The sequence below is a fragment of the Thamnophis sirtalis genome, unplaced genomic scaffold (genome assembly GCF_051295495.1).
Source record: "Thamnophis sirtalis isolate CommonGarterSnake01/CBP01778 unplaced genomic scaffold, rThaSir2_p1.2 scaffold_9, whole genome shotgun sequence".
Classification (NCBI taxonomy): domain Eukaryota; kingdom Metazoa; phylum Chordata; class Lepidosauria; order Squamata; family Natricidae; genus Thamnophis; species Thamnophis sirtalis.
The window spans coordinates 23,439,779-23,500,260 of NW_028261389.1; the positions used below are offsets into that span (position 1 = coordinate 23,439,779).

Below are 60,482 nucleotides of genomic sequence, written 5' to 3' on the forward strand. Positions count from 1 at the left end.
ATAGAGAAAAAGAAAGAAAAAGAAAACTATAATCCCATATTTTTTTAATTTGTTGGTAAGGGTCACAGTGATCTTTAAATGTTATTTCCAGATGATGATCAGCTGGGCAGTGATTGAAATACACTGCCCAGCTGATGATTGTTGATTGGGCAAGGCAAAAAAGGATGTGGTTCTGTGATTGTCCTGTTGTCTTTCTTTGTTCATGAATGACACACAACATCTACTATCCTGCCTTCTTCATGTTCCTTAGTTTGGTTTTAATTGTATACTCCAATGAAAATCTGTGAGATGTTTTTGAAAAAAAATCTTTCAACTTTATATTGTAACCAGTGTATGCCGAAAGAGGGGGGAAGACTGAGTCAACCTTGAGCCTGGTGAGATTTCAACTGCTAAATTGCAGTCAGCCGGCAGTCAGCAGAAGTAGCCTGCAGTGCTGCACTCTAACCACTGAGCCATCAAGACTCTTTTGATTCTCTTTGCCTTTCCAGGGGTGACCCTTTCCCAAGGGTTGAGTACACGGCTCAGTGGTTAGAGTGCAGCACTGCAGGCTACCTCTGCTGACTGCCGGCTGACTGCAATTTAGCAGTTCAAATCCCACCAGGCTCAAGGTTGATTCAGTCTTCCATCCTTCTGAGATGGGTAAAATGAGGAGCCAGATAGTTGGGGGCAATATGCTGACTCTGTAAACTGCTTAGTGAGGGCTGTAAAGCACTGTAAATCAGTAGATAAGTCTAAGTGCTAAGTGCTATTGCTAATGAGTTCTGGCAGTCTCTTTTGTCATGACTTGAATACTGACAAGCAATAGCAATAGCACTTACTTATATATTGCTTCACAGTGATTTACAGCCCTCTCTAAGCAGTTTAAAGAGTCAGCATATTGCCCCCAACTATCTGGGTCCTCATTTTACTGACCTCAGAAGGATGGAAGGTTGAGTCAATCTTGAGCCAGTCAGGATTGAACTGCTAACAGCCCGCAGTCGGCAGAAGTAGTCTGTTGTACTGTGCCATGACTACCTAAAACGATATGTCTAGTTTTCATATACTGGCCTCCTTCTTAGTAGGAAGTCTCCAACCCTCACCACATGACTCTTTCTCCAAGAGTCATCCAAGACCATGGGATGGTCTCATCTGCAGATGTCCCCAAATCACTCTCAAAAATAATAGCCTAGCCTCCATAGGAGTGTACACTGTGTAATTCTACAGTCACAGAATGATTTCTTGATGTTCCTAGTCCAGTGGAGAAGGTTCTACTTGCCTGCCTTTTGTCTATCAACATTAAGACAAATCCCAGGCAAGCTGTAACCTTAGGCATCCCAGGCGTAGGTACAGGCACAGCAGCCTTCTTGGTGTCTCTGTTTTCTGTAAGATACATTTACCTAAGCAAAACTTGTTGCGGCTCTTTCAACTTCTGCCACTGGGATGGATCACTACAAAAACTGGCTTCAATTTTAAGTGTAACAGAAACCCAGGAACTCTTCTGTATGTGCTGGCCACTGTTTCTGCTTTTCCCGCCAGGACATTTATGCTTTGGCATTTGCATAGACATCACAGCTGTCCAGCTGATACTGACGCACTCTGGGTGGCCCATTTGCCTCCTGAGATTTCACAACTGCTGCTGTTGCTGCTGGGAAGTGAACCTGAAGATTTCCAAACCCTCCTACAAGTAGATGAACTCGCACGCAAATCAAGTGTCGGTTTTTCAGCATTTCCACAGACTCTTTTCCCCCCTTCAACTATTGTTCCATTGGCTGCTTAATTAGACAATTGATAACAATCTGATGTGACCCAAGGCCTCCTTGCATGAATGTATGTCTGTAGAGATAATCTTCTCATAAAAATATAACTGTTTGCCAAGATCTTCAGTGTGTGTTCTAAGCCACATTCTCATATTCATCTTTATTGTGTGGGATTTACATTAGGGTAACTATTTTTTTCTGAAGGCTTGAAAGACCTAATAAGAAAATTCACAACTGGAAGCGAAAGGCTTCACTGAAACTCTGGAGAAGTTTCCAGCTGGTATGACTATTTCTCAAATTGAAAGCTTGCTTTCCCCTAGGATGCAGAAATAACTTCCATGGTTGATTATAACCAAAATCTGGAATACCCCCAAGTAGCAAAAACTAGGGTTGGGTCTCTCCCTTCCCATTTTCTCAAGAAGAGTTAAACATCCAGATAACTGGATAAGACTGCACCCTAATAATCTCCAAAGGACCAGCCAAGCTGGAATCACACTTCAAATGGATCCAAGTCACTTTGTCCACCAGATTCCTAGTATAGCACAGGGGTGTCAAACTCAAGGCCCAAGGACCAGATGCGGGGTGCTTAGATCTGGCCCATGGGGCTGTCCTGAAAACAGCAAAGGACTGGCCCACGGTGCCTCTGTCAGCAAAAATGGAGCTCGGGAGGGCCGTAAACTCCGTTTTTGCTGGCAGAGGGTTACAGGAGGCCATTGGGAGCCCGTTTTCTCTGTCAGAGTGCTCGGGCCACCACAGGTGCCCCAACATGAGTGACGTTGACCTGGCCATGCCCACTCCATCCCCCCCCGCAAGTCAAACACAACCTTGATGCAACTCTCAATGAAATTGAGTTTGACACACCTAGTATAGCACAATCCTCACAATGACCCTGCATGGGATCTCCCAATTCCTTCAATGCAGCCTTAATTTTTTAAAAAATGCCCAGAAATTTGGTCTTTTCTGTACATTTCTCTATTTGGAATTTAACCATTAAAAAATATTTGATTTTAACTTCTGGTTTTCATGATCCATTCTGGATATCCAAGTCTCTGTGTATACAGAAAAGGAGAATAGAATGTCCTAATCAAGCAAGCAGGCAAACAACACAGAAGATTTCACTGAAATTAGTTTAAATTATAAGAAGGCTTAGGGTATAAATTTAGTTCACTGATTCATTTTTGTTTGTCAAGTTCTTTTTTAAGTACATGCTTTCTTCTAAAGTCAAGGTCTCTGACAACAGATGTGCACATATATGTAGATTTGCTCAATTATTCAACTGATTAATTAATTGAGTAATGCAATCAATTGGCAAAAAAAAGGATGATTAATTTTCAATTGCAGTAATAATGTTTTGGTCCCTTTTTATTTTCTTACAGCTGAGAGTGGAAACTCTTAAGGAAAGGACTAATTGATGGTAATATTAAAGAGCAGGGCATGACTTCAGAGAGTATAGGACCAAGACTTAATTGAGTTCCTACTTAAAAATACACGACCTTTCCATGAGACTTTTATTTTCAGGAATTGCAGAGGACTGGGTGATGATTTCATTGAGCCTCTTACATTACTGGAAGTGATGACAACAGCTTACTAAAGAAATGAACGGCATTTTAATTTTAATTTCCCATAATGCTTGTTAGTTACGTTATTTACTCTTGAATGTCACCTTGGCACTCAGGGGGGGAAACATGATCTACCTCCTGAGTTCCAAGAGGAAATCAGGACATTATCTTTCTGTTTGGTAACAATACTTGGCTTGAGGTTAACTTTTTGGCTAATAAGCAAGGCCAAAATCTGAAATATAAACAAATTGGTTTGCTTAGAAAGTGCTTTTTGTTTATTCACAACTCATTGCCAGAGTGTTCCTTATAAAGTAAAGGGTATTTCCACGAAAAGGACCTCTGTTGTAGAGGTGACATTGCCCAGAGTCACTCTTTCAGGGTGATTTCTAAATTTAAAATATCTATCGATCTATCTCTTTCTATCTATCTATCTATCTATCTATCTATCTATCTATCTATCTATCTATCTATCTATCTATCTATCTATCTTTCTTTCTATCTATCTATCTATCTATCTATCTATCTATCTATCTATCTATCTATCTATCATCTATCTATCTATCTACCTACCTACCTACCTACCTACCTACCTACCTACCTACCTACCTACCTACCGGGGGTGGGTTTCAACCGGTTCGCGGCAGTCCCTGCGAACCGGTTGGTCGCCGAACCTGGAAGTAAGTAACTTCCGGGAACGGTGAAGGGCGCGCCTGCCCACCTGCAGTCCTTACCCGGTTTTGACGAGTTCTGCGCTTCCACGCATGCGCAGGACGCATACAGCGCCTGCACGATCGTCCAGGAGCAGCTGGAGCGTCACGCAGACGCTAGTACGCATGCATGCACCGCGCATGTGCACGAGGACGCCGCCGGTCCCGTTCCAACCGAACCGGTTGGAACGGGGTGAGAAACCCACCCCTGCTACCTACCTACCTACCTACCTACCTCTGTCTATCTTATCTATCATCCATCCATCTATATCTATATATCTATCATCTATCTATCTATCTATCTATCTATCTATCTATCTATCTATCTATCTATCTATCTATCTATCTATCTAGCTATTCTTATCTATCTATCTGTCTATTCTTAGCTATCTATCTATTCTTAGCTATCTATCTATCTACTATCATCTATCTATCTATCTATCTATCTATCTATCTATCTATCTATCTATCTATCATCTATCTATCTATTCTTATCTATCTACTATCATCTGTCTGTCTGTCTGTCTGTCTGTCTGTCTGTCTATCTATCTATCTATCTATCTATCTATCTATCTATCTATCATCTAGCTACTTACCTACCTGTGTATCCATCTATACATAGACACACGCACAAACAAACAAGCACATGCTCATAAGCATACATACAAACACACACACACACACACCACAGAGATCCCATTTTAATGCTTGCTGATTTAATGGTAGGCCTTATTCCAGGCCTATATGCATTAATTGCTGAAGCTGTCTGCTTCTAAGAAATCAAGATGTGGAGGCTCATTACCACAATCCCTCCTGTTTTCCTCTTCACAGTACACTGAAAGGTTAAATATCACCAAATGAATCAAATTGTCATATATGAAGCTAGGGGGTGTTATTCTTTTTCCAACCGATGAAAAAGGAGTAATGGGAGGGAGAAGTGGTCCTAGAATTAATTTATTTTAGCTAAAAAAGTACTGAAATCTTTTCTATGTAATACTGATTTTATATACAACCGAGTGGGTTAGAGTACTGTGTGAATGCAACCAATTGTGATTCAGTCAACAAACCACGATTTAAAATGATGGCCAAACAGAATGCCAGTCTTCATTTTCATTAAACTCGCTCTCAGGTTTGTGTATTTTACATTTCACCTCCAACCTGATTTCCTACAGATGTGAGGCTTTATGACTTCCATCATCTTACATAGCTCTCACAGAGATGGATCTTATTAAGAAAGACTGCCCTAAACAACTTCTCATGGCTGTTTCCACCCACAAGGCAGTTCTTTGTCCTAGCTTAGTTCTTTTGCTTCTTTCTCTACCACCAGAGAACAGAGGAGAGAAAGATCCATGTCTTTGACTTTTTCAAATGTTTCAACTGGAATTACAGCAGATCTTCAAAAGCACTAATGGTTCATTTTCCTTTGTTCCCATTGAAGACGAAAATCCCCTGCCAAAGTAACAAGGATTCCCATTTAATTCTGAGAGTTGGACCTGAGTTAGTAAAAAAAAAAAACACCCACCCAAAGGTAAATGGAATAAAGGCAGCAGAGGGTGGTTTGTGGGTTGTTGAGGGTTTTTCTCTTTCATTTTGCTCTGTGGGTCAGTGACTCCTAAATCTTTCTTTGGCAACCAAATCAAAAACCTCTTTCCAAAGTCAATCTGTGTTGAGGATGATTATGAACTAAAATTTGGACAGCAAAATTAAGCATTGCTGATGGTGTGTTCAGGGGAGGATTTTGGAAACTTGGTCAAATATACATCCCAATAATGCCTCTACATTGCCCTAAATCAGTGTTTCTTCTTAAGAGCTGTAGAGTTGCCCAGGCAGCATGCTGGCTAGGAAATTCTGGGAATTAAAGTCTGCTCATAAAGTTGCCAAAGTTGGGGAGGGGGAAAGATAAAAGTTACCCTTGTCCAGCTGTGCCTGATTTTAGGAGATGGTACTCATCTCCATTTCCTAGCAGAGAGACCTAGTGTTGTCTGAAGATGGTTCCGTGGTCATGTTGAAAAATACTGCCTTAAATGCAGGATCAAACTGGACAAGACAGCTAAGGAGGATAACCTGGATTGGCCTGGATGGTTTTTCACATATTGTGGTTAGAAGAGTTTTGGGGCAAACAATTTGTGCAATACTTTCATCTGTTTCATTTTGTCAGTGTATTTCTTGGTCTGTTCTTTCCCAGTGTTGTAAACCTTATGAAGATCCAGGGGTGGGATTCAGATGGTTTGGACAAACCGGTAGCTCTGACGATCAGCTGAGAGTGAACCGGTTCACTCCGATGATCAGGTGGACCCACCCCTGTGTTATACTGACCTATATTTCCCTTTTTCTGAAACCCAGCTGATAGGCAGACAAAGCGGATTGCCACACCTCAGTTGCTTTACTCCAGTAGAAGGTAAGTCTTTGAGCTGTTTTGAAACCCACTGTGCATGCGCGGAGCGAAGTGCGCACTCAGTGAACTGGTTGTTACACCGGTTAAATCCCACCACTGTGCAGATCTACCATATAGAGTATGAGATTGCTATACAGAATCACACTGTTTTAACTTAACCCTATCACTTAGGGATCTCCACCAATGTGATGAAGGTGAGTGCTTGGAATCTATGCTTTTTCAAACCTTTGCCCTCCTTTTGAGATTTTTGCTTTTATAAAACAAGAGGAATTGCTGTGATTATTGTTTAATGTTGTGTGGCCCCGGCTATGCACAGTATATATGTGACTGTATGAAAATGAAAAATGGAAAATAAAAACATTTAACTTTATAAAACAAAATGCAAAAATCAGCCAATATCAAGTTTGTGAAATTTTCCCAGTCACTAAGGACTAATTTTAGGGCGAAAAAATCTTCTGTCCATTTATGTTGCAAGTAGTTGCATTCAAAAAATAGTTCTTTTACAGTGCAAATTACTCACAGGTGTAAAAAGATACCCATATAGCTTTGTATTTGTAGTTCATTCTACAACACTGTCCACATCTACTCAGAACTACCTATAATTATATTTAATGGAACTCATTGTTTACAGCCATCTGTTCCAGGCCTGTGCCTCGAGCAACATCCAATTGTCTGAGAATTCAAAAGTTATACTCCAACATATCAGGAAGGTATAAAGTTGGCAAGAAAGCCATATTCAGTTTGTGTGCTTTAAAAAATATGCTCTTTTTTGCTGTTTGGTTATTCAAAGAGCATTAAGATAATTAAAATATTATAGAAATGCCTATGCTGAAAATATGGGTGATATGTTGATTTATAAGACTTTCAAGCACATTTACCAAAAGAGTGCCAGATGTTGGGGTTACAACTGTTTCAACTGTGTCACCAGAACGTATTGTTAGCAGGGTAAACCATCCATTTTATGTTGCTTTTAAACTGTATTCAGTTGCATGAATTCCTTTCCCTCTCATTTGCTTCTTTTCTTTCTTATCAAACAAACAAACAAACAAATGTGGCTCAGTGGCTAAGAAGCTGAGCTTGTCGATCAGAAAGGTCAGCAGTTCAGCGGTTCAGATCCCTAGCACCACATAACGGAGTGAGCTCCCGTTACTTGTCCCAACTTCTGCCAACCTACCAGTTTGAAAGCACAGAAAAAATGCAAGTAGAAAAATAGGGACCACCTTTGGTGGGAAAGTAACAGTGTTCTGTGTGCCTTCAGCATTTAGTCATGACCATGGAGACGTCTTCGGCTTTGAAACAGAGATGAGCACCTCCCCCTAGAGTCGGGAACGACTAGCACATATGTGCGATGGCAACCTTTATCTTTATTTTAAATAAATAAATCAATGCCCCGAATATATCCATTTCCTTTTTTGGTGATATGAATGTGTATCTGCTGTGGAACCGACAAAACACGAAGTAATATATTTAACATGTTTTGACATTTACCCTGTTGTTAACGTTGTCATTTTAATTTATTTTATTAGTATTGAAATCTCCCATATGAGGAGGTTCCACAACATTAATTGTTGAACCAATAACATCGAGTTGATTTTTGGTGTTTTGGAGTCAATGTCGGTTCCTGGCAAGGAGCAATAGCAATAGCAATAGCAGTTAGACTTATATACCGCTTCATAGGGCTTTCAGCCCTCTCTAAGCGGTTTACAGAGTCAGCATATTGCCCCCAACAACAATCCAGGTCCTCATTTTACCCACCTCGGAAGGATGGAAGGCTGAGTCAACCCTGAGCCGGTGAGATTTGAACAGCCGAACTGCAGAACTGCAGTCAGCTGAAGTAGCCTGCAGTGCTGCATTTAACCACTGCGCTACCTCGGCTCTTTCCTGGACTAGTCCCTGAAGTTTTCTTGCCAAGATTTTTTGGGAAGTGGTTTGTCATTACCTGCTTCTTGGGCCTCAGATGGATTGACCAGCCCAAGGTCACCCAGCTGGCTTTGGGCCTAAGCAGGACTAGAATTTATGGTCTCCCAGCTTCTAGTCCCGTGATGGCGAACCTATGGCACGCAAGCTGTCAGCTTGAGCACACATGTGCGTGCGGGCCAGCTGATTTTCAGCCTTCCAGAGAGCCGAGGGAGGCCGTTTTTGCCCTCCCCAGGGGAGGGCAAGTTTAGGGAACAAACTTCCAGTAGGCCCGTTGGGTTTGGCTTTCCTAGAGCTTGGGGAGGGCAAAAGCAGCCTTCCCCAACCCCCTGGAGGAAATGCCAAGTTCAGCTTGGAGGCCAGTAGTGTGGCATGTGTGGGAGGGCATGGGGGGGGGGTTGTGCATGCATGCAGATGTGCACCCGTCCTCACATTTTTGGCACCCAAGAACAAAAAGGTTAGCCATCACTGTTCTAATCTGATAATTTAACTTTTACAGTAGGTCAAATGGGCACAGGTTGAATAATTCCATTTATTTTCACTTCCTCTGCTAAGCACATTGGTCTACAAGCATACTCCACAGTTGAATATTGGGCTGCAATAACCAGCAATTTATTACCTGCTTTTTCAATAAATAAAAAAATCAGAAAGCAAAGATCTGTGTTAGGGTGATACTATTGAACTTGACTGAAAGATAAGCAAGAACTGGTCAAGTTTGCACATGATACTATGCAGACTAGTCAAAAAGGTGATATTATTCAGGGTAGTAAAACCATACCAAATATGGAGTGTCTGTTAAGTATCACTCCAATAGTAAATTCAGTTTAACTAATGTGCATTAAGGCAAAAACTCTTAATACACATTGAGTTCCCGGAAACTAACAAATAAAAAAAATATCCTTGGGGATATAATGAATCAGACAATAAATATGTCAGTTCAGTGCATAGCTACTGTAAAAAAAAAAAGGCAAATTCTATGCTGTAAATCTTTAGGAAAAGAGCTGGGGAAAAATGCATTTGTTTATACAATCTCAGGATCTCAGATATTGCATACAATTCTGCTTTAAAGGTTTAGAATAGAGCTGAAAAAGCTGCTGAATGGAGCCACCAAATTAATCAAGGAGCTCAAACATCTTCCTGTGGTGAGAATCACATATCTTACGATTGTTGAAGTTTCAAATGTAAGTCAAATATGAGAATGAAGTTCTACAGGCTACACTCCTCCATCTCATCAATCAATCGTTCGTAAATGAAACAAAATTAATTTATTTTGGCTTCGTACTACAGTAGACTATAAGCTCTTTTTCAATATGCAAGGAATACGAAAACTAAAGAAACCAAGGTCATAATGGGACTGACCTCGCTGTCATTAAAGTGGCTTTTTGACTGTTTTCTTTCTTTGTATAGTTTCCTATAGAAGTTACAAAAGTTTTATAGTTTTTTTTTATTGGGAATTAACACTAAAGAAAAGAATGCTAAGGTGAAATGGAGGTGGTGGAAAATATTGATGTAATGCTGTCATCTAGTGGACAAAAATAATTATTATTGCAATGCTAAAATATTATACAGTTGCAACTTGCCTTTGCAGATGTGGACACCACTATAGTTGCCATTCAGGATATTGTGATCAGAGTACTTGTGGTATCACAACACATTACGGTGTGGTTTCTACTCATACAATACACTTGTAACTCACATTATATACTTGTAGTAAAGCATGCTTCACAAACACACTGGCTGACTTCACGCATCTTAAGCCAAAATACTGTATAGTCTTGTTAAGTTTACAACTTTGAAAATAGTGCCAATTCAGCCTTTCGGTTTGGTTTGGGTTTCAATCCATATATTCAGATTCACAAAGTCTTCTATGCACACTACAATTTCTGAACTTTGACATCATTATTCTACCAAATGTTCTTCTTTTTAAAAAAATCATGAGCAGGAAAAAATGTGCTTAACAATTATATATTTGATTCAGTTAATAAATGTTTTTCATTTTACTTACAATATAAACTTTAAAGTTGATTTTAAAAATCCTTTTATTAGATGTGCCCTGATGAGAATATGGAATAGATATAAACCCAGGTGGTGCCCGAAACCACTTCTGTGGATCTCAGCATAACAAACATTTCTTAGAAGAGAAGCAGGAGGCAAACAGCAGGAATTATTGGAAATTCCTCAAGTGGAATATAATATTAAATCAAGAGATTTAAGAGCATGTAGATTTAAGAATACAGTTGTCAATGGTCTTCCTATTAACGAAATGAGTTAAAATAGATTTTAAAAACCCTTATGGAACAAAATAAGACATAGTTTGAAGTACAATATGCACCTATAAAGAACATCGCTAAACTTTTTAAATTTTGGCTGATATTTTAAACAGAGGAAGATCAGCTTAAAGAATATATGATAAAATGGGCCAAGAATTTTAGTTGTAATATACAGATTTGATTTGATTTGATTTGATTTGATTTGTCTTGTATGCCGCCCACTCCCGAAGGACTCCGGGCGGTCACAATAGACAAGGGAAAGGGGGAAAACTAGACAAAGACAACACTTTAAAAACAAAACCACAACATTCACAATTTCCGTGGGGCTGGATATTTCACAGGCCCCTCGGCCAGCTGGAGCAGCCAGGACTTGGTGGCTTTGCGGAAGGCCGGGAGACCGGAAGGGTAGTAAGGGTCCGGATCTCGACAGGGAGATCATTCCAGAGGGCTGGAGCTGCAACAGAGAAGGCTCTCCCCGGGTCACCAGCCGACATTGGCTGGCAGATGGAATCTGGAGGAGACCTAACCTGTGAGATCTAATCGATCTGAGGGAGGTAATCGGCAGGAGGCGGTCTCTCAGGTACCCAGGTCCGATGCCATGTAGGGCTTTTATAGGTAGCGACCAGCACCTTGAAGTGGATTCGGAGACTAATGGGTAGCCAGTGCAGCTCGCGGAGGATAGGTGTGACGTGGGTGTACCTGGGTGCACCCACAATCACTCGCGTGGCTGCGTTCTGGACTAACTGGATCAGTGGGGAAACATGCAGTTAAAAGGGTTGAAATTTACATTATGTTGTGATCATAAAAATAATACAACTTAAACTTAATAATAATACAGTTCTGGGTGATATATTTATTTATTGTCAGATGTTTACTTACAATACAAAATAAATAACCATGTTACCAGACGAACTGGCGAGACTGATGTAGAGATCGACTGACCAGACAACTAATCTCAACAAAAGAATGGATAACTAGGTAGATGCAATGAATTTGGTTTGCAGCTAGAAATGTTAAAGTCTGAAAAAGAAAAGAAGACACTATTCCAGAAAAGAGAAAAAATAATCAGAACTACTTTAACTATCCACTATTGAATTAATGGAGTATAATAACTGAGCCAAGTACAGATCAATCAGATAAATTCATGAAGGACAGATTTGCCAACCACTATTTAGTCATGAACTGTCAATTTCAGAAAGACTTTTTCGTGGTGGCATCAAACTATGGGACACCTTCTTTATGTCCGTTGCATGCAGAACTCTTCTCCACTCCCATCGAGAATGTGGGAGTTTGTGCAAATTTTAATAAACATGATTATTTAAACTTTTCATGCTTTCCCATTTTACTGTGGCATCTTCTTTCTTGTGTGTGTGTGTGTGTGTGTGTGTGTGTATGTAATATATATATAAATAAATGAATGTGTGACAAACACTGTGGAGATAAGACACCCCACTTACCACACTTTGGGGGTAAGACACCCCTAACATCTCTTGGTGTGTGTGTGTGTGTGTGTGTGTGTGTGTGTGTGTGTGTGTGTGTATTCTAGCATAACTCTGGAACACCTTGAACAATTTCAACCAAACTTAGTACACACATGACTTACTCTGTGGAGACAAATATTTTGGGGGTAAGACAACCCTAACACCCCTCGGGGTGTGTTTTCTGTTAAGATACAGTCTGTTGTGCCTTTAAATGGCTTCTACTGTACCTCCGTAAATAGCTTCTACTGTACTGCGCAGTGGAGTTGCCATGGTAATGGCTTCACAGTACTCCACAAGGGGGCTCCCTTTGGTAAGGGAGAAAATGCTACATTAGAAATTGCAGCGACGTTCATGGAAGGAGGGTTGAGATAAATAAATACCCAGACAGTGCCAGGTTATCAGCTAGTTGATGATGATATTAATAATAACACTGATTTTAAAAAAAACAAGATATAAAGCCTAAGAACATATCTTCTTCTCAACCACAATTCATGAAGAACATTGACTTGTGGACATTGCACAGACGTTTAACAATCAGTGATTGAAGGCCTTTGAACTAGTCAGGTAGATCAAAAAATCAAGACAATAAAGAAAAACAAATGATTTGTTTACAAGAAGTAAATGTGTTTTCCAAGAAAATGTAATGCAAGAATGGTACTTGTTTTCAACAAAGAAAGCAAGAATGCAAACAAATTGACACTGAACATTTCTCCCACCCACCCAAATGTCTGATTTGCAACTCCCAAGTCTTCTTATTCTTCTTATTTGGCAAAACCTTTAATTGACTATCTACATTTAAATGGACTAATTGGCTACTCATTTTTTCTCCAGTGTTGCAGACAACTTACTTAAATAAGGAAAGATCCTCACTGTTCTAATGATTGTCTTCTGTCTACTATAAATTAGGACTATTACTTTACAAAAAGCTTTTCCAAAACATGGCAGAGAGTTGTCAGTTCCTCTTTCAAGTGAGTGGCAATTTCCAATACTTTCTGTGGTGAATCAAGAATTTCCATGCTGCAGGTAATGGGATTGTAGTGAAGAGGGAAAGTCTTCTTGATCGTAAGAGCATATTTCCTATTGAGCAAGGAACAAAGGATGTATATCTGGTCTGCATGACAACATAATGTACCATTGCCTCTAACACTAAAGCAATATTGGCTTTAACAATTACCATGAATCTACTCCTTGTGAGTTTGGTTTCTTTGAAAATGGGTGTGCTATCCAAAATATGAATGGAACCTCATATTTCTTCCTCTACTTTTAATCCACGTACAGATATACCATAAGGGTTTTTAATAACAATCTTCAAATATATTTTTTTTTAAATGGGAATGCCCTAGTATAAACTTTATTCCCTGGGACCCCCTGGGAAAATAAAATAGATGAATAGCTGCACCCCAGTATGTCTAATTGCCCAGAAAAGCGACATATAAACATAGATAGCACATAATTTTCTAAGCAAGCAAGTGGCTAGAACAATTGTCACAAGTGTTTTGTCCACCATAGGAATCCTTCTCTCAATGGGTCTCCCCAGCAAATAATTTATAATTGCACCCTTAGTATGTTTACACACTCTAAAAGTACTAATGCCAACTGCCTATAAAGACCAAGAATCCCTGCTAATGCTAATGAAAGAAGTTCTAAACCAATCATAACTCAGTATTAGCTTCACAAGAACTCTATAGAACACATTTGAACATCTAGAGATTGCAGGTTTTGCACTCCTGATATAAATCCAGATCAACCTAATCTGGTGATATAAACCTACCATCTTTATACTTACTGTAGTTGAGACTTTGCATCTTCAAAACAGTCTGCTACAAAGTAAATGGGCTGGAAAGTCTGGTCATGATAAGGTTGGACCACCATCACATCTGGATCAAAGGGTTTATATTCTGGCTTTTCTGATAAAGCATGCTTTCAGTGAAGAACAACAGAAGAATTGATTTTAGATTGAAGTCAACTCAGTTGACTACACAATAGATAATTGGAAGTACCCAAGGAGCTGAAATGAATGGATGGATAGGATGGTAGAGCGAAATTTCCATTAAATTCCTGGAGCTTCAAGAAAAGATCTTTTAAATTTTGCTTTCCCACATCATCGAAACAGTTTTCTGTGCAAACCAACATTTAATTCAGTTTTTTCAGCGTTCAGACTTTATTTGATTTGCACTGTTCTGATTTTTGTACATTTTAAAGACAGGTGAGATGGAATAAGGTTAAGCAAAACTTGTTTCTCATCAAAACTGCAAGGTGTTCGCTTTTAATTTTAAACTCTACATGGAACTATTTAAACTGTGAAATCCTATTACATTTGTGTTTGTTTCTTTGTGGTTTTTTTGTCCATTCTGGTCAGTTTTGACTCCTGGTGACTGCCTGGACAAATCCCTGCAGTTTTCTTGGCAATTTTTCATTGGTTTGCTATTGCTGCTTTCCAAGAACTGGCGAGAGTGTTTAGCCCAAGGTCACCCAGCTGCCTTCATGCTTAAAGAGAAACTAGAACTCACAGTCTCTGGGATTCTAGCTGATGCTTTAACAACTACACCAGACTGCCTCTGTTACACTAACCATCATGATAAAGAACCAAACAATACATATTCCCAACCAGCTATTCAACTCATCAACTCATAAAACAAATGCATTTTTAAATCTTGCATGCAGAAATGATGTGGCTGCTTTAATTAATACTAGAGAGGTGCTGGGCTCATGTCCAGGTATTTTCAAAGGACATGTTTCCAGTGAAGTATATTGGCAGACTATTTTGTACCTGGAGCACTGTTGTTACTGTATTATTTTTTAATAATAACTTTATGAAAGTTTATAAGTACAAAGATAAAAGACTAATACAAAGAACAAAATACAAAAAGCAAAGTAAAGAAAAAGAAAAGTGCAAAGAGATTTTAAAAAGGAAAAAAACCAAGAAAAATTGCTAAAAGATGACTTCCCTTCTCTCCAGTCATCTATCTGTGTGTTAAAACATAACACCTTCTCTAATATTTTTTTAAAACTCTTCCCCCCATATCTCATCCCAAAATCAAACTGTTAAAATTCATCATTTGATACTAATCAACAAAAATGTAGTAAAAGCTATTAGAATTAGTAAAACACACAAACACATTAACTTTAATCAAGTAAATCCACTATATAATCTGATCACTTTAAGAAATAAAACAAAATAAGTCTCTCCCCACTTATAAACAGATATTTAAATTTTCATTGTTCAGTTTTAGTAAAAAGAAAGAAAGAAAGAAAGAAAGAAAGAAAGAAAGAAAGAAAGAAAGAAAACCCATTTATAGCTATCAGAAACTGGCATATAGTATTTGGTATTCTGTTTAGGGATTATAAAGTATACTTATTTACAATCAATATAAAAATAAAAAAATGATTTCTAAGCCTATCAAATAACATCCCACAGATTGGTTTCTTATAATTTCTTCTTTGTCCCCTTTCAGGAATAGTTTCAGTAGATCCCTTTTATAAAACCAAAATAAAAAAAGCTTTCCAAATAATTGTTCTTAGTTATTATTTGTAATTGTTCTTACTTATTAAGATATCAACTGGTTTTATTTGTAAATCCATTTTGTCATCTTTCTCCATGTCATATTCTGACATTCTTAAATCTTTTTTCCGACCCACAGGGTCTCTTTTCCAATGTCACTTTTGTAATCTTGCATTTAAAAAAAAAAAAGTCCAAATCCACATTCAATCATTCTTGTTCTCTGTGTTATCCAATAAAATATGTGGTTCTTCTATATCCTCTGTTATAGCACCAAATAATCCTACCTAATATCTGAGTACAGTGTTCCCTAACAGCCTTAATTTCTTCTATAGTCAAATAATATTGCTCCATTGGATCGTTTCCCCTTTTAATTTTACTTAATTCTTTCAAATGCCCTCTAGTCAATCTTTAAAATCCCCTCTTATCATCTGTTTATTTTCCAGTCAGAAAACCTTTCTTACAGGGAGTATTTCTTACAGTTAATTTCAAAGTCTTCATATTTTTTTAATAAAATGTTTAACATACCAAAGAAAAAAGTTTCCATTACATCTCATTAACTTTTCAACATTTTCATTCTAGTCTCTGTCTCTCCCCCCTCTCTTCCTTCCTCCCTCCCTCCCTCCCTCTCTCTCTGTTTTCCAAAAAGGAAAGTCTTTCTTTTTAATTCTTAAACTTACATGGAACTTCTTTCACCCAGAGTAGAAGGAGATTCTCCTAGTGTAATAAAACATATTAGTTGGAAGGTTCTTAACTTCTAGTAAATTAATAATGAGCAACTTCCTAGATTAGTTAAGAAAGAAAGTGGACGAACCCAATGCCTCCTGTATTATTATTGTTCTCTTCTTTCCTAGTATCTATCTCTTCCCACTTATGACTATAACCATGTTGCGTGTATCTTTCCATTTATATTGTTTTATTTGTTTACTAGTACGATTTGATAGCTTATTAGTAACCTTGACTATCACTTATTGTTGTACCTTTTTATTCTTGATGAATGTATTTTATTCTCCTTATCCACACTGAGAGCATATGCACCAAAGACAAACTCCTTGTATGTCCAATCACACTTGGCCAATAAAGAATTCTATTCCATTCTATTCTATCTATAAAGATGCTTAGCCATGGCTTAGGCAAGATGTTTTTCTCCCTGGCTCCCAGAACTATGAAATCTCTTGGAGATGGCTATTTTATTATCTCTTCATTGGGAAATTCTGTGTGGCGTGAATGTGTGGGTGGTCATCGTTCTCTCTTTGACCTAGAGAGGAATTCTAAGAAGCTGATCAATTCCCCAGTTCCTCTATTCAACACTGTTATTAACTCCATAAACGTGGAGCTGTCTTCAGTCTGCCATTACAACTATGGTAGTCCTTACCACTGTATTTCTTAATTGCCAAAAAGCATGGTGGGGGGGAGAGCCTTCAAAGCAGCTTTACCCAGCCTTGGCACTCTCCAGATATCTGGGTTTTCAGTTCCTAGGATCCCTAGGCATAATAACTATTGCTGAGATTTGATTTTGGCAGCTGACATCCATGAATCTGGATGGTGTCCGGGCTATGAAAAGCTGTTTTCACAGAGATACATCTTTGCCTCATATTATGACTCTTATTGAAAGTGTCAGGAAAAGGAAGGGAGGGAGGGAGGGAGGGAGGGAAGGAAGGAAGGAAGGAAGGAAGGAAGGAAGGAAGGAAGGAAGGAAGGAAGGAAAAGGATATCTTTCCAGAAATGGTGATGGCATTTTAATATGATTCAATAAAGCCCAAATTCAACTTATGTTGTGTCAAAGATGTTGGTTCCTAATTTGACCCCTGCTTTTTTCCATGCTCAAAAGTTATGCAGAATTAGATCTAGCTGTAGCTGGATGAATATCGCTAAGGAATTCCAAAGGGGTAAATTAAACTGGGAAGTTTTTAAAAAATCCCTAATGAAGGCAATGGGAGGCAGCTACCAAGGCTTCTCACCTTTGGTTGGGAATCATGAGGAGTTAAACTAGCTCAAGGGCATCTTTATCTTTTGAAACTTATAATACCTCCCAAAGTCAGAATAGGGAATTTAGGAGAAAAAGCAGCCTTAATTCTCTTCCAAACGTTGAATTTTAGCTGGACTTAAGCTCAATTATTTAATTTGCAATTGCATGATGTTGAGTCAGTTCTCCATGTGAATATTCCTTAAATTTAAACCAGATGCATTTGTAATAATATACAGATACTGTATATAATGCTACAGGCTTATGAATACAGGCTGAAAAGTTTTTATAATCTCAGACCCAGCTTTTCTCTCTGAATCTTTCATTCTTGCAATGGGAAGATATGCTTAAAAAGTGCTTGATGACCCCACATAACCTTTCACAAGGAAGGGAGGTTTGTTTTTCAGCAAATGAAGCATGCAGAGGGAAAACGCCTGCCAGCTGTGAACTATGGGCCATTACATTTTACTGTACATGGGATCAACTCCAGCCTGGGTGTTAACATCAAATTCATGGTATATAATGCAGAACAGCTGAACATACAGTAAAAATATAGTGCAAAACTGAGTGTGTTCTTGGTCAGTTTTCTAAAGTTCAAGAGACACCGCATCCACCGTGATGGTTTCAGATAGAGTAGATTTAAATGTCACCTCCCATTCGAAGGACAAAACCGAGTTTTTAGGCCAAACGGTACTTGAAAATGAACTCTGAAATTGGCCTTCTTTTAAAAATCCTGGCCAGCCGTTGCTTTATAAACAGATAGTATATTTAACAGCAATGTTACAACTGGAATCATTTTGGATAACTTCAGCTAGGGCAGCCAAGTGAAATCTTCCACCCAAAGTGGTGCCTTAAAGATACGCCAGACAACATCTTCCGTAATTCTCAGCCAGCATAGTTAGAGGGTGGATGCTGGCATATCATCCAGCAGTGGCCAGCAATACATGCATTACAGGTACTTAAAATACATTAAAAAATACTTTGAATTTAAAACAGGTCCATCAAAAACAATAGGATTTAAAAATAGGCATGACTTACTGTAAATTTCATCTATTCAATTGAATTGCTATAAATTTTACTAATTTTGGGAAAATTTAACATCAGTAGGCCTGTATTAGTGGCGGGTTCTGGGCGGCACGCCCCTCTACGGACATATTGGTGGCAGCTGGAAGCAATGGCCGTTGTACCAAAATGGTGTTTCAGTGGGCGCACCTGCCCGCCCTCATTCCTTACCTGTATTTAAGCCAACCGGACCATTTGCGCCCACACGCGCAGCTTACAGCATCTCCACAACCTCCACAGCTGGAGTGTTGCAGGATGGTGGCGTGCGCATGCGTGCGCAGCGCATGTGCCCAAGGTGGATGGCCAGCTCCGTCGCAGCGTGCCAGTTGCGATGGGATCTGGAACCCACCTCTGGCCTGTATGCTAAGTCACCAAATAACAGTTACAAATAAATAAGTAAAGAAGATTTACAAAACCGTTTTGTAAATCAAAACTCACTTAATTTGAGAGCATCCTGGGGTGGGACAGAGGGATATAAAAAAAATCAAGATGACTATTGAGGTCCCATTCCTTTCTCCAGGTGTTGCACATTTTTATGCTATACTACACTGAAACAATGACCAATCTGGGTTTTCATTACAGTTGGTTGATGAGAAGTATCTTGTTCATTATTAAGAGCCTGTGAAGAGTTTTATTTCATTTTAAAATAAATCTATAAACATTTGTCTCTGAGTTATCTTCCAGGGTTCCCTGCTGGTAATGCCCATCTGTTGCTAAATATTGCAGACTATTGAGCTGTTGATGTTTTTAGGGAAGACATATATCAGACAAAAATATTTTTAAAAACTTACCATCAGTTCTCCATAGGATGAGAGGAGGCCTGCTCCATAGGCTTTGATAGATTCATTTTGTTTGCAGAGGCCAAACTCAACTGTAAACCAATAGAACTAGGAAGAAGAGAAGGAAAGAAACATATTATGAGAACTCATCTGGAGTTTTTTTTTAAAAAAAAAACCTTCCCAGTTCTTGATCAAGAATTTATGATTACTCATCCTTGGGTTAATGGAGTTGTTTGGTCATCCCCCTTGATACTTCTTTATTGGGATGAGAGAGTGTAGTATTGGCAACATTTCAATTTTCTCACTGTATCTCTGCTTGATACCATATTTGATTCATTGTGGGAAAACAATAACAGCACAATAGCCACTAGCTGAATTGGGGCCACCATTCAGTTCTGTAGAATTCTTCTTCTGTAAAGAAGAAGGGGAAATACAACTATGTCCCAATGGGAATTGCACCTATCTAACCACTTTTTCCAACTTTGCACCTTCCAGGTGTATTAGAAAACACTTCCTATTTCGATGGGCAATATCCTAAAGGATAGAAGGTTGGAAAAAGCCACGCTATTGGTGCTTGTATCCTGGATAAGTGGATTTGGGAAAGGGATCTCTCTCTCTCTCTCTCTCTCTCTCTCTCTCTCTCTCTCTCTCTCTCTCTCTCTCTCTCTCTCTCTCTCTCTCTCCCTCCCTCCCTCCCTCCCTCCCTCCCTCCCTCCGTCCCTCTCTCTCCTTGTATGCAGCACAATGTGATTTTCTTGCAGAAAATAATCATTATGCCCTGGGTATTGGGAAAGCATAGAATATTTATATGATATGTGTTATTGTATACATGTGGCTCTTTGGCATTATATTTCTGCCATGAAAATTTGTGTAGGAGGCCAGGCTGAGCCTAAGAGAAGGGCCAAATGCATTATAAGTCACGTGTCCCTGCGCGTCCGCAAGAGATCCTGCCCACTTTCCAACCCACCTTTTTTAAATCTCCTGCTCATTTCCCTTGAACATTAGTTGGCCAGATTCATGTACAGAGTTTAAGCTTGCAATAATTCATTTGAACTGCCTGAATCTCCTGATTTACCAGGTGCTTGACAATGTGATTTCTACTCACTGTTGATAATTTTTCAATATCCTCATCAGATGCTCCAAGAGAAGCCAGCCCAATATCCTAAATCAAGCATATTGATTTTTATTAAAATTACAAGCCATTTTTTCCATTCCATTCCATAAAAGCCTTTCAGAAAAGAAATTGCAGAATTATATTATTTTTCAGTAGTATCTTCAGCATGTCACAACTTCTGGTTCTCCAGAACCATTCAGAACCTGCTGAATACCACCTATGATGTATTGGCATATGCTTATGTACGTATATGCATTTATTTATTTAAATGTTTATGTCACCTCCCCTGCAAAGTGAGTCTGCTTGGCTGACAAATAATAAAACAAATAAAAAATAATTGAAATATTAAATCATGAAGTATTCATGTTATTTAATATTTCATGATTCAATTATTTTCATTGTACAAAAATTAACACATTACATTAATAAACATTATTTAATTATTAAATTAGTATTAATGAAATAAATTAAAGAATTAATTAAATAAATTAAACCACACATATGTAATGATTAATGATTAAAATTAATTATTAATTTAATTGTAGCAATAATTATTAGTATTATAATTAAAATATTAAAACATTGCTTTATCAATCTGTGTCCCTACTCCTCCCCTTTAGGATGTAGCTAGCAGCACAACAACACACTAGTCAAGGAGAAAGAATTAAGCAATGTGCTGTAAAAAGACCATCTGCCTTTAACTTAATAAGGGGAAATAAATTAGGAATATATCAGACTATGGAGACCATTGTCATGTAAACTAACCCCAAGTAAATGGTCAGTTTGTCTCCATTTAACCTAGCATACTTTTTCTGACAGTGGTCACTGAAGTAAGTGCAGGAAGCCAAAAGATCTCTCACAATCTTGTCCTTCAACAACAGATCAGAGATACTCTATAGTCCCCTAAAACATTGAGGTCTAATAGCAATTGCTGGAGACATTCTCCATGAATTTGCTGACGGGAATACAGAGTCTTTTTCCAGGAATATTTACACTCTAAGCAAGATTGTCATCTTTAGGATAAACATCTGTATGGTTTGTTCTGCTTGCAACTTCCCTTAGGTCAATTTATTATTTCATGATTGTTAATAATGCAATATAGAGCCAGGAGTATTTCATCTCTGGATTCTTGTTTAGCCAAGAAAAAGAGTGTATGGAAGTGGAGCATATACTTTCTAATATGAGATAATCCACCCCATATGATTTGAACATCTGGCAAGGTTAGTGCAGAGCTGTAAATCAGATTGTTTATCCTAAAGCAATTTAACCCAGCATTGCTCAGCCCATCCCAGGCAACAGCTGCTGGCTGAAAAAGACAATGGCTTGTGCAACATTTGAAAGGAGGTATAGCAGGAAACAGTTCGTCATTATCAGTTGCTGCTGCTACTGTTATTCTCCAGAAAGAGATGGAACAATCAGCTGGTCCAAACTGCAATGCCACAGGCAGCGCGGGCATATTCCAATATTCTCATGTAATTGCACAGTTCTGCAAGCTGCACTGTTACAAGTGAGTTTCTAGGTATGATTCAAATGCTGGTTTTCATCTATAAAGTCCATCATGGCATGGAATCAGGTTATTTGAGAGATTACCTCTATCCCATGTTCATCCATTAATATCAAGCAGAGTTGGTACACTTTGGATCCTTCAAATAAGCTATGTCAACTATCAAGATCTAGGAAGTGGCCTTCTCTGCCATGACACCTGTCCACGTTCTCCTCAAAATTTTCAAAAATCCAATGTCCCAGAAGTGCTTTTCCATAGCCACATTTTTTGAAGACCACTAGAATATCATTACGGTGGAATGTCTACAGTGGAATGACTTGTCAGTCATCCAGATCATGGTTGCCTCAAAAGTGCTTTTCAAGAAGCAACTGGACTCTCCTGTTTTTCTTTGAAGACATTTTGCATATTTTTAATTTTCTAGATCATCCTACTTTAAAATCTTGATTATATTTTGCTTTTATGCTTTATAAATTCCTCTAGAAATATATTTTAAAAATAAGTACAAATGTACAATCAGTCTAAGCTTTTGTTTACACTTAAGAACTACACTGGCCCCTTCTGGTTTCATGAGGAATGTTCAGAATCCACATAGCTGGCTAGCTAAATTTACCTTCTCTGTTAAATTTCCAAGCATTCCTCCAATTCCTGCTGTGATTTGCAAAACTTTGCCTTAAGAATTAATTCTGTTTTGAATAGGTAGCAGTAGACAGAAATTTTGGTTGTCTCCTATCTAGCCTAAATTGCCAAATACGGAGTCAGATAGGGCACTATCTAATACTAGGTCAAGCTTCCTTGTCTAACTCAATATTAACAATACTCTCTGGCAGACTTGAACAAAAAAAAGATTTTTGCAGCTGTTAATAAGAATTCCAAAGGAGGAAATAATTTTTGTAGAAAATGTAAATAGAGTGCTAGATCCAAGCTTAGACAAATCATCCCAAAGGGAAAAAAGGAAGGCAGCTTCCAAGAAAAGAAAGACAGCTTCCAAATATAGGTAGGTAGGTAGGTAGGTAGGTAGGTAGGTAGGTAGGTAGGTAGGTAGATAGATAGATAGATAGATAGATAGATAGATAGATAGATAGATAGATAGATAGATAGATAGATAGATAGATGATAGGTAGGTAGGTAGGTAGGTAGGTAGGTAGGTAGGTAGGTAGATAGATAGATAGATAGATAGATAGATGATAGGTAGGTAGGTAGGTAGGTAGGTAGGTAGGTAGGTAGATAGATAGATAGATAGATAGATAGATAGATAGATAGATAGATAGATAGATAGATAGATGATAGATATACATGGATAGATGGATGGATGGATGGATGGATGGATGGATGGATGGATGGATGGATGGATGGATGGATGGATAGATAGATAGATAGATAGATAGATAGATAGATAGATAGATAGATAGATAGATAGATAGTAGAGATGGGTTCTTACCAGTTTGCACCTATTCGGTAGAACCGGTTCGTCAAATCTACCGAACCGGTTAGAAGAGGTTCCACCAGTGGACCCGGAAAGCAGGCCACACCTATAGAAGAGGTTCCAAATTATTTTGAAACCCACCACTGATAGATAGATAGATAGATAGATAGATAGATAGATAGATAGATGGATGGATGGATGGATGGATGGATGGATGGATGGATGGATGGATGGATGGATGGATGGATGGATGGATGGATGGATGGATGGATAGATAGATAGATAGATAGATAGATAGATAGATAGATAGATAGATAGATAGATAGATAGAGATAGAGATAGAGATAGAGATAGAGATAGAGATGGGTGGGTGGGTGGGTGGGTGGATGGATGGATGGATGGATGGATGGATGGATGGATGGATGGATGGATGGATGGATGGATGGATGGATGGATGGATGGATGGATAGATAGATAGATAGATAGATAGATAGATAGATAGATAGATAGATAGATAGATAGATAGATAGATATTGGCTTTGACTGATGCTTGCAGAGTTGATAACTTCCCACTGTGATATTCGCATAAAGTTAATTCTTTTAACTTTGATCATGATTGTTGTTTGTTTTCATTTGTTTGCTGTGCTGTGTTGTGCGGTATTAGTTAATGGTTCAGAGAATTATACGAACTCAAAACGTGGGTTAATGATTTCATTACACAAGCATATTCCATGAACACAATCAATATGTGCATCCTCACCATGCCAAGGGCATTCCTTCCATCAGAATAAGAAGAACATAATTACCTGTGAAAACTGAGCAAAGTCCTTATCAGCTAACATGGGAACATGGCCCAGCAGTTCGTGGCAACAATCCCTGCCAAAATAAACAGGTTAAAAATTGCCATAATGGTATCCCTGGCTTTAGGGACTTTAGTGAAAACTATTCATTGCCACAGCAAACCACAGAAATCCTATGATCTACATATGTACTGACTTGCTGCTGTTTCAGCTGTCTCTTCTGCTATATTGAAAAACCTTGACATAGCCGATTCTCCAGGTGGCATGTGGATTTCAAAAGCTATGCAGGAATCAATTTCCCACCTAATTCACATGTTTACCAAAGGAATATATTGAGCAGACACAATCCAACTTCAAACCAATTGGAGCATCCGTAGAACAATTCCCAAGATGACCTAAAACTATTGCAGCCTGCGTGGCGTATCCAGTCATCTATAAGTTGAGGAAGTGAACAGCAATGTTCAAGGACAGGTATCCAAGCACAAGTATGTAAGCTTTTAATTTGGAAAAGTCTCCAAATGATCCTACAGCCAGCCATGCTGAAATGGATAAAGTGGCCAGCCGAATGAAGGTGCTCCATTATGAGATATTTTTAAATATTTCTTATTCTCTAACATAAGATTTAGATGAATGAATCAGCCACTGTTTTGGGGTTTAACAGCCAGTGAGAGTTCTGGATGGAGTCTTTTGTCACAATAATGCCTTCACTGGTTGCACATCTGTAAGGAAGCAAGTAATCAATTCAGCTCACCACAATGCTTGGATATATAACATGCTTCATATGTACATGTGCAGTTACAGTCTCTACTGACTGGTTGGCATAATACATTGGCAGGCAGCATTGAGGAGGAGGAGGCAGCAAGGCAGAAGGTTGGAGATCATGGAGGGAACCATGGTTGCACAGTTTCTTTTTAAAAAGAGGGTGAAGAAGGACAAACAGGGAAAAACATACTAATTCCCACAATATGAGAGAGAGTAAAAGCTGATGGAATTCACAGAGAGGGCAAAACTGATTGTTTTAATTGTTCCATTCACCTAGGAGCAGTGGTGGGATTCAGCCAGTCCTCACCAATTCGGGAGAACCGGTTGTTAACTTTATGAGCAGTTTGGAGAACCGGTTGTTGGAAGAAATCTCCTTTTGTTTTTTTCTACTTTACAGGGCTAATCCTGTAAGGAAGGCAAGAAGGAAACATTCTGGTTTTGTTTCTAGCCTAATCTTTATTGCCCTCCTTACAGAAACTGCCTCTCTGGTTAACCCTAATTACATTGTAACAGCTAAGGTGAAGCGCCCATCGACCTGAGTGACATTGAGTTGGCCACACCCAAACAGTCACATGACCACCGAGCCACGCCTACCCAGCTGGTCATTAGGGCAGAAAACCGGTTGTTAAATTATTTGAATGCCTTCACTGCCTAGGAGTATAGTCATGCTGGCTGCATGAAAATGGAAGTGTCTTCAGACATTTGGCTATGTAAGGGGAAAATAATGGGGAGCCCCTTCTAGCACAGTAAAGTTTGGGGGTTCTGAGATGGGTTCAGTATTGACATTAATTACCTGATGCAAGTATAAAGGGAAATTCGTAATCAGCATGTGCATCTGATGAGACATGAACCCTATAGTTGCCTAAATGCCGAAAATAGGCCTTTTGTACATATCTACAAAAAGGCAGTCAGGCTCAGATGCTTGTGGTTACACTAACAGCTCACAAACAGTCATGCATGCTGCAAACCAGTGTGGCTGTTTCTCTCGTGGGAGGACAAAACTGAAACAGAGATGAGCAGTGCCCCCTAGAGTTGGACATGACTGGACAAGGGAAACGTTTACCTTTACATTTTATCTAGTTTTGTTTCTATTTGGAAACTATTTCTTAAGTTTTGCTTGAAACTTTGGGGAGGGGGGGGGGAAACCCCAGAACTTTGATTTTAGATGTTGATATTAGAATGAATTAGTTATTATAGACATGGCTTGAAATGTTGTGAGATGTAAAGCAAAAAGTTGAGGTTGTAATTATTTTATTTTTTTGAATTTTATTGCACTGAAAAAAGTTGGAAGTCACCACTATTTTTCCTTCTTTCTTTGCACTCCTCTCTCTCTCTCTCTCTCTCTCCCTCCCTCCCCTCTAACTTTTGTTTCTTTTGTATTTTTATCTTATTATGAAACTCAATAAAATCTATTGAAATGTTTTAAAAAAGGCAGTAGCAATAGGGTAAAGGTAAAGGTAAATTATTTCCAGACATTTAGAATTATTAATTAGTAAAACAACTTGCCTCCAGAAGTTGTGAATGCTCCAACACTGGAAGTTTTGAAGAAGAGATTGGACAAACATTTGCCTGAAATGGTATAAGGTTTTGTGCCAGAGCAGGTGGTTGGATTAGAAGCCCTCCAATGTCCTTTCCAATTATGCTATTCTATTCTATTCTATTCTATTCTATTCTAAAAAAAACCTTGGAGATTCAATGATTGCTCAAGACCTTTCCAAACCAAAATACCAATGCCATTCATTAATATATAGAAGATGCAATAATACATTTCATCAGAAATTCAGAATCAGAAGGTTCTTTTTATGAGCTGTATGCATGTCCAAGTGTTCGGACCTAGGTTTCCCCAAAAAGCACAAAGCAGAGTCCTGGTCCCAACAAAACCCCTTTTTATTAAATGAATGTGAATTCCTCTCATTCACATTCAGCTAGGCCTGGCAAACAGTCTTTCAAAGGAATATTTATTACTACAGACCTTATATATCTTGGAAAGCTGCCATGTAAATATTTTCTAAATGACCGGACGAACGAATTGTTTCCTGCAAAACCCACTCCCCTTTTTATTTCCTATGGGAGGAGCCAATCACCTTCCACCTGTGACTTTACTACCCTGATTTCTGAGTTGTTCTTTTATTCTGGCAGCTTTGCACATGCACACACTGGGAGCAGGCTCTAGCTGTTCCTCTGGCTCACTGCTGACTAGCTCCGTAGGCACCTGATCACTGCCAGACGGCCTCGGCCCCATCTCTGCCTCCGATGCAGAGCCCTCATCCAAACCTTCCCCAGCCTCCAGGACTGGCCCATTCTCCTCCCCAACCTCCTCACTGTCCAACTCTGCTGCCAGCTCTGCTGACTGCTGGCAGGCAACAACACCAAGGCTTTGTAAAGTTACATTTAGGAAGAGGGTTTTTTTTAGTCTAGGCTTACACTACAAATTATTCATTTCCATCTTCTCTTTGGCAGCTGCCCAGATTACCATCTGAGGCTGTAAAAAAAATACTGATTTCTTTTCCACTTTGAAAAACTAGAAGACAAATTACAAAGCAGAGAAGGAAAAATACCTGTCCCTTCCCATATTGGTCTCCTATTAGAAAATGCAGCTGGAAGAAAGGAGGGAGAAAGAGAAGTAGAAAGTATGAATGGGTGGGACTTCACACGAACAGCCCCAGGTGGAGTTTAAATTTCAGAGTAAGTTTATACAAACTTTTTTTAAAGGATAGAATTTGGCAGGGCACATGCTGGTATTGGATTCTGATGTCAAAAGTTGAAAAGAAGCAGAATGTAATAAAATATGGCTGAAAAGAAAACTGGTGGATAAAAGAAATGGGTGTGTGGCCAGAAAAGAGTGTTAGGTATCAACACATCATAAATGATTGAGGCTGATTGTGAAAACTGTGTGAGTGCCAAGTGAGCAAGAATCTTAAAAGCTTCCTACCTTTTTTTTTTTGTCGCCCAGCTACCTTTTAAGAATTACCAAATTTTTCAGAGTATAAGATGCTACAAAGTATAAGACAGACCTAGTTTTTGGGGAGGAAAACAAGGAAAAAAATCTGCCTCTGCCTCCCAGCAATTTGCCTCCTTGCAGCAAACAGCCCATTTCAGTTTCAGTTTCAGCACAGCCTGATTAGCACAAGCAGCTGATTGTCGGTTGGATCAGCCCCCTGATGATCAGCTGTTTCAGGCTGCAGGGATTGCCATAGCCTATTGCCGCCTCTGAATGCCCCATTTTCAGCCTCCATGCACCCCATTTTCTACTCCATTTTCCACCCATTCCGGGCAGTGGGGATCAAATGGGTGGAAAATGGGGGGCACAGAGGCCAAAAATGGACCTCACAGAGGCCAAAATTGGGATGCAGAGGCCAAAAAGGGAACATGCAGAGGTGGCAATAGGCAATGGCAATCCCTGCAGCCTGAAACAGCTGATGGTCAGAGGCCGACCCAACCAACAATCAGCTGCTTGTGTTAATCAGGATGTGCTGAAACTGAAACAAGCTGTTTACTGTTTGTTTCAAAGAGGCAAATTTCTGGGAGGCAGAGGCCAAAGGATGATGGCTGGCGGGTGAGCAGGGCTACATTCAGTTGCACCCAAATTTTCACCCTCTTTTAGGGTGGGGGGAAGTGTATCATACTCTGAAAAATACAGTACATCCCTTGTGCCCCAATTCTGGGAAAAAGTGTAATGCTGGTTTTTGTCTTCTTCAGACTGGAATCGCCAAATCTTTTGGGGCCATGGTTGGCAATTCCAAGGCATGGCACGAGGAGCAGGTTTAACAGCCTAAAATGCAGCCTTCAGGGACACACTGAGAAAACCATGACATTTATCAGCTCACTTCTACTTACGGTTCTGGGGAATGCATGGGAGACGACCAGTGCCTTATGTACTGAGTACTCTGAAAGACACGAAATGCCAGGGCAGCAAGGAAATCCCGAGGAGATAGTAGCCCTGCAGCTGGTCTCAAGCTAAAGCCCGTTCTTTCTATAAGAGAAATTTACACTGCAGTTCAACTCGTGATGAAAATATACTTATATCTTCGAAATGATGCAATTTACCAAGCCCCGATGTTACATTATTATTCCATTTTCACATGCATTGTCCTGTCATGAAAATGCCTCTCTTTCCTACATGCATTTCATATGAGTGAATTCTTCCCTTTCTTCCCAAGGATCAGTTTAAGAAGGAAGAATGACAAATGGTGCATTTCAATTCTCACACTTAAAGCAAGTACCTTTTGCAGCGCATGGAATGGGAGCTAAAAAGGACAGAAACAGCCCCCAGTTGAGACATGCAGAGAGAGTATTTATGAGGCTTTCTTCCTGTTAAGGCTTAAGAGCATATGTTACATCACTCTTGTCAACTTCAAAGTTGGTAGAAATGCCCCATCTGAAAGCAGCTTGCAGGCTTTGTTCTATCCTGAGCCCACTCAGCCACAAAATAGATGAAATAAATGCATTTCCTGAATGTCTTCAAATGTTGCCTACATTCTTATAATTGTATGGTGTACATCCCTCAAATAGTGTAGGGATTTCTTCTTGTTCTATCATCCATAAACAAAATGAAAGCCAGTGGCCAAAATTATGCTTGAAATTGTATCCAATATAACTTTTTTTTTAAATTAACACCATTATGAAGGTTTCCAGAGGTAGTTCTGGAGTTCTGCTGCTTATTGGCCTTTGGCAAATTTCAAAAACCGGATGCCTTCTCAGAATCACAAGCTTCTTCAGCTGCATAAACCTTCAGAGTAGAAAGCTAATTATTGGGCTAGAAAGTACTAGTGACCATGCCACATTGCTTGACCTGGAAACTCCTAGAAGTGTGTTTCTACACCAGCAGTGCCTCTTTCAAAATGCAAGAAAGGAAACTCCCAACTCCATTGTTTTAGAGAAAGGGTACTTTTACTGGATATGAAGTGAAAGCAGCGAAAGTAAAGCAAGATCTGAGGCTAAAAGGCACAAACTTGTACATATCAAAAGTATACCCAAATTTCTCCCCCCAAGAAACCCCAAGCTAAATGTTCAATCTCCAACCCCCAAGGGTGTCTGTGGGGTGCATCTTCAGTTGGCCTCATCCAGAAGGTATACAGAGATGGTTGGCCTTAACCAGATCTAAACAAGAGCATTCAGCATGCACAGAAGATGGTGAGAACAAAACTCCTTCTTCATCCTGAGATATCTTCTCCAGCATTCCCCTCCCAAATACCGAAACCCCCCTTCCTCCCTGTTACTATGGCAGCCAATAGCAAGCAAACTATATAGAGGCTGACACCTACAATTGCTCTAACCTTTCAGAAATGCAGAGACATCCTGGAGTTGTGGGATACAGTCCGCATGGTAGCCACAGTATTTTTCTAGTTGATGAAAGGCTTCCAGGTATTGGTTACAGGCATGGGTGGGGTAGAGGGCAGTCAGATTCTGGTAAATTTCTTTCCTGAGAATAACAATTGTTATTGCAAAAAAGTTCACTTAAAAGAAATATAAATCAGAGTCATACTTAAGTAATATAACTGTTCATCTTTTCTAAGGACAGATATATTTTTTTATATTTAAGATACTGTAGTACACAAAAGTTCCATAAGTCACTATTTATCAAAACTGCAATACATGTAAAGCAAAATAAGATTAAAGTATTATTACAGGTACCCTGTTTCCCTGAAAATAAGACCTCCCTGGATAATAAGCCCAATCGTGCTTTTGCATGCATGTGCTAAAATAAGCCCTCCCCCAAAATAAGCCCTCCCTGAAAATATTGCAACACAGCAGCAGCCATGAGGTAACTGCACTCTCCACCTCCTGCACCACAAAAATAATAAGAACTTCCTGAAAATAAGGCCAAGTGCTTATTTCGGGGGTCAAAAAAAATAAGGCCCTTCTTATTTTCAGGGAAAGACGGTAGTCCTCAACTTACAACCAGAACTGTGATAAGAATGTTTATTGTTAAGCAAGGCAGTTGTTAAATGAGTCACACCTGATTTTATGACTTTTTGTCACAGTTGTTAAGCGAATCCAGTTTCCCCCATTGACTTCACATGTTGGAAGCCAATTGGGAAGGTTGCAAATGGTGATCACATGAGCCCAGGAGGCTTCAACAATTGTAAATACATGCTGGGTGCCAAACATCTGGATTTTGATCATGTGACTGTGGGGATGCTCTGATGGGCATAAGTGCAAGGACCAGTTGCAAGTCACCTTTTTTTCAGGCCATCATAGCTTTGAACAGTTACTAAATAATCAATTATAAGTTGAGGACTACCCATACTGTACATGAACATGAAAATTGCAAGATGGGGAAGACAGTGGTACTGTTAACTCCCCATGTGCAGGTTCAAGTCATACACTCACCAAGTAGCAGTCTCTTCAGCCGTGTACTCAACTCTTGGCAAAGGATCACCCCTGGAGAGGCAAAGAGAATCGAAAGAGCCTTGGTGGCACAGTGGTTGGAGTGCAGCACTACAGGCTACTTCTTCTGACTGCTGTCTGTCTGCAATTTGGCAGTTCAAATCCCACCAGGCTCAAGGTTGACTCAACCCTCCATCCTTCTAAGGTGGGTAAAATGAGGGCCCAAATTATTAGGGGCTCTGTAAACCACTTAGAGAGGGATGTAAAGCACTGTAAAGCATCATATTAGTCTAACGGCTACTGCTAATGCTAAATATATTCCATTTTTGAGCTTTTCATATTTCATTTATGTGATCCATAATGTCAAGTTTCACACACACAGCCAGGCAAAATTAAGACAGCAGATTTCAGTAGGCTATCTTTAATGCTAAGCTGGGGTAAATACAGGAACATAGAAACTACACTAGGATTTTCCTAGCCTTATTTATAGGAGCTAATTAAGGCAGAGTCTATGAATATGTTCAAATGCTTTTTCCTAGATTTTTCTGCACTTGGACTGAGTTGACATTTGTGAAATAAGCTGCCATGCGCACACTGGGAACAGGCTCCTATTGTTCTTCTGCCTCGCTGATGTCAGACTCTGGAGACTCCGGATGCAGCAAATAACTACCAGATGGTCTGGTTCCCCAGACTCCAGGACTGGACCATGTTCCTCCCCAACCTCCTCACTGCTTGAATCTGCTGCCAGCTCTGCTGGCTGCTGGCAGGCCACAACAAATTATAAGGCAATACCGCACAACTGTTAGTTTAAGGGCCACACCAGGCTTTGGATGACATATCAGGGCTGCACTCTGAAAAGTGGAGCCATGTTCTATTTTGAATACTTTAAACATTTGTAAGGATGAAGGTACTCGGATTACATAAAGCTTGCCCTTTTGTCAAATTATTTATTTGATGTACTTACTGTCCATAGTTAAATGCCAGGTCAGCAATAAAAGCCCTCCTTTTCCTATATTGTGGATCAGCATAACCCTAGAAGAAGAAGAAAAATGCTGCTTGCCAAAGTCCAAACAATTTCATTCCAAAGCTTCACGCTTGGATATAATTGCAACAATGAGAAGAGGTTTTAAAAAAAAACGTAAAAAAGAAACTTGGTTAACATTGGGACAAGAGATTTCAGAGTTTTTATGGTGCCCTTAAAAAGACGAGAAACAGAGACATGGTAAGCGGTTTACTGACTTGTTTTGTGTGGATGGAGTTTTCCCTGCCTTTCAACTTTAATGTGGAGGCAGCATATGAAACCAAACTCACATAAAATTAAGTTCATTGTAGTCCTTGGCTATAAAAGGGGAGGAAAGAACCAAGTACCAGCAAGGAGAATATTTGTAGCTGAAGGTTAACATGAGGGGTCCTTGGTGCTCCCTGATCTTGGTTGTTTTCTTGCAGATTTTTCATTCCCCAAACTATGTAACCTCATCAGTCACTGGCACTAATGACTAGCACTGATTATGTTACCTAATTTGTATAATGAAACATCTGCAGGAAAGCAACCAAGCTCAGAGAGCATCATAGACTCCTCAAAGAACCAAGTGACACTTGACACGTAGAGAAAACCCTACCTTAACTTCGACCTCTTTGGTCCATCTAGGAGTTTACAAAATGTTTTCATTTTTTGTTCAGTTTCGTTCAATAGCTACAAGCGAAACCCATATTTGTCAATGTTTGGGACTAAAAGAGTCTTGTCCAGTTCTCATTTTGCCTTCACTAGAATATGCGTAAATCTATTTGGATTTCAACAAGCACATGTTGTTTCAGTTTCATCTCTCTTCCACATAATCCCATCATAATAATTCCTCCTTCGTAAAAAGAAAAAGGGTAGTTTTTACAGAACAATATCAACATGGACAACCAGTGTTCTATCTATATTCTGAACAGTGGTTGCAAGAAGAGTAACTATGTCAGGAAAAATAAAAAGAGCAACTATCTTCAACTGGATGGTTTATATTGTACCCAGATATTGTACCCAGAAGCCTCTGTTTTATTATTGGTACAAGATTTCATAGGGAAGTCGGTAACTCCAAGCCCAAATAATTTGGAAAGATACAAACTTAACTTACCGGGTGGTCAAAATTCAGATCAGGGTCAAATTTGGTGATCAGGTGATGGCAGTAGTCAAGATCTCTTATTTTCTTTGGGAACCATGGAACTGTTGACAATAGTATCAATTGCACATTGTAAGAATGGGACATTTGTAGGTTTCATCAAAAGAGCAAGAGTAATTTACTTGTTCAGTGGTATCGAATAGACAATTTTTCTTCAATGTGATGCCTTCAGAGATGTTGACCCTACAAAGCCCCAAATCTAAACGGTCTAGAAATTTTGATAATTGTAGTTTCAACATTTATGTGGATAGGCTAGACCAGTGATGGCGAACCTATGGCACGCATGCTACAGGTGGCACGCGGAGCCATTTGTCAGGCACATGAGACCAGCTGAGTTCACCCTTTTTTAAAGCCATTTTTCGCCCTCCCCAGTCTCCAGAAGCTTTATAGCTTCTGGAGAAGCTATATAACCTCCCCAGGGCTCCTATAAAGCTTCAGGAGCCTGGGGAGGGCAAAAAAGCATGCAAAAAATGGGGGGAGCATCTGTAGTGCACGCATGCACACTGGGGGGGTGCATTGCATTATGGGTGCGGCACGCCCACACATGACCCCCCATGCTCCCCCCACTTATGGCACGAAAAAAGGTTCACCATCACTGGGCTTGACAAACGTCAGACAAAGAAGTTGATCAATGAGATCATTATGAAAATAATCTTGACTTTACCAGCTGAGGAATTGTGTAGGTGTTGATGAATATGACAATCTTCCTATGTAATCAATTGAAAGATCCCTGCCTACCAAGTTTTGCTACAATAATAAATAATATCTAAACCTATACAGATAAATTATTGTACAGACAAAACATGGCTCTTGAATCACACATTATCTTTAAAATTGTGGGTAATGGCCTTTAAAATCTCTGCATGTTGGTTTAATTATAACTAGCAATTCCAGATATACATATTCTGAAGAGGTATATTAGGAAGAAAGAAGGTAAAAGCCTTTTGTGACATACCTTTTTCTTCTCTGATAGCTTCCACATCCTCTGCCACTTTCTTCAAGGAATTTAAAAGACTGCTAACCTCACAGTCCTGAACTTCACATCTTACAAAAAATTCAAGGTTGCCATCAGTGTTCTTTGACATTCTAGCTGTTCGGCTTTCAAAATGATGTATTTTAGCTTCAAACATCTATAAAAGCCCAACATAGGAAGACAAATTTTTATCATTTTAGTTTGTGAAAGAAAATGAAGTGCAAATCTCCTCCTCCTCCTTCTTCTAAGAATATTTCCCTGTAATATTCAAAACATAGGCACCAATCAAACACTTCCCAAAATATTAATCATTCTCCTAATAAACTCCTAATCTCTTGCTTATTTTCACACAGAGTAGAAGATACAACTACAAAACTATCCAATAGATTTGAATTCCCAAAGATGCTTCAGAATTTGCAAAGTGTGAACCAAACCTTAAGCCAGCTATATTTTTTGCCTGTAGATGTACAATAGCTCAGAAAAGTTACTTCTGAGAAATAGAATTATCATTTTTGTTTTCTACTTCTCCTTAAAGTTGAAGAGTAGGGCAAAAGATAAAGATGGGTTTAAATCTGGGAGAATTTCATGAGAAAGAGTACAAGAACAATCATGAGCCCACAGAGATGCAGTAGGAGGTATGATGTTACAGTTAAAACAACTAGCACTAGATTTAAATTCCCATCCAGCTCCAAAGAAATCTTGGACTAGTTAGTTTCTCTGTTAAAGTCATCCCACAGAATTGTCATTAGGATAACACAATGAGGAAGGAAGAAAGAGGCTCAAGGTAGACACAGCCTTCCATTCTTCCAAGATGGGTAAAATGAGGACTCAGATTGTTGGGAGCAATATGCTGACTCTGTAAACCACTTAGAGAGGGCTGTAAAGCACTGTGAAGCTGTATATAAGTATAATTGCTATTGCTATCTATGCTACGTTGAACAGCTTGGAAGAAACCCATGATGGGAATTTAATGTAATTAGTAGCACAAATAGTACTGGATGAATGTGCATGAAACATCAAAAGAGCATAGTTGCACACAAAAAAATCCAAAAATGTGTGTGGAATATATTAACACAGTTTTCCCTTCTCATTTGCCTTCTAAAGAGGCTGGTTATCTATTGATATAATATTTTCACACACCAGGAAAGCCAAGCCTATCTTGAACTATAAAACTGAGATAAAGTCTGTAAGGAGCTGCTTTCAGCGCCAGCTTTCTACAGCCTATTTCCTTCCAACTATTATTTCCATTCATCAGGCTCTTAGGCTGGAAAAGTTTTAACAGATTAACAGAGTTGGAAGGTCATCTAGTCCAACCCCCTCCCCTTCAAACAGTTTCCTCCTTTCTTTTTCTTTTCAAACCGAGAAGCCCCGAACCCCAACCTTGAAGGGCTTTTCAGAAGACACAATGTGTGAACTATTGGTATAAGACAGAACTTACCTCGAAAACTCGAAGTGTTTTGGAGATGCTGCTTTTCTTCTTGTTGCTCAGAGCGAAGGTGAGGGTCAGCGTAGCGCTCCGCTCTTCTCTTTTCCGAACCAGATCCCGAGACTGCTGCGTCTCTGAGGGCTCCATCTCTGTCGACTTTGCGCGCGATTCGAAGCGCTCCTGGCCGGCAAGATCCCTGGCGAAGGAGACGGCGCGGTTTCCCCGACAGGATCTATCTGCTCAGCTGCCCAAACGCGTCTTCTAGGGGCGCGGCGGTGGAGTTGCGTACTTGCTGCGGGCCGGGGAGAACTGGGACGGGATTCTCCAGTATGGGGGAGGTGGGTTCCCGCAATGCTTCCACCGTCCTTCAGTTGAATGCCGTCCAATCAACGTGAACGTGAGGCCGTCTGGGCATGATGGGGGGGGGGGGATCCAGCATATCCGGAAGGTACTAGGTTTTTTTGGGGGGGACGAGTCTTTGGCACGTGATCTACCCCGCTGTCTTAACCATCAAACGGATTCTGTTTCCGAGGAAAATAATTCTCCCCCTCAAACTGCAACTTTTTGCGGTTCTTGCATTGTGGTGTGATGCTGGGGTCCCCCCCCCACCCGGGCTTTGTATCTATTTTGTCTATATTTTTAACTGACTGCTAGCTGCTTTGAGAACCAAAAGACGTCTAGAAAAGACTCCCCCCCCCCCGCAAAAAAAAATAGGCTAGGGAGAAAATTCGATAGCTGTCCTCAGAATGCTTAGGCTCAAAATATGTAAACGGTTTTCTTCTGATTGTGTGAATATCACCGGCCCCCTGCTCCGGTACAAGTTGGCTGTCAATTAAACTGATCTGCTGCAGTGGGTAAGAAGCTCACTCAGCCGCATTCGCACCGCACTCTGGGTTTGCCTGAAATTAAATTGTTTGTAGTTCCGACGTTGTAGGGAAACCTAGATATCATTATTTGATCTTCTATGATTCAGAGCATCGTAGAATTTACGTGAAAAAGCAGATAATAGGAACGCAGTTGTTGTGGTTCTTTGACAGGGGTTTGTGGATAAAGGCGACGTTTAAGTGTGTGGTTCTTCAGTTTATTTGGTAGGAATTCCACGGAATTCAGTGGATTTGACCACAAGGTAAATGGTGGCATCAGGGAAGCAACTTGGCTCAAAAAGGCTCTGAGGAAGATTTTCAGGGTAAAATAATTCGAATTTAGTATCAAGCAAATGAAATGGAATCAGACGTGTTTTCTGTTTTTTTTTTGACTTTCTGTCAAAGACATCTACAAGTTGTATTATTAAGGGCATCTTAAAATCAATTAAATTAATGCACTCCTTAATAAATGTGATCCCCCCACCTCTTTCTGGACAACACCTATTTTCTTATGTCATTTCATTTATTACTCTCAGCCCCTGTCGTTTTTGATTTTTTTTTAAAAAAACCCTTCATCTGTTATTTACATGGAAAGGGATAATGTGGGTGAGATATGCCCAATTCTTTGATATTGTCTTGGCAAATAAATACAAAGATATCACGAAGAAAATCAATGCAGACTTGTCACATTGCACGAAGAGAATCTTACTTGAAACCTTTCAAGGAATAAACTCTTAAATGTAAACAACACTTGTACGGTTTTTGCAAAGCCTATGAACATAAAGTAAGTTTTATTTCATCCACAACACGGATCCCAAACACGTGTTTAAGGTACCGAAGAGCCCCCTTAAGATTCCGTGGCTCAAGACTGAAACACTTCTATATTGGCAATCATAAAATTCGTAGCGGCACGGCGGTGCTGTCCTTGGTACTGAAAAATGCTCATTGACAGCTGAATCCACACAGGTGGATTAAATTGGTTTAGTGCTCTTTGGTACTTATGATTTGCTTCTCCGGTTAGTTTTCATTCAAGAGGCGATAAATGTGTTTGTGTGTCTCTGTATATCATTGTGAAGCACAATTTCTTGAAGCTAGTACAGAAATATGGTTCTGAGGAGGGCTGTTAATTTTTTTTTTCTTATTAAATCCTTGATTTGAATGCAATTTAATTCAAATATGAATAAAATATAATTTAAACTGTAATGTATAGTATATTATACTAATTAATATACTACACATATATTAATGTGCCATAATTTTTAAAAGTTAACATATATTAACTATTTTATGGGAAATAGAAATGTTATTTTAGAAGGAAGTATTTTAGAAGGAAAATAAATATTTTGTTGATAATTGTTATTTTGTTTACATTGTTATTTACTTGGAAATCCAGGAGAGCTAAAGGAATCTAATTGGTTTAAGTAACATAGTAATAACAATATAAAAATTTTATCAGCAAAATTTCAAGAGTGTAACTGATATGTGATAGTGCTATAATTTTAGTAGTGGATTATAATCATAATAAAAATGTTAATCAAATAATATATAAGCACATTTATGATTTTATGGATATTTATAATACTAGTTGGAGTTTTAAACATTAGTTCAATTAATTGCATTTTTATTGAGAAAAGCATTTTCAAGAAAATCCCAGAAAATAGAAGAAGAATTCTAAGAATTTCTCTATGAGAGAGATGGGAGACAGATTTTAAAATATTGATAAAATAAATAAAGGTATAAATTTCCCCTTTTGAAAGAAATTGGTTTGTTGTATACAGAACAAAAATTGCTTCAGGACATACAAGGAATATAAGTCTCATAAAATGTGAATTAGTCATTTTTCTCAATAGGGATGAAAGTATTAAGTAATTATGTTTTGAAAATTATTTGTGTATTCATCCCTTTGTTGGCTAGCATTACAACAGCCCTAATCCCAGGTGATTTTTTTTTAGATACCTCTGAGCTTTAGTGACCATTATAATTAAGGAAAACATCCAATCTTAATTAATTTGCTCTTTTTTGCCACTATCTTGGAAAACATGGACATAATGTTAAGCAATTTTTTATGAGCTGAAAGAGTCCTTATTAAGAGGCTAGCAACTGCTTTTCATATTGCTACCAAGCAATGAAATCTTAAATATTCAATTAAACTTAATCCCATATAAAGAAAGTAAAGGCTGCAGACTGCATTGATTTAAAATTTTAATTAGATCATTAGTTGAATCATATGAAATGAAAATCACATGACTTCTCATGTATTTATTCAACTTATCTTCATGATTCATTTTTTCATATCATTCATATATGTATGTATATATGTGTGTGTATGTATATGTACATGTATGTATGTGTGTATACGTACATGTATGTATGTATATATATGTATATGTATATGTATATGTATGTGTATGTGTATGTGTATGTGTATGTGTGTGTGTGTGTGTGTGTGTGTGTGTGTGTATAACAAATAGAAAATCCCATTTTCCAGTCACATCAACCTAGCTCACAACAAAGCCTCTCCTTCACTTGTGGTCTACCAGATTATATTCTACCATAAAACCACTTATACATATATTTTAACAAATCTTTTTATTAACTCAATTACATTCATTCCTACTTTAACATGAGCCATCCAAATTTCACTGAAAATGAATTTAAAATATAAGTCAATTGTAATGAATATATTAATTTTAAAGAATAACTATTAGGAAAACCATTAGGTTCCATGCAAAAAAAAAAAACCCCAAAGGTATTTGATATATTGAAATAATTATACATTTTAAATATTGGTTTAAGAAAAATAAGATCAACATTTGGGTTATTTTTTCTACAAATTAGCTACTAAAAAGAACTTAAATGTAAATATAGTTGTTTAAAATGTTTAGCTTTATGTTAGCCAGTATTTGAATCATTTGAATAAGGGTATCAACGTGCATTCTTCTTCAAATGATTATTGTAAATAATCTATATACATTTAAAGATAGCTGTAAAAATTGGATTTCCCCCTGCAAACCATGAATTTGCAGACATATGCAGCAAAGAAATATCCTGCCAGTGAAATGGTTCTACCAGCAAAAATACATCAGTTGAATGTGTAAACTGGGACAGAGTTATGGGTGGGATATGAGTATTGAAGGAAAAAAAAATATTTGCACAGCATGCTGGACTTTTGCATGTCACCATTATCCCTGATAGGTTACCTATGGAACTTTACATTTCTCCCAGTTGATCAATTTAAAATATTTATCTTTAACATGTTAGGCATTATTATACAATTATATTTGATCTCTAACATCAATATAATCTTCATATCTGATTCATAGATAATTAGCACTGTAAGAAAGTAAAAGTAAAATTAATAAAGACTTCAAAAGGTATGGATACAATGTAGCTTCCTAAAATCTTTCCAGAGATGCATTGGAATTTTAAAAACAATGTGCAGAGGGATGTTTTGTGCAACCTTGACCTTATGCAACCACTTTCAATTTCACTCTTTCTTTTGCCATTTCTTCTCCTACACCAACTTTTGTCCTCTTCCATAACATTTTCAGAGAGTTGCGCTGTTTATAGATTCTTGATCCCCTTCCCAATATATATTGGATTGGAAAGAATAAAAGCACTTGATTAAATGCACTTCAAAAATGCATAGCTCTTATATAAAATATGAATTGAATAAGCTTATCTTTTCTACTATTTTTCTGCATTTTGCTTTTCCAACACTATCAAATAGAAATCATGTTTGAAACACCTAGTTCCTAGCTAGATTATTTATAATATTTTTGTATAGATTTATATGATCATATCAAAATCTGGAGAGGGATTTATCTTAGATCTTGTTACTTTTCTGCATTATATGTTAATTGTACAGAATATGTTAATTATATGTTAACTGACTTGGTTAAAAGAAAAAATAACAAACAAGACAAGCCCAGAAGTCTCTCTTTCACTTTATCTTCTGGAGAGCATTGCGAAGAAGTTCCATTTCATCTGCAAAGAAATCAAGAAAAATAAAAGTTTTACTTTGCTCTATATTTGTTACATCTGCATATTAACTTTTTCTAGGCAGTTGCATATGAAACTATCCACAATTTCTCCTGTCAGTAGAGATAATGATGCTGAGATTACTGGGCAAATAAAAAAAAACATAGTACAATTTTATGGGGAGAATGCAAGGCTGACAATACAGGCAGTTCTTGATGTACAACAGTTCATTTACTGTCCATTGGTGGGATACGACCGGTAAGCCCTGGTACAGGTGTACTGGTACCTGCTAGGAGCACCAGGTACCATTCCAGTTCAGTGCTCTGGAGTGCCCACCCACTCAACCACCCTCCTTACCTGTATCTGAGCTGATTGGGGCTTTCATGCATGGAGCGTACGGTGCCTGCGCGACACTCCACCGAGCAGCTGGAACATTGCGGGCATTAAGTACGCATGCGCATGCACATGGTGGATGTCCAGCCCCATTGCAGCATACTGGTTACAATGGGATCCAGAACCCACCACTGGTTCAAAGTTACAACAGCATTGAAAAAAGTGACTTCTGACCACATTTATGACAGTTGAAGCATCCTTGTGGTCACATGCTAAAAATTCAGAAGCTTGGCAACTGGTTCATATTTATGACAGTTGCAGTGTTCCAGGATCACGTGATCTCCTTTGGGGACCTTCTGACCAGCAAAGTCAATGGGGAAGCCAGTTGCACTTAACAACCGTGTTACTAATTTAACAACTGCAATGATTCACTTAACAAATGTGGCCAGAAAAGTCGTGAAGTGGGCAAAACTCACTTAAGAAATTTCTCACTTAGCAACATAAATTCTGGGCTCAATTGTGGTCATATGTCCAGGACTATCTATATATGTGTTTGGAGGAAATATATTGAATGACTTATGATGAAGAAAAACAATGAGATGATCTACTGTAAATTTAGTGTCCATAGATTCCATACAACATAGAAGCTCCATAGAAGCTCCCACTCACACAAGAATCTTTTTGTGCACCAACAACCATTAGTAAACACTTTTTGGATCTTTGGATCTTTAATAGGAAACTATTAAAAAGATGTTGTTGAGGCTGATAAACAGAAATAAATGCATTTGTTATTAAACTCCTCTGAATTCCAGGAGAGAATGAATACATTTGTCATTGCAATCTAACCACAAAAAATGTTTATTTTAAATATGCTACTAGAATTGGAATTTTAAAAAATATGTTTTTCAGTTTGTTATGAACTTGAAAGTCATGATACTTGAGTCCATCTATCTCATATGGTGCTTGAAGTTTCAAAATGTAGCGAAAGTCAAACATCCATTTCTTTGTACACAAGGAACTGTTAGTTGAATAAAATGAAAAGGCAAAACACACATATAAAAGATTCTTGGTTGGCATCCAAGCAAACCCATCCAAAGTTCTGAAATTAAGTACTTACTGCCAATGGCATCGGCTAAATTCTTCAATTGCTTGATATTGTCCAAAACCTCAATTCTTTCAGTATATGGATTATAACGGACTGAAAATGGACGTGAAATCGTTGAGGCATATTTTCTGTAAATGCAAAGCAAACATTTAAAGGCAGCAATATGTTCAGTTTTTTGGGGGAAGTGTCATTCTTTACAGCTAGGAACTGTACGTTTTATGATTTGTTTGAAATGGAAAGATGAGATCTTGTGCAATAAATAAAAACCATTATTCTTGCTGTGTATCCCTCTGGGTTATCATTTATCTCACAGGTGAGCTGTTATTAATAACTTTATGTTAAAATATTCATGACTCGGAAATACATGGGAACAAGGCCAGCCAATGAATAGGCATAGCAAATAAGCCAATGGGAGCTTAAATAGATCTGAGTCTGTGCAGAGAATTGAAACAGAAACTTAAGCAGTCTGCCGCTCTGAGAAGTAGACTAGCAGTCTGTCTGGGCTTGTCTGCTAAAATGAAACTAACTGCTTGTGTTTGCCTGTAACTCTCCTGTCTTGTGTTTACTTAAAAGAACCACCTGTTGTTATTGTACATCTATTCATCTATTCTTACGTATATAAAGAAGTTAATGAATCCTGCTGCATCAATTATCTGTGTGTGTTTCTGGATTTGAATTTATGCAACAAACTCTGACACTTTATAATTCCTCTTTCAAATTAAAGATTTCTAAGGTAGCTGGCAGTAAACCTATGGTTTTGATAGTACTCTAAGCAGATCCTACCTTAACTTCTGTTTTGCGTCTTCAAAACTTTCAGCTACATAGTAAATAGGCTGGAATTCAGTAACTGGGTATTTTTGAACTGCAGTCTTTTCCAAGATGAGGGGTTCAGTGACAGGTTTATTTGACAGAGAGTACTAAAGGAAAAGGATAGAAGGTTTTAAATTTTAAATAAAAAATATTGTTGTTGCCACTGTTTAAGCTTAGTTAGGTCTAATAATTATTTCCAGTATTGAACATGAGTGTGGAGTGTCACTGTATTGTAGTCAATAGAAATGTCTTAAGAATGTACAGGGCGGGGCATAACCTTTTCCTAGGGGGTCACAGCAACACTTGTAATAACAACACAAATAATTCATACACCATTCGAAAGCCCATCAAAAACTGAGTTTATTGACACGATTTAATAGTCAGTATGACCACCATTAGCCCTTCGAACAGCATTCAAATGAGGTGGATAAGAACACAACAAATCTTCAAACAGTTCCGTTCGATTTTCCAGATTTTTCAACACAGTTTCCAAATTCATTCTCAAAGTTTCAACCGAATATCGATTTTGACCTTGCTCCTGAATCATCAGAGCTTCCACTTCATCCTTAATTATGGCCCCAATGTTCTCTGCCGGATTGAGATCTGGCGAATTTCCCGGCCAGACGTCATTGCCCCAAAATTCGACATTGTTTTCCTTTAACAATTGCTGAGTCGCATTTGCACGCATGCAAGGAGCTTTGTCATGAAGAAAGACAGCCTCACCAACCACCAAGACATTGTCTGGATCACTGAGAAATGGAATGACATTCTCCAATAAAATTTTCTCACGGAAATAACTGCCATCCCAGGATTCCCCTTTATCCTTCAAAACCCAATGCAGTTTCTTGGCTGTGAAAATGACGAAAATCCCGATGCAAGTCGGATTGCGAACGATTTGTCGATATCGTTCATGTTTGGCGATGTCGTCGACGTCTTTAGCCCAAATTCGATCGTTCTGGAAATTCGGTTTTCGAATGGCATAAACGAAGAATTCGTCAGATGGCGCCAAATGAAGAAAATCTTCCTCGGTCCATTCAGACAACCAATCGCACAACCAAAGCCGATCTTGAACGTGTGTTTGAGTTTTCAATGGTTTGCAAATGACGTGGAATGGCTTCAAACCTTCTCGTTCTCGATATCGGCCGATTGTCCTTTGATCAACTCGTTTTCCACGAATTTGAAGGATTTCTTGGGCCACTTTTCGGTTTCCTTTTCGTTGTTTGCGACTGCCAGTTGCAATGATGGCTTTGCTTTCTTGGGACAGTTGCAGAGGACGCCCTTCTCCAAATTTTGTGAAACATTCTTGGGCTGTTTTGTTCCAATTATCAGTAACCCAATCCGGATGACGTTTCAATTTGTTTGCAATCCATTTTCGATTGATAAACGTCGCTCCAGCATCGCGAGCCTCTCGAAAGGCAATGCATTTTATTCTGTCAATGATCCTTTGTTCTTCCGAATCGAATTTTCCAGCCATTCTTAAAGCAAATTTAACATTTAATAGCTCATTCAATTCAGTTTTTTAATGGGCTTTAAAATGAGGTGTCGCGGAAGTTGTAAACTGCTGTCGATCTTGCTGTGACCCCCTAGGAAAAGGTTATGCCCCGCCCTATAGAAATACAATAAATGGTCTGAGAGCTTGCATCGTCATAACCTCAGAATTCATAAAAATACTGGGGGGGGGGAACACACACTCATGTTGGAATGTCTTTACAGAATGGAATTATAGGATGCAACACCAAACAGGGATATTCGATTTTAAAAGTTGAACAGACTCCATTTTTTTCTTACAGTATTGTTTAATATTTTAATTAATAAGGGTTATATTCTGGATTTATTGATGCCTTCATATGCTAAAAAAAAAGATCCACCTTCTCACAACAACATTCTATAACAACATCTAAATAGGATTGGAGTAAAACTCCCATTAAGGTTAGAGTTAGCAAGATATTGGATAAATTGGCTGGTAATAATGGAGATTGTATTCCAATACATCTGAAAACACCAGTTTAGCAGCTTTACTCCAATCACTTCTGGCCAGTTCTTTCTGACTACCAGCATAACCATAGAAGAATCCATCCAATTCAATAGGACCAAGGAATTCATGGATTAGGTAACAACATAGTTTCCTAATTCTGTTCCTTTTTCTAACAGATCTATGAGAATGTATGACAATTTCATTTCTGCTCAACTGAAAAAGAGGGTAATGAACATCGAACTCATCTTGATTCTTTTGTCAAATTTATTTTAGGCACACCATATAGTCTAAGGTCCTCATGTTTTCTCCTTCACATGAACCCAATAGTTCATAAGTAGCACTCTGGTATTACTTCTGAAGAGTAATAGTTTATTGATTGATTGATTGATTGATTGATTGATTGAATCAGTGTATATAGCCACCCAACTTGTTACTTATACCTTTCTCTTCTTCCTTTTAATTTTGAAAGGGTTGGAGAAGACCTGCACAGAATGGTATCTTTCTTTTCCAGGAGGCATTAGGAAAAGGAAGAAGAGACAGCAGTACATGATCTGTTTATTTAATTTCTTATTTTCTAGGACAACATATCTCCATGAATTTGAGCCTGTCCATATTGAGGGTGCAAGTCTGTACCAGACAGCCATACTACTCAGAATTAAGAATTAAGTTGGCTTCCCTGTTGATGACTAGTCTGTTTTGGAACATTCCTTTTCTTCAAGATGGAAAGTAAAGATGTGGCTTGCGCACTGATATCACAATAACTTTTTTTCCCAAGAAACAGAATATCTTATATTTGAACATTTGGAGAATTAGCCTTTCAAGAACCAAGAAGACAATAGGAAACCAGAAAAAGGCTACAAAATTTAAACTGGGTTGCATTTGAAACAAAGCTACATGAACACCACCATGCCAAATTTTATTTTGCAGAAGGTTTCATCAACTTCATTTGCAGAAATCATGAATTCATACTTGCAGTTCACCATATGATGACAACAGTCCAGCCCCATAGGCCTTAACTGCATTGCCTTCTTTACAGAGGCCAAATTCCACAGTGAACCAGTAAACCTGAAAATAAAATAAGGTGAAGAGTTATTGTTACTGTTGCCTAAAGAGTTTCTGATGATGCTGAAACAGGGCTATGAAATATTTTTTTTAAAAAAAATGATATATATTAATGAAAATTTTGTTCTATGAATGGATACTTTCTTGATGATTTTATTATAAACTAGCAGATAACCCAGTGTTGCCTGGGTATTTATTTATAGGGGGGAAATGTCCAGACCAAATGTAATTTCTAATGTTGGATTTCCCCCTTATCAGAGGGAGCCCCCTTGTAGAGTACTGTGAAGCTGTTACCATGGCAACTCCACTGCGTACAAAGTAGAAGCCATTTTACGGCAGTACAGTAGAAGCCATTTTAAGGTACAACAGGCTGTATTTTAACAGAACACACATCCCGAAGGGTGTTGGGGTGTCTTACCCCCACAATATTTTTTTCCAGAGAGTAAATCATCTGTGTACTAAGTTTGGCTGAAATTGCTGGAGGCATTCCAGAGTTATGCTGGAACATACATACACACACAACATTTCACTCCATATTAATTACAGGATATGACTGAAGCTATTATCAGAATTCAACACTGACCGTTGCAAGTTTCTCAATATAATCATCTGGAGCTCCCAGAGAAGCCAATCCAATCTCCTATAAAAGCAAAACATTTTCATTTTCTTATTTTTATTCTCATCTACACAATCCCTACACACACAGACACACACACAACTGTTTTTTTTAAATCTGAAAATGAAATAATAGGGAGAGAAACTATCAAGAAAATATTTCTCTTTTCTGCTTGTAAAATGTATTTCTTTCCAACAGAGGGAATTACAGGTATTGTTATGTATGTAACATGTAGAGGAAAAATAAAAGCGCATGTGTATAACCTGCATAAAAAGGGTGTGCCTTCACTTCCATGTTAGCAACTTCCCCCCTTTAAAATAAGCCCTAACAGTTTTAATTTAGGTTAAAATATGATTGGACAGTTCAATATATTTAAAGTTATCAACTGTAGATTTCAAAATGCTACTGAATCTCAACTTCAAATAAAACATTTTTATGATCTCAGCAGGCCCTCTAAAAAGATTATTTTTTAAGCATCAGGAAAATTTCTTGACTCTAGGACTGAAAGACAAGCAAAGCAAAAGACAAATAATAAGCATCAAGCTCAGGCCTGGGACCAAAGTCAGGTTTTTCAAAGCTTTCTGGATTCCTTAGAGAGATAATTAGAGGTTATATTCTACCAGTTTGGACCAGTTCACCCAAACCGGTAGCAGACATTGCAGGTGGCCCTGCCCACCCGCCCTGGCTCTATGGCATTATGGCATCCCATTTAGGCTCTTTTGTTGCCAAAAGCACATGCGTGGAAGGTTGAATGCATGCATGGTCTCTCACATTTATGAACCAGTAGGGAAGGTAAGTGAATACCACCCCTGGAGATAATGGGTTATCTCCTGCCTGTGTGAACCTCCTACTAGTCAACTGTTAACATTAAAATTTTACTTACTTGAGAAAACTGAGCAAAACTAGGGTCAGCAAACAGAGGGACGTGTCCTAAGAGTTCATGGCAAACATCACTAAAAGAAAATATAAATCAGTATGAAAACATTCAGATGAGATGGGTTTCTAAGAGGGACAAATACATTAGAAGAATCCTGTTATTTCAATAAACTACTGCTGGGAGAAACAATCTGATTTGCTACAGATGTTTTGGACTTCTTTCAAGTTTAGCCAGACAAAAGCAAAAGATTGCAAGAATTTTGGCCAAAGATATTTGGAATATACCAGATTACCTGATTTACCTTGCTAAACGTATATATGTGTATATATGTGTAATCAGATCAGGGACGTGCAGTCACTAGAGGCAAGGGAGGCGGGGCCTCACCAGTCTCCTCAGGGAAAGGAAAGGATTTTAAATAATTTTCTTAAAATAATTAAAGCCAGGGTAGTTGCTACCAGATTTCAAGTCATAGTGGCTTGGTGTCTGCTCTCAGTATTAACTAGGAGGAGGCCAGAGAACGAGGGGCCTCTTTTGCATAAGGATTTTTTCGCCTTTTAAGAGTTAAGCAAGGGTTAACAAGCAAAGAATTTCTTATTCAAATGAGGCACATATTATCTCGCCTCCTGTAGAGGACATTTTTAGAGGCTTTTTAGAGTTTTCTGGGAGCGACTAGCTCAGTCTGACTTCAGAGCTCTGGCTTTTCAAGAGGGGAGGGGAGGGCTGGGAGAAGCAGAGTTGAAATCCTCTCTGAAACAGCTGGAAAAGGTGCGTGTGTGGGGAGGGGGGAGGAATTCCAAAAGTTTGATCGGAAGGCAACAGGGAAAGGGGGGGTATGGCAGAGGAGCTGCTTTCAAGCCTTTGGAAAATATATCCAATCCAACTTCTGTGTTTGTGTTTGAGAGTGAGTGAATGAGAGAAGGATCGAAGTTCTCTGTGTGCATGTGTCTTTTTTTAGAGAGTGGGAGGGAGGGAGAGAGGGAGGAAGGAGTGGGAGGGAGAAGAAAAAGAATGGGAAAACTTATTTTGCAAGGGGGAAAAATGCTGTCGCTTTAAATCAGAACTGAGCATGCCTGGCTGTGGAATTCTGGGAGTTGAAGTCCACAAGTCTAAAAACAGCCTCACCGGGGGTAAAGCTAACTGCACATCACTGAATCAGATAGAATTAACACTTCCCTACCATGGCTTCCTTCCCTTTCTTCCTTATTCTTTGGTCTGCCAACTAATAGACGCATGATCTCTAAATAAAAATAAATAGTCTCTGGAGAATATTCATGCATGTTCTATAAAGCTTTATGCACAATTCTGTACTGTCTTGGTCCACTTCCCCTTTGATCATGCATACTATTCCAGGCTTCCAAGCATAATACATAATACTTTACGAGATGAAATACGTACGGTTCAGGTGTATACATTGGTTTTGATGAATGGCGAATGTACTGCGTAGAATGAAATACTCTAAAAGCCAAGCCACCCAAAAAATCTCGAGATGAAAGAAGACCGGCCACGGGCCGTAAGCGAAATCCAGTGCAGCCTTGAAAGAGCAGAAAAGTTCTAGATGACCATCTGACTTCAGATTTAGCTATGTCCTAAAGTTGAGTTCAACATTCTATTCAGGAATCATTGAGTTACTTACTTCTAGACACATATGGACAGAATTGCAGTCTGGTTGCTTCTGATACACAAGCCACATTTATGTCGGCTTTAAAACCAGTATTTACTTACTTCTCAAAAAGTTTGAGACATCCTCAAGCTGGGGAATATTATCCTCTTCATAGCCACAATATTTTTCCAGGAGTGGAAACACATGATTGTGTTCATAGCAAGCATGTGTAGGGTAGAGAGTCTTCAGCTCCCTAAAGACTATCCCCCAAGTCTTCTTCTCTTCCTCGGTGTAAGTCACCCTGGGTATAGGTTGCCCACTGAAAGGGAAGAGAAGGGAATTCCCAGTCAGCAGGTAAATAAGCGCACAAAGGATCAATAGAAAATTCAAACCTATTTTGATTATAAAAAGAACAGAAATTGTTCTTTGCAACAACTTCTCTTTGCAGAAGAGATGAGCATATGCAGTCATCTCTTTTGTCCCACCAAGAGGATAGCATCAGGTTTAAAAAATGCTTTGTAATGAGATCCTCCTTGTGATAGACTTTTAAAAAGCTGCAGCAAACAAGCAATGGCTCCACACACAGTTGGGTCCTAATTCCCCAAAAGTTCCAGCATAAGACTATTGTGTAGTGGGATTCAGTAGGTAAGAACCAGACCAGCATAGCTGCAACAGCTTTTATGGACTCAACAATGGAACTGAGGAACTGCAGTCAAATTTCTGTAATTTATACTCTAGGCCCACAGGGCCTTAACTAACCATCGAACTAGAAAAAGCCCACCCAAGTATACCATATTTTTTGGAGTGTAAGACACACCGGAGTATAAAACGCACCAAGATTTTGAAGAGGCAAATTTTTTAAAAAAGTTTTTGCACTCTGCAGACCTTCCAAAAACAACCTGTTTTTCACAAAAAATGCACCCATTTTTGTCAAAAGAAAGGGCATGCATAGCCTTTAGGAGGCTTATAGAATACTCCTGAGGGCTGGGGAGGCAAAAATGAGCAAAAAATGGCCTATCAAATGGGCCCATTTTTTGCTCATTTTTGCCCTCCCCAGCCCCCAGGAGCACTTTGGAAGCCTCCTAAAGGCTATGCGCAGCCATTTTTGCAAAGGAGGCGGGGTTTTGGGAGGCCAAAAATGCTGTAATCAATGTATAAGATGCACCCAGATTTTCACCCTCTTTTTTGAAGAAAAAAGGTGTGTCTTATACTTTGAAAAATACGGTAAATGTTCTACATTTCCCTCCAAAACAGTTGGGGTCATCTAAAGGTTAGTTTCACTTTAGCACAATTAACAGTTAAGGTCATCTAAAGGTTAGTTTCAGTTTAGCACAGTTAACACAGCTATATATACATTCAATACATAACAAAGACCATCTGGGGTAACATGAGCAATTTTAATATTTGAGAAGATGCAGAAAAGGAGACAGTAAAGAACACTGCTGGGATCCCAGAAGGTCTGATAGTGACTTTGTCCCTTAGCCACTCTATTATTTATGATTGAATTACCTGGGTTTAGGACAACAAAAACACCTGTTGGGGATTAATTCTTAAGAAACATCCCCACCATTCCCAACTTCCTTACTTTCTCACTATGCTGTAACAGTTTGCCCTAATTTCTCCCATGCTGTTCTTGCTTTGCAGCTTTAATGATCCGAAGATGAAATAATCTGATGTACATGTGATCGACACTGAAAACCAGGCTGGTGGACAAAGCATCTGGCTTAACTAAACAATGCCTTCAATCTCTCCTGGCCTTAAAGCCGGGGTGCTAAAAGTCGACCCAGGTAATGGCTCAGCAGGACAAGCAGATCTGTCTCTTCCTTAAATGTAAGTTCCCAACAGTCAGCTTGGCTCTGTCTTGAACCCAAAAGGAATCTTTTGCCTTGCTCAACTTGTTGCCTTGACATTAAAAGCAGGGGTGGGTGGGTGGGGAGGGGCTCTGCTGCTCAGAAAATAATTTTAAACATGGGCAGGCGACTTATCTAAGCCTTTCTCTCATCCTGCCCCAAATCAAAGCTTCCCCCCCCCCCCCAGCAATTGAATAGGGCTTGTGGCACCGTGGGGATAATAGGAGGGATTTCTAAAGTGGCAGCTCTTTGTCAGAAGATGAGTGATACCCCCACCATTCCTCGTCCCTTCACTTCGGCCTGATCCTAGAGGCAGCCCTCCCCCCCAATAATTGTGCAATTTTCTGTGTCTCTGCACCAGTCCTCCTTGATCTCTGGAGCCTTAAACATGATTTTGAATGAGATGGGTATGTGCGTTTGAGGAAACTGCTGTGGTTTCTATAGCATTGACATTTCTCATTAATCCTTAGGCCACCTTCGTGGGCCTAAGAAAAGAGGAGAGGTTTAAGGCTCTGTCAGACACCAATTTGAAAGCTGCTGAGATCAATAGACCAAGGCTCAGGGTGGCAGGTGAGAAGGAAGAACTGAAGAGATGGGGGTGTAAGTGTGGGCATACATAAAGCGGGGGGGGGGGGACAGAAAGATGAATGACCGAGGGTCTTAAAAATGAGCCACACAACAACATTCTAAATTGTCCCTCCTGCTCCACAGATTGTCCTTGAAAGGACTATAATTTCATGTCTACAGCTCCTATTGTTTGCCTGTTTATTGTTTTCCTATACATATACACATGTGTGCAATAAATGCTACACCTTTCCTGTTTATCTTAATTCTTTTGTGAAGGACGTGCATAGTTTTCCCTGTTTCATCTTCATAGCAACTTCTGGAAGTGGGCTTGGTGGTGGTGGTGGTGGGGAAATTCACCCACTAGCTTTGTGACTTCATTTGAACCTATTAAAATTCCCATCACCACAACTCTTTATCATGAATCCATGCTAACTCAAAGATTTTTAAAGCATGGTTTTATCCATGCAATACACCATAAATCACAATAGCTAGATTCAGATAGGTTGACAAAGCAAAGCCACCCACACCAGAAGAGTCAACCACTGGCATTAAAATTCCAAATTACTACACTCCAAATCTGAATTAGCAAAGTGTAGTGTTTGTTTTCCCATAACTGGCTGTGTGCTGTCCATTCAAAGAAGGGACCATTTCCTAGCTCACCACGCAGGTTTGATTCCCACAACATGCAAAGAAAATGGCTAGGCTCCAATTACACCTTTGCCAACTCTATTTTGTTTAACAAGGACTCTGTCAAACAAGGATCTGGGAGATGACCTTAGAAGGAAGGAAGGAAGGAAGGAAGGAAGGAAGGAAGGAAGGAAGGAAGGAAGGAAAGAAGGAAGGAAGGTCAATCCTTGGCCATACCATCCCCCCTTGCTTTATTATCTATTAAAGATTAGTTTTATTATGAATGTCAAATAGAGTCCTTCTTGATACAGACAATAAGTAAATGAATCATCCATAGTTTGGCAAGAGAGAGAGAGAGAGAGAGAGGGAGGGAGGGGGAGGGAGAGAGAGAGAGTACTTCCTATTAGTTGATAATAGGATTTAATTATCAAATTGGATCATGCATAAAATCACTACTACACTATATCTTCAGTCCCACAGTCCAGAAAATAGTGTGAAGACTAACCAGCTCATTGAACATTTTATTATGCAGCTGGAACAGTGACGATAGACACAATTAGATCAAGAACATACGCAATGCATTATTTTAATCTTGCTCATAGCCCTTGCTATCATGCAAATTATACACACTTCTTTCCCCTGTTTAATGTAAAGCATATGAGATGCTGTTTTTATTCGGTGCCTGGTGCTTTGTAGTTGCCTCTGATGCTGCAGCACAATTAGATAACAAAGCTTTGTGGGGGCTGGAGCATGGTCCTCGTTTGAATGCCATTTATTACCAGAAGGCTGTAATTGGGGGATAAATGCAGTCAGAGGAGGATCTAAGAACAGAGGAGGAATAAAGCAAGCAAGAGAAAATAAAGATTTTATGGAAAATTTGACTGGAGGAAAATTTGGTTTGATGATCCATTTGATTTGGACTCTCAGTAATTCAGGTGAGCCCCCATATGAATGACTTTAGAACTTACATGAGACTTTCTACCTTCATTTGGTCTGGTTTGCCTATTTTTATTTAATTTGATAACAAACTATTTATGCAAACTTTCCTCCTTCCACTCCTTTGACTTCAAAATGCTTAGATTTCCTCTCTGCTCAAAGGCTTCCAGATCTGCTACAGATAATGCTACCAATGAAAATAAGCTTTTTTGTGTGTTATGATGCTTCTTTTTGATAGACTGGATCTTAATTTAACATTCTAAAGTACAATTATCCAAATGTAAAAGGATTTTATAAATTTAAATTCAGCTGAACAACAAAACAAATGTTTTGATGGTCAAGATAGTTCAACAACCAAATCAAGTACTTCAGGAAGAGTGAGGTGATCCTCACTGGATATCTTTGGCCAAAGATTGAGGAATAAAGCACCATGGATTCTCCAGCTATGTGAGACACTGTTCTATTATTCTCTAAACATCCTGCCTGGAGTTCATTCTTATTCTATTATTTCATGCTACGACCAATTCAACCTGCTCTACCCAGAAAAATTTGTCTCATTTCATTCTTCCTCCTTCAGGGCCATAATTTGCATTATCCTTCTCCCTGACCAAATGACCAATGCCATTTCCACATCCATCTCAGCCATGTGGCCAGTTCCCCCAACATCTTCATTGAAGGAATATTGTGGCAAAGAATACATGGGGGAAAGCTAACTTTTATTTATAATCAGGGGCGGGCTTCAAAAATTTTAGCAAGGGGTTCTCTGCCTGGTTGCTGGGTGATGTGGCCACGGTGGGCGTGGACCTGCACCATGGGGGGGGCATTTTTGCTCTCCCTGGGCTCTGGAGGCTTTCCTCGAGTCTCCAGGAGAGCAAAAATGTCCTCCCCAGGCTCCAGAGGCCCTCTGAACTTCTGGTATGCCCGTTTTTCACCTTCCCCGAGTCTCTGTGCACATCCTGCATTTACCTGCATCCAAAATGAGCCATGTGAGGTCTCCTGGGAGCGGAGGGGCTGGGTGGGTGGGGCCAGCCATGAGTAGGATTTGGGGGTTCTCCAAACTCCACAGAATCTTAGCTAGAGGTTCTCCTGAACCCCTGCAAACACCCATCAGCACATCCCTGTGTCTAATATGCTCCTTATCACTTTTGTCTAATTCAAGATGCACATTTCTACTGTACCTTCTGCAGTGTTCCTCAAACTTATTTACTGATTACTAAACAAACATTCAGCTGACTGGTGGTTGAAGAGGCAGAGGCCCTTACTAAGGCACTGAAGGATTCTGGCCAGGTGATGGATGGTGAATGTGTGAATGCTCTTGTGGGCCAACATTTTCACTGTGGTCTAACAGTGATCTTGTAGACCATTGTTTGATCAAAAGGAACACCTATTTTGGGCCAAAGAAGTTATTTTAGGAGGTAGTTTCTTCTTTCTAGTCTGCATACTTACTGCCTGTAGTTGTATGCTATATCTGCAAACTCCTTTCTTCTGGCCCGGTAAACTGGATCTTTGAAACCCTAGAAAGAGATAACAAAACAGATTGTTTTGTGAGCGTTTAAAAATGTGGGTACAATTTAAAGAAAACAGATGTATTGCAAGTTGATTTAAGGCAAATCAGGCTCTAGAAGGGAGTGGAGGATCACAATTCTCCCAATCAAGATTCAGGATTCACCAAAGGGTTCAAAGATTTGACCTAGGCAAGTTTAATAAAAATATGCAATAGTACAGCCCTGGGAAAACATAGTTACTTTATATTGCTTTTAAAACACAGATACAGCTCCATCCTGTCCCCCATTGGAATATCCTTCCTGAATAGCACTGATTCACTGATTTGTATTGATTTTAATCCTATGTTTGCAACCCAGGTGAGGACTCAGATTGTTGGGGGCAATGCTGACTCTGTAAACTGCTTAAAGAGGGCTGTAAACTGTGACCTGTGAAGTGCTATTGCTATCTGCAATTTCAGTGGTTCTATAAATTGAATTAAATAAATAATAAATATATTTTTCAATATTTGTAACCACACAGCAGGTTTTATTCATTTGCTCTGCAAACTTAAATGGCTGCCCATCCTAATGGATAATGGAAACTCTGGATAATCTAACAAGTGTAAAAACAGAAACACTGATATAAAACTATTAATCTTACATAGGGCAGATTGTCCAGGATGAAGCTAAGATCTAAGTGGACGGTAGCAAAATTATTGTAGATATACTGAGGACATTTCAGATAATATTTCCAGTTTGACTTATGATTGGAAATATCAAGGTGTATTTTTGTTTCCCCATTCCAAACAACAGCAAACCCTACAAGTAAAGAGCCATCGATTAACTGTTTCTAGGAGTTGGGCTTGAGATTCATTTCGCCTTTGGTTACTGTGCTTCTGTATCTATAATATTATTCACTTGTTGTTCAGTAGAATGACCCCCATTCACCTTATTTTGTTCTAGGATCTGACCAAATATTGCGTGTGCAAAATAATTATATGGGGTGCATTATTCATTTTAGATTAAACTAGTAAGCTAGTGAAAGGCTAATCACTCTTCCTCAATTAGTGTAATAGCAGTACTTTTTGCTGCATTCTGTATAATTTATTCACAAGTACTCAGCTTCAGTTAAATTAATAGCGATAATTACTGGCTACACTACATTTTCTGACATCAGAAGGATACAGAAGGTTGTTTTCCTTGATCAGTGGTAAGCAATTATGTGGTCATTCATCAAAAATTTTATTTGCTGCACAACCGTAGTGTTGTGAACATCTCCCCTCCCCCTCTGTCTCTCTCTGTCTTTTTCTACTAGTGAGAAAAGTCCCTACCTAGCACCTAAAAAATATTACAATTACCACAAGCTGATCATTGCTTTAAAATACTTTCCCTATATCTCTCCCTCCTCCTCTCTCCCCCTCCCCCCTTCATTATTTAGATTTTTACTAGAAATCCCAAAATAAAATACATAATTTATCAATACTCTGAAAAACACCAAATGTTTAGAATTTTTTAAAAAGGAATTATTTAGAGGAAGAGTTAAAATGGAGAAGTAAAGAAGGCAGGATAAAGAAGATAACACATTGTTCATAGAGATATAACAACTTTTATTTCATTTCATTTCATTTAATAGATTTATAGGCCACCCAATCCCGGAGGACTGTGTTGCTTGTTGTCTACTGAGTATTTTCAAACAATATGCAAGATTCTTTGCGGTACAGGTGCTTATTTGATCCCCCATTAAGATATTTCCCACATTCAGAGCTTAATTATCACCACTTAATTATAGGAGCCTGGAGTCAATAAAAAAATCCCCCTCGTTTTTTTTCCCAATAAAGTGATAGCATGAATTCTGATATGAGTGGTGTAACTAATCAGATACACAAAAACTAGACCCACCACTCTTAATTATTTTGAATTCACATGTTTAAAAAAATCCAGAGTAATGTTTTTGTGATGTTTCTCAATCTTACAAACCCTAGATGGCACTGTTGAGCTACAGTAGAATTTTCCTGCTCCTCCAATGTGGATATTTTTACCTAGAGTTCTTTAAATTGTGACAGAATTAATGAGTAATTCTGAAAGTTAGTTATTGTATCTCACTATGTTAGGTATTGATGACAGATCTACAGAATAGTGAATTAGTAAAAAATACATTCTTGGAAATATAGTTTAGTTATCTATGCACATTTTCATCTGCACCATTCAGATTATAAGAAATTCCCTATTTATATGATTCTGACTCTTTATTTTAAATATGCCTCTAACTTCACAAGGATGATGCTTCCTACCAATAACCACAAATGGAGATCATAATTCAGGCTTTTATCTGTCTATGGCAGGGGTCAGCAAACTGCGGCTCTGGAGCCGCATGTGGCTCTTTCTTCCCTCTGCTGTGGCTCCGTCACCGGTCGGCGCCACAATTTTGAGAGGAGCTTCTGGTGGTGGTGGGGGAGAAGCACAGTGTGCCAGGAGAAGACTCTATGGCAAGGGGAGGGTTTTCCAGTTGTCTCCACAATTGATAGGGCTTTCGGTTATGACAGGTAGAGGAAAAAGTTCGCCGTGCTAGGAGGAGACTCTATGGTGGGGAACTGAACTTCCGGTCAGCTCCAGAATTGAACAGGAGGCTTCCAGTTAGGACCTTTGTGGCTCCCTGTGTTTTCTTTTTTGTGGGAAATGGGTCCAAATGACTCTTTGAGTGTTTAAGTTTGCCGACCCCTGGTCTATGGCAACCATCCTCAAAATGTTGTTTTGGGCTCCGTTCCCAAAATTCTCAATTCTAGAATGGTAAAATCTGAACGAAGCTTCCATTTTAAAATGTATAATTACATATGAGTTTAGAAACAGATTTTCTTTAAAAGGGAATGGGTAAAGGATGTTTATTTTTTTTCTTTAACAAACATTTATCCTTTCTTACAGGATGGTCTGCATCCAGTTCTGCTCCATAGCTGAGAATCTGATTTGCAAATTTGTCCAGTTCTTGAATAGTTCTTGGGAACCATGGAACTAGAAAGCAAAAAAAGAAGCATGAGTTGTGATTAGTTACTTGCCACTTCATAAAAGCATATGGAATGTGTAGTTATATTCCTGTTACTTTATTCAATATTGAAAGTTACAATGAAATATAAATAATAGATAATTTAATGCCCGGTTGTACTTCGGTACTCATTATTAATTGGTTCCAGGAGGAGTGGTGAGTACCAAAAATGGTGAATACCAAACAAATTTTTCCCATAAGAAATAATGTAGTGAGTCAGAAGGCAGTCATCACTGACAAGTTCTAGCTGAGTACCAAACAAACAATGAGTAACGGAACAAAATCTTCACGTCAAAATGCATTGAGTACCAAATTCTATGAGTTTCAAAGCAGTTGAGTAGCAAGGAACCACTGTATAATGTTGGGTTAAAGACTGGAATTCCTAGACTTGTTCAGCAAATTTTGTCCCAGTAGCTAAGAAAGATCTCAGTGGTTTCCTCAATTAATTTGAAAAATACATGAATATACTGAAGGCCATTTTCTAAGCCAGTGGTTCCCAACTGTTTGGGCACCAGGGACCAGTTTTGTGGAGAAAGGTTTTTCCATGGACCTTTGTGGCTTGCAGGCCCAGCAGGGAGGAGAGAGGAGTTAGTTCCTTGTGAGTGGTCGGTGGGGCCCATGTGAGCAATTCTGTTTCTGTGAGCAGCAGGCACATGCATCCTCCGCTCTCATAAAAGGAACTTTGTGTGTGAGCGTTAGCTGCCACTGCTTAGGTGAGGAAAGTTTCATGCATGAGCACAAGCCATCGCTGCTTGTGTAAGGGGAGCTTCGCAGGCAAGTGCAAGTTGCCACCACTTGCACAAAGGAAGTATCGCACATCAGCACAATCCACTGCCGCTTATGTGAGGGAAGATTTGCGCTCAAGCAGCAGCCATCTTGTGGTCAAGGGGAGCTTCACACATGCACAGCCACAGATAATTGGCTGCAGCCTAGGGGTTGAGGACCCCTGCATTACAGAATATTAAAGTAACGGTCTATCTATATATTGTATATAAAAGCCAAGTACCACTCACTCATTATCATGAAATTTCCATAACCGTAAAGCCTACAAACTTAAAATTTGGCACATATGTTCCTCTTGGCTTCTAAGTGCTCGCTAAGATAAGGATTTTTTTGAAATGACCATCAAATCTTCAGTATTTCTTATACAGTAATTAACACTCTCTGATGTTAAGGAGTTCTACTCCCCCTCCCCACCTGAAATGAACTCTGTTCCAACTGCCAGTTGCCTTATATTCCGTTACCTCAGTCCAAACTGGCAGATGTCCACTCCTTCACTCAGGAGTGGTCTGGTGCTCCTTACAGTATTAAATGTCGGTACCTCACCAAAATGTCTTCGCCTTCCACCTATGGAACTGCTTCCGCACTCAATATTCCCTTATGTGTTTCAATCACCAACCACCATTGAGCCAATGGATTGTGAACCGAATTTCTCCTGCATAGTCCAATCACGTAGTTTTGTCGCGAAGCACTGATGTCCAGCTAGTATTGTATATATAATATCCATTTTGTGTTATGCTTTGAATTTTTGGTCTGATTACTGAACCAGGATCTTAGTAGGGGACATAAACCATCTTTATTTTTATCTCTGAGCTGTGTTCATTTATCACATACTGGTAGGTCAATTTTATTTCTTTTTTATTTGCAGAACTCAGGACAGCCTTCTGAAAGTTAGTTACAATTTAAATAAACACTACTGGGGATAGTTTTTTTTTGAGCCACTAGATGGCAGCAATAGCAAATATCATAGGTTTGAACCTATTTGTGCATGAAAATCTCTCTTTTAAAGATCTCAAAACTTTTTGGAGAAACGGTGGTGTCCTGAAGATTTTTAACAAAATAATTGAATCAAGACACCCAGTTGGATCCATGTCTGTTATGATCCTCACCCCACAGTAACACTCTCAAATAATAAAATTTCTCTTATAAGACTTTTGAGGTTTCTCTTCTAAGACCCACAGTTTATGTAACTTGAGCCATTCAAGACCTTGAGTTAATTTATTGACTCAAATTCTAAAAACTTGCACACAGATCTAAAGGAAATCTTCTTTCATCTTAAAAATTATCTTTTACCTATTGCATTCATGCAATCCTACTCACATTGCTTGGCATGTTGTAATTAATAGTGACATGTTTAATAGCATCATATTCATATAAGTAACCAACTTATTGACGAAGGTCCCTGATTGGGACTTTGAAGGGAAAAGTCCTGCTCAAATTTAGGTATCCTAGGAAGAGGCACAGTTATAAGAAGAGGCGAGATTCCCCTAAAAGGGCATTTTTATAAAGTTTTAAATTTCTTTGTTTTGCATAATATATTAAATTTAAAATTGAATAAAGTTCAGAGATCCATTGAGAATAAAGAAAATTCAAATTTTCACTTGAAGTTATCACTGACAGGATTGCAGTCTGGTTAGTCAGTTCAAAAGACTCTCCAAAGCAGCGTTGTTTCCTACAATAGTAAAAAAAGTGGCTATGGGAAGCCCGTAACAGCAAGCACAATATTGTGTTTTGTTGTTTATTTCCCAAAAACTCTAATTTCAAGGCACTGGATTGAGGATGGTAATTATGGTTTAATCCGGGTGGGGGTCGGGGTAGGACTTGTGGACTTCAACTCCCACAATTCCTGAGTCAGCATGTCTGGCCCAGGAATTCTGGGGGTTGAAGTCCACAAGTCATAAAGAGCCATAGTTCCCCATCTCTGGTCTAATCCTTCATGAGCTTGCCCAATCAAAAATCAGGTTGCATATAGCCAATGAATATTCTTGTTTAGACCTTTCTACAAATTCCTATTCATTAGATAGGACACACAACTCCCCCACCGCTACATGTTTGGCATTTTATTTGAATACATTTTTAACCTTTTGCTGGAATATTGTCATTACCTCCATTGT

At 38.9% G+C, this 60,482-nt stretch overlaps 2 protein-coding genes across 3 annotated transcripts in view; both read right to left on the minus strand.

The window, feature by feature from the left end:
- Positions 1 to 12,921: 12,921 nt before the first annotated feature.
- Positions 12,922 to 36,012, minus strand: LOC106542491 (tyrosine 3-monooxygenase). The gene is made up of 12 exons (XM_014058281.2): positions 35,878 to 36,012; positions 34,422 to 34,596; positions 33,422 to 33,510; positions 32,269 to 32,336; positions 31,308 to 31,358; positions 30,251 to 30,396; positions 28,812 to 28,947; positions 24,219 to 24,288; positions 20,477 to 20,533; positions 19,384 to 19,479; positions 13,852 to 13,985; positions 12,922 to 13,142 (listed from the first exon to the last, which is right to left on the minus strand). Exons 1-12 carry the CDS (start codon positions 36,010 to 36,012, stop codon positions 12,977 to 12,979), a joined length of 1,323 nt encoding a protein of 440 aa, XP_013913756.2. The 3' UTR covers positions 12,922 to 12,976.
- A 4,193-nt stretch (positions 36,013 to 40,205) lies between these two features.
- PAH (phenylalanine hydroxylase) overlaps positions 40,206 to 60,482 on the minus strand; it is a 49,932-nt gene continuing 29,655 nt past the window's right edge. Inside the window, exons 4-14 of one of the 2 annotated variants that reach the window (XM_087723071.1) lie at positions 57,469 to 57,557; positions 54,514 to 54,581; positions 49,210 to 49,406; positions 48,883 to 49,018; positions 47,494 to 47,563; positions 46,578 to 46,634; positions 45,902 to 45,997; positions 42,931 to 43,064; positions 42,160 to 42,275; positions 40,623 to 40,715; positions 40,206 to 40,310 (exon numbers count right to left, since the gene is read on the minus strand). In XM_087723071.1, coding sequence (XP_087579197.1) covers positions 40,672 to 40,715; positions 42,160 to 42,275; positions 42,931 to 43,064; positions 45,902 to 45,997; positions 46,578 to 46,634; positions 47,494 to 47,563; positions 48,883 to 49,018; positions 49,210 to 49,406; positions 54,514 to 54,581; positions 57,469 to 57,557 — 1,007 coding nt within the window. In that variant the 3' untranslated portion in view covers positions 40,206 to 40,310; positions 40,623 to 40,671. Of the gene's footprint in view, positions 40,716 to 42,159; positions 42,276 to 42,930; positions 43,065 to 45,901; positions 45,998 to 46,577; positions 46,635 to 47,493; positions 47,564 to 48,882; positions 49,019 to 49,209; positions 49,407 to 54,513; positions 54,582 to 57,468; positions 57,558 to 60,482 lie in introns of both variants that reach the window. The other variant, XM_087723070.1, reaches the window with a different exon arrangement.

Coding starts and splice junctions, on each gene's coding strand:
- LOC106542491 (XM_014058281.2), bottom strand. CDS start 36,012: ATGGAGCCCTCAGAGACGCAGCAGTCTCGGGATCTGGTTCGGAAAAGA. Junction 34,597..35,877: donor AAACACTTCGAGTTTTCGAG/GTAAGTTCTGTC, acceptor GGGCTTTTATAG/ATGTTTGAAGCTAAAATACA. Junction 20,534..24,218: donor ACTTTGCTCAGTTTTCACAG/GTAATTATGTTC, acceptor TGCTTGATTTAG/GATATTGGGCTGGCTTCTCT.